The sequence below is a fragment of the Rhinolophus hipposideros genome (assembly GCF_964194185.1).
Source record: "Rhinolophus hipposideros genome assembly, chromosome: 20".
Lineage (NCBI taxonomy): Eukaryota > Metazoa > Chordata > Mammalia > Chiroptera > Rhinolophidae > Rhinolophus > Rhinolophus hipposideros.
The window spans coordinates 33,610,129-33,677,714 of NC_138066.1; the positions used below are offsets into that span (position 1 = coordinate 33,610,129).

At 52.7% G+C, this 67,586-nt stretch overlaps 5 protein-coding genes across 13 annotated transcripts; 4 read left to right on the top strand and 1 right to left on the bottom strand.

Annotated features, from left to right (window-relative positions):
• Positions 1-15,377: 15,377 nt before the first annotated feature.
• Positions 15,378-16,508, top strand: SP6 (Sp6 transcription factor; the record flags this gene model as incomplete). Its single annotated transcript, XM_081028523.1, has 1 exon — positions 15,378-16,508. One exon carries the CDS (start codon positions 15,378-15,380, stop codon positions 16,506-16,508), a length of 1,131 nt encoding a protein of 376 aa, XP_080884649.1.
• A 6,059-nt stretch (positions 16,509-22,567) lies between these two features.
• Positions 22,568-26,226, top strand: SCRN2 (secernin 2). 3 transcript variants are annotated; one of them, XM_081028210.1, is made up of 8 exons: positions 22,568-22,644; positions 23,019-23,192; positions 23,481-23,662; positions 24,207-24,406; positions 24,865-25,080; positions 25,223-25,388; positions 25,509-25,657; positions 25,913-26,226. In XM_081028210.1, the coding sequence occupies exons 2-7, from the start codon at positions 23,019-23,021 to the stop codon at positions 25,651-25,653; spliced, it is 1,083 nt and encodes a 360-aa protein (XP_080884336.1). In that variant the 5' UTR covers positions 22,568-22,644; the 3' UTR covers positions 25,654-25,657; positions 25,913-26,226. The 3 variants fall into 3 exon arrangements, with proteins under 3 accessions (XP_080884336.1, XP_080884335.1, XP_080884337.1); XM_081028209.1 differs by having other exon boundaries at positions 25,477-25,657; positions 25,913-26,223; XM_081028211.1 differs by lacking the exon at positions 24,865-25,080 and having other exon boundaries at positions 22,583-22,644; positions 25,477-25,657.
• Positions 26,216-30,505, bottom strand: LRRC46 (leucine rich repeat containing 46). Its single transcript, XM_081028212.1, has 8 exons — positions 30,221-30,505; positions 30,015-30,120; positions 28,956-29,064; positions 28,113-28,159; positions 27,729-27,838; positions 27,485-27,554; positions 27,045-27,184; positions 26,216-26,752 (listed from the first exon to the last, which is right to left on the bottom strand). Exons 1-8 carry the CDS (start codon positions 30,228-30,230, stop codon positions 26,382-26,384), a joined length of 963 nt encoding a protein of 320 aa, XP_080884338.1. The 5' UTR covers positions 30,231-30,505; the 3' UTR covers positions 26,216-26,381.
• A 97-nt stretch (positions 30,506-30,602) lies between these two features.
• MRPL10 (mitochondrial ribosomal protein L10) lies at positions 30,603-37,209 on the top strand. Of its 3 annotated transcripts, none has more exons than XM_081028475.1 (5): positions 30,603-30,728; positions 33,044-33,213; positions 34,947-35,111; positions 35,344-35,488; positions 36,271-37,209. In XM_081028475.1, the coding sequence occupies exons 1-5, from the start codon at positions 30,677-30,679 to the stop codon at positions 36,525-36,527; spliced, it is 789 nt and encodes a 262-aa protein (XP_080884601.1). In that variant the 5' UTR covers positions 30,603-30,676; the 3' UTR covers positions 36,528-37,209. The 3 variants fall into 3 exon arrangements, with proteins under 3 accessions (XP_080884601.1, XP_080884602.1, XP_080884603.1); XM_081028476.1 differs by having other exon boundaries at positions 30,658-31,020; positions 36,271-37,207; XM_081028477.1 differs by having other exon boundaries at positions 30,699-30,965; positions 33,009-33,213; positions 36,271-37,207.
• Positions 37,210-38,816: 1,607 nt separating this feature from the next.
• OSBPL7 (oxysterol binding protein like 7) lies at positions 38,817-52,609 on the top strand. 5 transcript variants are annotated; one of them, XM_081028143.1, is made up of 24 exons: positions 38,817-38,957; positions 40,316-40,467; positions 40,557-40,682; positions 40,841-40,894; positions 41,480-41,593; positions 41,944-42,054; positions 42,168-42,285; positions 42,945-43,048; positions 43,412-43,504; positions 43,588-43,720; positions 43,805-43,899; positions 44,074-44,169; positions 44,685-44,738; positions 44,863-45,000; positions 45,572-45,665; positions 46,281-46,528; positions 46,721-46,858; positions 49,367-49,430; positions 49,550-49,628; positions 50,493-50,637; positions 50,735-50,879; positions 50,965-51,091; positions 51,298-51,420; positions 51,584-52,609. In XM_081028143.1, exons 2-24 carry the CDS (start codon positions 40,393-40,395, stop codon positions 51,690-51,692), a joined length of 2,583 nt encoding a protein of 860 aa, XP_080884269.1. In that variant the 5' UTR covers positions 38,817-38,957; positions 40,316-40,392; the 3' UTR covers positions 51,693-52,609. The 5 variants fall into 5 exon arrangements, 4 of the variants coding, with proteins under 4 accessions (XP_080884269.1, XP_080884270.1, XP_080884267.1 ...); XM_081028144.1 differs by lacking the exon at positions 44,685-44,738; XR_013991898.1 differs by lacking the exon at positions 44,685-44,738 and having other exon boundaries at positions 43,805-44,169; positions 51,009-51,091; positions 51,584-52,601.
• Positions 52,610-67,586: the final 14,977 nt, after the last annotated feature.

Here is a 67,586-nt window from a genome sequence, read left to right on the forward strand (position 1 = left end):
CCTACAGATGTCTGGCTGCTCCGGTCTGGCAGCCAATCCCCAAACATTTCTCCATTCACCCTGGCTTAGAATTGGGTTTCCACATCACTGGAAATGGCTGCTCCACTCGACCCCTCCCAGCTGCCTGGTTGACCCTGTGTCTGGGCTCCCAACTCCATCCCGACCATCACAATGCCTCCCCGACCTGGGCCAATCTTCCTCCTCATCTCCAAAAATTCTGTGGTTTGGATTTTCCACTCCAAACCTTCCTTACATCTCCCTCCTGCTCCTTCTCCAGGAAGCCCTCTCCTGGCCTTTCTTCTTCCTTTCTGCCCTATCTCCCCACTCCTGATGCCCACCCTCATTCCTTCAGTCAGAGTCTGCCAGTGTCTCTCGTAAGCCAGGGATTCCCTGAGGATGGGACCTGGATCCCCCCAGGGATAGGAACCTTTATATGTTCCCAATTCCCAGCAAAACCCATGAAAACAGAACTTGAAGAAGTGAGGGAGCGGATGAGGGTAATTATCAGGGGAGGTAATGAGAAAGAACTGGCAAAAGTTGAAGCATAAATAAGAGCTGTGTCTCCCCTGAGCTCTGGCCCAGGGATCAGGGCAGAGAAGAGAAAAGAAGTGTTATGAAAATTTAGTGGGGAGGGGTGAGGAAGGAAGAGAGAAAGTCTTGATGGCTCTTCTGGTGGGTCTGTTGGGAGGTTCCCCGAAAGAGTGTCCCAAAGCAAAGGCCTGGAGAGGTGACAGTCCTTCCTATAGGGGCAGGCAGGCATGGTGGAGGCCAGCTTTGGGGGCCATTTGTTAAGGACAGCGGGAATCCATTCCATTGGTCTTCTCTTTCTTGAGCCCCACATTGCTCACAGCAGTGTTTGGGTGCTGTGGGCTCACTGCAGCAATCCAAAGTCATAAAAAGTGCTAACAAAAGCCCGCAGGCATCCTGCAGTCTTGGCCTGGAAGAGAACCCATTGGGTTCTAATCCTGGATCTGCCGTTAATTAATTTGCTGAGTGATCTCTGGCAAGTTCCTCAACTTCTCTGGGCCTCCCTTTCCTGTCCCCGCCCCTCCACCCCATGAACAGGTGCCTGAGGGAGGAGGTGGAGCCTCCTCCAGGCTGGCTCTGAGGCAAGAGGATGGATGAGATGACCTCTGCAGAGGCCTTTTCGGTGCTGGTGGCCACGGCCAATGGTTTGGTCCCAGACCCTTTCTCTGGTCACTGGAGGAAGTTGATATCGTCCTGTTCCACTCCTGTGGGGAACACTAATCTCTGCCCTCCTTCTTGCCCACCCCTCCTCAGGGTGCCTCCTGTGAATCCCCTCCTGGGCCCTGGGCCTCCTCCCTTGACCCTCCCCATCTCCCTGCCCACATGGGGCCCTGCACAGAGCAGAAGCAAACCCTCAGGAGAGAGAGGAGCCCAGCACTCCTGATGAGCAATAATTTGTTTTATGACAGAAAAGGAAATTGTCTTCAGTTTCACAAGAGTGAAACGAATTCGTTTGAAGTAGTTTGCCCTGCGGCAGGCAGGAGAAGCTTTCTCTCCTGAGCTTGCCTTCCCTCTCCTTCTCTCCCCCTCTCTCCCTCTTCCCTTCTAATTACTGCAGCTTCCACGCTGTTGGCATGAGTTGATGCCAGGCTGTCAGATGCCAACTGCCCCAGGATCTCACCTCTTGGGTGTGGATGGGGGGATGGAGCCACAGGAACAAGGTGGGGTGTCTCTTGGTTCAGCCCCTGCCATACCCGAAGCCTTACTTGGCACCATCACGAAGGGAGGAGGGCTGGGGCAGAGGGCGACTCATCAGGGCCCAGGAGAGCAGTCAGCTCTGGAGACTTGGGAGACCACTAGCTCCCTGAGGCCCCAGGAGAGGCCTGTCATGGCCTCGTGTGCTTTCTTCCATGGACGGTCCATGTTTCTTGATGAGCCCTCTTTCCTCACCCTCTCTGATAGCATCCTAGAAGCTGAACTCCATGGTGGCATCTAGATAAGAAAATGAGCCATCTACTGGTGTCAAGACTCAAAGATTCGTTTGGGGTGGACAGGATGGGGAGAAAAGCACCTGGGGATAATCAATGCTATCATTAAGAAGTCCAGAGGACTGGAAAATCATGGGACCCTCCTATGCCCATTCTAAAGGCCCCTCCCCCCCATCTCCATCCCTTCCACCTAGCCAGCCTTCCATTCATCTATTCCACAAACATATAATGCCCTTGAATGCCAGGTACCAATCCAAGCATTGGGAGTGGAGCAATGCACAAAATCCCTGCCTCCATGGAGCTCACAGTCTAGTGGGTAGTGTGTTAGCCACAGGGGGAAAGGGCTATGCCAAGCACGTACTTGGAATAGAATAGGCACTTAAAAATATTTGCTGAATGAGTGACTAAGTGCCGAGTCTGAATCAGAGGTGATACTACAAAAATTTAACTGGTGAAGGAAAAAAAGAATCACTTGCTTAACACCTTCCCTGCCATGCTCCACCCTGCCTCCCTCCCTCTCCAGGGAACTCTCCTGCCATGGTCCTAAGTGAGGGTGTGAAGGGGAAGCTGGCTGCATGGAAAGCAGGCAGACGCCAGGCTCCAGGGCTGCCAACCTGGCACCGCTGCTTGGCGCTGGGCGCCCTCTAAAACAACAAACCTTATGTCTCTAATTGGGTACTTCCTGTTTGTCTTGATATTATCTCTTGTCCTTGAAGCCCACAGGCCCAATCAGAGATGGGGCAAAGGGTCAGGATCGGAGCTTTGGGCATTCAGAGAGAGGGCGAGGCAAGGGTGCCCTTTCCTGTAGGTTTCCTGTCTCTGTCCAAGGGCACTGGGCAGAAGTCTGAGGTCTAATGCTCTAGAGCACCCAGTGAGGAGCCTGAGCCCCTCTGCCCCACACTACAGGAAGTTCCTAGGTTCTGGGTTCAGGTCATTGCAGATTCTTGTATCAATGACACACCTTCCCCTTTACGACTCTTGGTTTTCTAAGGCTGCAGAATAGAGCGTAATTCAGGGTGGGAATCACCAAGCTTCACTGTTCTCTCCCTTTCTCAATCCCAACATGGCTGGGAAGTTCTTCTTGATATCTAACTGAAGTACCTTTCACTAGCCACTGGGGAGTGGCTCCAGCCTTGAGTGCTTTAGTTCCCAAGTCTTACCTGTCTCAGTTTCCCGAATCAATACTGTAGGTGCTTTACAGATGAAGCTTCTTCTAGGCTTTGAAGTCCCCCTGGGGCCAGCTGTCTCCCATAAAACTAGCCCTCCACTGTGTTAGTGTGTCCACCATGCTAGACATCAAGATGGCTGCCCTGTGGGTGGTAGGATCAGGGCAAATTCCAGACAGGCCCCCACCCTGGCCAGAGGGGCAGCCTCTGCCACCCCCAGAACTCCAGGTAATAACCTAGGGGCCACGCCAGGCTCGCCAGCACCTGAGCCACCGGCAGCAGATAATGACGGGGGAGCTGGGCAGGGAGAGCCAACCCCTCAATCAGGAAGCAAATTAAAAAGGGGAGGAATCTCCCAGACAGACCACAACAATGAGACCGGCCCCCTTTCCAGGGCACTGGCCGCCTTGCCCCCCACCCGCTCTAGTTTGCCTGCCAGGTCCTGGTACCCAGCCTTCCCTTCTAATTCCCTTCTCATGGGATTCAGCTAGAGGTTCTCTGGTTGACCCTGGCTACAGGTTGGTGGCAGTGCCCAGCTGGCCAGGACACAGGATACTGGGCCTCTCAGGTAGCCTCATCTGCCAGGCTGATCTTGGATTCCTGATAGGGCACTAGGCACTGGGAGAGGGGAGTGAAAAAGGAAGGACAGGGCATGCTTCTAGTGCAGCATCTTGATGCCCATGAAGCAAACTCTGGATGGCTGTGACAAAGGGATTTACAGAAAACCCACCATCCTCTGGCCTGGCAGCCCCTTCTCCTCTGTAAAGGGTGCAATTCAATACATTGCAACATATATTTATTGCACACTCAGTACCATATGAGATGTTGGGGAGATACAAAAAGGAACAGAGAAAATTCCAATCTTTCAAGGAGCTCATGATCTGACACATACACAACTAAAGATATCACCATCAGACAGTGTTAGAACCTCTGCATTTTAGGACTCTGGGAACACAGAAGAGGGTTCCTGGGGGAACTGGAGAAGGCTTCACAGAGGAGGGGGGCATATGAGTTGGGCTTCAAAGGATCAATACAAGCTCACAGGCAGAGAATGGGGAAGAGTATTTCAGAGCAGGAACAATACGGGGCATGAAAAGGTGTGGACAACAATGATGAATAAGCCCCTTGTGGCTGGAACCTGGGGAGTGACAGGGATGAAACGGGAAAGGTAGGCTGAGACCAGATGGGGTATAGGGCTTCAATTCCAGGCCAAATGGTGTGGATTTTCTCCTGTAGGTAATGGGGTCCTATTGAATGGTTTTGAGCTGAGGCATGACATGATCAGAATGCTGCCACCTTGGTAAGAAGAATTTTAACTGCCCAGAGAGCAACAAAGAGGATTCTGCTTTTTCTGCCTCTGCTTTGCTCCATGGCTGCTATCTAGCCAGCCCTTTCTCCCAGCTCCCCTTCACTGCCCTTGTTCCTTTTGTCCCAAACCTGCTCTCACCCCAACCCTGTAGTTCCCAGATATTCTGGTGGGTCCTTCCACCTTCATCACACAACCAGGGCCAGTGTAGGAGGTAGGGGGACAGGGGGATGAGTGGGCAGGAAAGGGGTGGCAGGGAAGTTGGGCCCATTTGCTTTATGGATCTTTGGGTCTCAAGACCTCTGTTGTGTCCTCCCATCTGACGTAGGCTTTTGCCTTCACTGCTACCCTCCCCAGCTGAGGAGCTTCTGGAATCTTTGATTCTAGGAAAACATTTTTCTAATTCTCTCAGTTGTGGCTTATCCAACCCCTTCTCAAAGAAAGTCACTGGGCTGAGGATGATATGGCATGACAAAAGACATAGCCCCTGCCCTCCAGAAGCCTACTGACTAGTGGGGAACTAAGAAGACAACTCCATGGAAACAGGTCATGTAGCAATAAGTACAGGGAAGTTCAAAGGAGCAAGCCAGTGATGGGCTGATAAGAGAAGACTTCTTAGAGAAAGCAGACTTTGAGCCAGGAGTTTGAAGGATGATAAACTTTCCTGAGGTAGAGATGGGGTGGCAGGGTGGAAATAATTGGAGTGAAAGTAGGAAGGCTAGACGTGTTTGGTGCACACTGAGTCCAGTGGGCTGGGCTGGGTTGGAGGACTTATACAAGGACCAATGGAAGTGAAGATCGCAGAGGTGATGGAGGCCAAGTAGGAGAGTCTTGAATACCCTGGTTAGCAGTGCGGGGGGGCAGGGGGGTGTCACTGGATGTGTTTGAGATGGAGAGTTCCAAGATGGAGTGGCATTTCAGGATGATTAATCTGTTATTGGTCTGCAGGACAGATTAGGTGGCTGGGCACAGAACTGGCAGAAAGCCTAGAGGAGATCTGAAAAATAATCCAGACAAGTAATTCCTGTCACCAAGTGGGCACTTCTGTAGGATTTTCACAGACCAGTTTCCATTTCTAATTCATTCATTCAACAAATATTTATTAAGCGCTTGCTAAGTACCAGGAACCATTTTAGGTTCTTTTTTCATTCCCCAACTCACACTGCTGACTTTGGGATTTGAAGACAAAGGTAAACTCCTACCCACACTCACCTGAGGAACTTAGCCCAGTCTTCCCCCACCGCCCCATCCCAAGCTAATCCAGTAGCTTCTGTCTTTGGAGTAGGTATATGGGGAAAAAAAATAGAGAACATATTCAGTAAGGATTTGAGGGATAGCATGAAGGAGGGACATTTGAGAGGGAGGGTAAGCAGCTTGGGCAGCAGAGAGCTATTGGTGGGAGGGAAAAGCTGACAGCTGAGTACAGGGGGGAACTGGGATCCTCTGGGGGAAGGGAGGCTGAGGAAGGAGGAGAAAGATGGAGAGAACAGTAGGAGACATCTGGGTGAGGATGGGGGCCAGGAGACAGGGAGGGACAAATTAGAGAGCTGGAGAAGGAAGTAGAGTCTTAGCAGCGAGAAGAGGTGGGGGACTGGAAGGCGAGGGCAGAGGAAATGGGCCCAGGCACTGGAGACAAAAGTCTGGGAGTCTGAGCCTCTGAGGAGCCACCTGGAAGGTGCAGGCAGCGGCAACATCAAACTTTGGATCGAGGGTTGGCTCTAGGAGTGAGCTGGAGTTGGAGGGGGGGTGGGTGTCTCCAGGGGGAGCTGAGAGCAAAAGAGAGGGGCTTGAATCTACCATTAACCCTGCTGGGTCTTCAGCCTCACCCAGCACCGTAATCCCACCCTCCACGTGTATCTCTAGGCCCCACTGCACCCACCCCCTGCTTTCCTACCTCATCATTGGTGGTGGGAAAGCATGTCATTCCAAGGTGCAAATGGAGGAGGAAAGGGGGTCTCCTGCCAAATAGGGTCCGGGTTGTGCTAATAGCTCCCCTCTCCACAAACCAGTTAGAGTCTCCATATACCCTTTACTGATCCAAAGCTGGGGTAAGGGGTGTGGGCCAATAGGGCCAGCCCAAGAGCTGTCTTTTTCCCTCCCCCCCATCTCCCCCACCTCAAGATTCTCCCATCTTTTGGACTGGACCTGCTACCTAAGCATATGGAACCGATTGAAAGAATTTGTATGCTCACCTTATAATTTATGCAAATCAACTCTGTAATTAACTATAATTTGGAGGCATCCTTTGGTATTTGAGACATTTATCCATGAGGAAATGCCCTAGTGATAATGCTCCCGTATTAACATTATTTACTCCACCTGTGTGGTCTTCTCCTTGTTTCCCCCCTCACTTCAACTTTCTGGGCTGGAAGGTGGGGAGGGACAGGGAAGCCCCTCCCTGGAGCCTGCCTCAGTCCTGACGCCTGCGTGCCCCCAGGGAGTTGTACTGGCCCTGTCCTTTTAATTCTGCTGAGGATTGAAGGAAGGGGTGCAGCTCTGCCTCCCAAGCCCCCTACCGCTCTACCCTCTCCTGCCTGATGGGTGGCTTTCTACTGAGCTTTTTAGCTCTCTTAAGAGCCTTAATGTTCTCATCTCTGAAATGGGTAGAGGAAGGACCTGTTGGGGCCTTTACAGGATAATTACTGAAAAGCTAATGAAGGGACTGGGAATCCCCAGTCCCGAGGTTTCTGGGGGTGGAGGGGGAGGAGCAGGACAAGAGTTCAGGGTGAAGACTGCCTGACTCAGCCTGTGGAGGACTCAGTGGGGGAGGTGGCATGCAAGCCTTGGGTTGCTGGGTTCTGGGCATGTGTAGAAGGGGTGCACAGAAGCTCCTGTCCTCAGTTCCAAGGGCGTTGAGCTATGGCCGAGAGTAGGACATGATCACATAAAAAGTTTCGAGGCCGCTCACTCTCCTATGTGGGTCAGAAATCCTAGCTTCAGAGAGCTTTGGGAAACCAGCCTTATTCTGTTTCATACCCTTTCTCTTTCCTGGTCTTTTGTCCCTCTCAGCTCCAGGACATGCTCCTTTAGCCAACATGCCTAAACTTACAACCCTAAAATTAAGTTCATGTAAATAGTTGGGGTTGTGGGGGGGGGTTCCACCTAAATTTACCTCCAGGCCCCTTCGCCCCTTCCAGGCCATGTGCCCAGCCTCTTCACTCTCCTGGAGTCCCAGCATTCCTAAATTGTCTATAAAAGTTCTCAGCAGGGCTTTGCTTCTGGTCTCAGGTGACCTCTTGTCTATCTGAAGCTGCGCCACCCTCTCCTAAGTCAGGGAGAGGGTCTTCTCTCCCCATTTGACAATGAGAGATCCCAGATCAAAAAGGTACATTATACTGGATCCTCATGGGGATTAAAACTGGGAAGGGGATGAAGAAATCGGAGAAGGAATGAGGCTCCAGCAGAAGCAGGAGAGACCCACGGGGGTAGCCAGTATCACTGATGGGGAGCTCTGCAGGGGGGCCTGGCTTGGGGTCAGTGTGTGTGTGTGTGTGTGTGTGTGTGTGTGTGAGAGAGAGAGAGGGAGAGAGAGAGAGAGAGAGAGAGAGAGAGAGAGAGAGAGAGAGAGAGAGAGAGAGAGAGAGGTCTAAAAGTGGTATTTCTTTCGTTCCCACCCAGTCCATGGAGGAAACCTCGAAAATAGGGGGCTGGAATTTGGAGAGTTCCAGCCACACCAGCTCTTTCCCCTGGTGATGCTCTCACTTCTTCCATGCTGCAAGAACCACTTTGTCCCTTTCCTACTACCTGTCCAACCTCTGGGGAGGGAAGGAAGTCCTGCTCCCCCACCCACCCCCAGCTGCGTCTTCCAGCTGAAATCCTCCTTTCCTGGCACACCTCAAAAACTCAGATCTCACCCCCTACCAGTCCCCCAGGAGGGGGGGGGACACTGTTTCCTGGATTATCCTAAAAGCTTCCGAGGCCGTGAGGACTTGGCAGCACCCCTGCCCACGTCTCTCACCTCCCCCTCTGGCTCTGAATATTGCTTCCTTTATAAAGCCTGGCTCTCCCATCACCCCCACTTGCCCCTCACTGCCGCTGCCAGCTCTGGGCTCCATGGACTGGTAAGAGGGGCTATTCCCTGTCCAGTTCAGGAGAGGAGAGGTCTCCACTTAAATGGGGATTGTTGAGAAGGGTTTGGAAGGCTAGATTCTCTTTGAATTGGGGAGGGGGAGATAAGAGGGAGATCTTGGAGGGCTCTGTATGGAGAACCAAAGAGGGTTCCTTTGGACTGGGGTGGGCTGAGATCTGGGTGAAAAGTGGAGTGGGTTCACCCATTAATAGATGACTGGGGGCTTCATTCTGATAAAAAAAAGGACAAATATTAATAGACATACAGGGTACACACTCACCACACAGAAGTTCATGCATGATAAACACCTGCAGAAGTAGTAGGAGGAGAAACCACTTTACATGTCCTGTGGGGAACTCCATTTGTCGTGGAGGAGAGAGGACAGACACCCCACATTTAAGCCCCAAAGGTACACACAAGGCATGATGGGTCCCCGCAGGCAAAATGTGCACACACACATTTGTAGATACACCCCCTCCCCAACATATAGATGCACTATCCTCAGCTGAGTTAACCTTTCAGACTGAAAATGGATGTAGGTGCTAGTGATATTTGGATTTTTGATGAATTAGTGTCCAGCCTAGTGCTTATACCCTAGGTAGACCCTCGGTAAATGTTTGCTGAATGAACAATGGATGAATGACAAACAAAACATTTGGCCCCAGGTCTGGACTCTGTCCAGTTTCCCAGGAGCCTGGGACCGTGGGGTGGGAAGAAGAAAGGAAAGGAGGAATGTGTTGGTGTCCAGGATTACCAGTTTGCAGTCTTCCTAGTACAGCCTGGAGGTTGGGGTGGAGAGTAGGGAAGAAGAGTGAGCAACTAGGAAACCAGGAATTAGGAGGCCTGGGTTCTGGTCCCTGCTCTGCTTTTAACTTACTGTGTGGCTTTGAGCAACTGGCCTCTGTGTTCTGAGGTTGTTTTCCTACCAGTGAAAGGAGGACTTGCACTAGACAATTTTTATGGGTAGATCAGCTTAGATATTCTCATAGTGCGATCTTCACAGAAAGGCAATTGAGGTTTGGAAGGGACCACAGAGGTAGCTGTGACTTGTCCCAGCAATCCAGGATAGGACCAGTTTGTCCAATTAAAGTCAGGGTCATGGATGGCTTTGATCTAGGGATCAGTTTAAGAATGCTGTTCCTTCCACTTTCAGGATCTAGGAGAGCCAAGACTCCCAGGGCCACACTGCTGCCATAGTGAGGCTGAATGGAATAGCAGGCAGGACACAGGGTTTGGAGCCTGGCAGATCTGGACTTGGTTTCCTTCTCTGTCTGTTAACGGCTCCGTAGTCGTGGGCAGGTCATTTAACTTCTTTGATCCCTGGCAGAATTCCTCATCTGTACAATGGGAATAATTACTACTTAGCTGCATGCTCATAAGAATTAGACATATTTGGGTAAAACACCTGGAACATAGTAAATGCTCAATAAATAAACGCTGACCATGGGGACTAATGAGACTACTCCATATACAAAATGGATTGCTGATTATCAGCGAGGTGTGAGAAGACGAGGAGTAGCAGGAATGGGAGATGGGCACTTGTGGCAAAATCTGTTTACCTCTTTGGGGGAATGAAAGAGAGGCGAGAAATGGCCCAAGTCCTGGGCAGATCTCAGTTTGTGTGGGAGACATGGTGGGCAGCATTGTTCAGTTTTGTGATGAGAAGAGAATACTGGACAGTCATGTCAACATCAGACCATGGACACTGTTCAGTAGGAAAACATCTAGCATGTGGGGAATAGAAACGGACACGGATGGAACCAGAGTCACGCAAGTAGGGGGAGATCTGGAAGGAAGATAGTGTCTTGAGTTAGGAGCAGAAAACTAGGCAGGGTAGGAAATCAGAATGGCTGAGTTTTCCAAGACAACTGTATTACCGTTGAATTCTATGCTGATGAGACACAGGCAGATGGAGGTTCTTTGCTTCTGGGAATCCCAGGTGTCTGTGGGTCAGAGTGGGGTTCAAGGGGGCCTGGGTAAAAGTGGGATGGGATGTCTACCATCCAGGGGCTGGATCCCTTTCCCTCTTGCTTTCCAGGGAAACATAGAAGAAGCCAGAAACCTAAGACAGTCTGGTGCCTATAACTAAATGGGAGAGGGGAACTCTCTGTCCCACTGAAGGGAGGACGAGGCAAAGAATGCCTAGGGGTCTAATCAGACTTAACTCAGGAATACAAGTAGCAGGCTCTGTGACAGGAGCTCCTAACTCTGTTCTGGAGGAGGCTGTGAACTGAGATGCAAACCCAAATAGCCAAAATTGGCTGAATAAACAGAGGAGATAAACCTTGATGATAGAGAGGACTGTCATTGTAGTTGTGGCCACAAAGGTCCAGAGCAGTTCTTGACAATCTACCTTTCAGGGACCTGAGTGTCAGAAACAAGGAAACCCAGTCAGAACGTACAGCCCTGACGTCTGGGAGACACCTCACGGCTTCCCAAGAGCCTGTCCTTTCCTCCCAGGGCAGTCGCTCTAACAGAATTTCACCAAGGAGGAAGGAAGCTAAGGCTCAGAGCCGCCAGATCAGCTTAGCAAGTACAGGGCTAGGGCTAGAATTTAGGTCTGTCAACTTCTAGTCCAAAGACCTTTGTGAATATACCTTAATCCAACAAACATTTGCTGGGAGCCAACGTTTTAAATAATTATAACAACAACAACAACATCTTCCGTTTTCTGTGAGCCTACCAGGCGCCCACGGGACTAAGTATTTTTGGTACATCAATTACTTTAAGCCCCGGGAAACCCTCTCAACTTGTACCCAGTTTGTCCAGATGAGGAAACTGAGTCACAGAAAAGCGTGAGATCCACAGATTAATCAGACACTGGCTCTGAATGGGAGAACGTATGTGTTTGGCGGGGGCAACAACATACACAAACATCAATTTTCAATTGGCTTGTGGATTCAGTTTAGTCGTTTTATAGTTGAACCTCGAGTGTGTCGCAAATGAGAATGCCGAACGGGTAAACCAATGGTGGTGGATCTGGGCTGTAGAGGCGAGATTGAATCAGCCTAAATTTCAGTTGGGCTGTGCGAAATAAACTGTAATGACAAAAACGAAATTTTAAAAAGCCCGTGGCAGAGTGCTTAGGGAAAGCCAACTGGCGCAACGAAAAAAACACGAGAATTTATCAGAATTCCCCTACAAGACAAGGGTCACTTCGGGAGTCAACGTGGAGGGTAGACACCAACCGGGAAAAGGGCATCTGACTACCGGGGCGCAGAAGCCAGCCAGGCTGGGGTGGGGCGCGGATGGGGGGACGCCCCTACCACCGGCGCTGGGTATCGCAACCAACTCGGATCTTGAGAGGTTGTAGGTGGGCTCCTCCAACGCCCCGAAATTTTGCCAAAACGCTGCACTGTGTGTGCGCATTCGTTTTTCTCAAAGAAATCCCAGACCCTTCCCCAAAGTTAAGAATCTTGGATTTAGACATTCAGATGAGAATCGGGAAGAAATGGTGGCAAGGGGTTGCTGAATCTTTACAGAAGTGTCCCTTCTCAGGGCCATTCAGGCGCCTGCCCCAGCTTTCAGGGCCGGGTGAGCGGGGGCGAAGGTGACCGGGCTACTTGAGAGGTGGATTTAGGAGGCGCCGGGGCTGCTGCCTAAGGGAAGATGGAGAGTGAGAGCTGAGGGGGCCTGGGAGACGAGTGCGAGCAGGCGAAGACGGCAAGTGGGGGAGTTGAGACGGTGGGGAGAGAAGAGGAGGTCACTCAAAAAAAAGCAAGTGGCCGGAGAGGGAGAACCGGAAAGAGACCGAAAGTAAAGGACGGGGGAGGGTGGTGGTGGTGGAGAGACGCGGCGGGGCGAGGGTCCTGGCGAAGGAGGGCAGCCGCCAAGATACATTTCTCACGGCCTAGGCCTGGGGGTAGACCGGACACATACTTGGCGCTCAGTCCCGTTCCCTTCTTTGCTCCGAGTTCCGGGACAGCGCTGGTGGGCCGAGGGCCGTCGAAGCAAACGGCGCCCTAAGGGGGCTCGGTATCACCACCAGTCCCCGCTCCCTCCTCTATTGCCCGAGGGTCTGAGTCCAGCGTCTCTGCAAGACCAAGCCATCTCGAGGGCAGTTTTTCACCGGGTGGGGCGGGTCTCGGAACCTGGGAAACACTCCGCCTGGGCCCCTCGCCCAGGGAATGGAGAGACCAGGGAGGAGCGAGGGAGGGGGCGAGAGACGACCTAGTTAGAGATCCCTCCCCCACTCCCTACCCGCCCCCTCCTTGCGGGCAGGGCCAGGCAGGGCCTCCGGTCCTGCCGAGCCTGCAAGGGTTAAAGGCGGCAGCAGGTGAGGTGGGCGGGGCCGCGATTTCGGGGAAAAAGGAGCGCAGGGCCGGGGATGAAGGCAGAGCGCGCGGGTGAGTCACGGGCGGAGCTGGCCTCGCTCGCTCGCTCGCTCGCTGGCTCCTGCCAGCCCTCGGCCCCTCCTCCGCCACCCGCCGCCGGGTGGGATCGCGTCCCCAGCTTGCCCTCGGCCCCTGCCCCTCGCCGCTGGAGAGCCCGCCGGCGCTTAGGGCCCAGCCGTGCCCGCCGGTAGCGCCACAGCCAGCAGTGCCCGGAGCCCGAGCGCAGCCTCGAGGTAGGAGCCCGGGTTGGGGCGGCGAGGGGTACGCGCTCTCCGGATCCTCTCGGAAATGCGCGCACGGAACGCTCCACAGCCTCCTATGGCTTCGGGGGAGGTGATCCTAAGTAATCCGAGGGGCTTAGAGCCCCGGCGGAGTGAAAACTGGGCGGACGGGACAGACTGGAGGGACCGAAGAGGCTGGAAACTGGGGAAACTGGAGCGACTGGGACAACCGGAGCGCTGGAACCTCGAGCACTGGGCGTACGGAAGTCCTGACCACCTGAGCGCCGGCGATCCGGAGGGGCAGCCCGCGCGGAACGGGGAAGGAGGGTGTTTCTTCCCGCGTTGGAGAGCGGGAAGCAGCGAGTGCGCGTTCTTCTGTCTCCCTCCCGAAACCTGTTCGTAGGCCAAGCGTCCTAGGACGGGGCTCCCTCTCCTGGGTCGGGAGAGGCCACTTTGTGGAGCCTGGTTTGTTAGCCTTCCCACACCCCAGCCCCTGGGGCCGTTCCCAGGAGCCAAAAGCTATAGGGTCCCAGGCCTCTCTGCTCCCGCCCAGCCCCTTCTAGGCTGCCCCGCCTGGGCCTGAGGCTCCATTCCTGCTGCTTCACCCCGTTCCTTTCTTGTGGTGAGGCAGCAGGAGCCTGAGTAGGCGCTCCAGTCCCCCTCTGCCAGACTACCAGGGCCACCTCCAGGGTCCCAGAGGCACAAGGTGGTAAGAAGCTGTGGGAAGAAGTCCCTGTCCTAAATTACTGCGCCTCCACCTCCACCATCAGAGGAGGCCTAGGGACACATCTGGGGCACCAGGGCTCCCAGGCCTTAGGGAGAGAGGCGATAAGAGGAGAACCTTCAAGTCACAGATATGCGGTCAAGACAGATGTGGAGGTCTTTAGGTTCCCAATCATTCAGGGAAAGAGAGAAGAGACCTGGTTCACAGAGGTACATACAGTAAATATTTGTTGGTTGAATGAATAAATGCATGTGTTTGTTAAGTCACTTCTCCAAATACTGCCTCAGTCTCCTCTTTTTTAAAATAAGAGGGTTGGCTTGAAGCAGTGGTTCTCAACACTTGGCTGCGTGTTAGAATCATCTGTGGAGCTCTTAAAAATGATTCATGCTTAGAATGCATCCCCTTAAATAATCTCTTTGGGCAATTCTTCTTTTTAATATCTGATTCTGGCTTTCCCTGTTATCCTATGCTTCCCCCATTCTGACCCTGCATCTCTAAAGGAGTGGCAATTGTACCTTCCTGAGCTTGCTGGTAAGCTCTTCTCTTCCTGATGGCTTCTCTGGGGAAGCCGACCCCTCCTAGCTTCACATCTGGGTCTCCCCTCCATTGGAGGAGGGCATGGGCAGCAGCCAGAGAGCTGGCTGGCACTAGTGTGTGTCCTGACCGGGAAGGGGTCTTAACTTACTCTGGTGGTGAGAAGTCCTAGAAACTGGCGCTGCAGCTGCACCCCCAGGGAGGTGAAGTCCCTGCCTGAGGGAAAGGGGTGGGGGCCAGGCAGGGAGCTGGCGGGGAGTGGAGTAGAGCAGTGAAATACTCATCCTCACTGAATATGCTTCCGGGATGGAATGAGGGCTCTTTTTCCAAAATCTCAGAATCTGCTTTGGGCTTTGGGAAGTCAGGTCACCTTAAGCTTTGAGTTTCAGAAACAGACCACCTCGCTCCCCCCCATGTGTGTGCTGAATTAAAGTAGGGAAGTTGAGATGGGTCTACATTCTCCATTTGGGCTGGCAGCAGGTCTGCTGGGGGAAATGCCACTGCTCATTGCCTGGGTCTGGGCAGTTGGGGTGGGATGGTTTGAGAACTATACTGTAGGGGCAGCGGGTTAGCTCAGTCGGTTAGAGCGCCTTGCTACTAACACCAAGGTTGCCGGTTCCATCCCTGCATGGGCCACTTCGAGTTGCGCCCTCCTTTAAAAAACAAAAACAAACAAACAAACAAAAAAAACCCACTACTGTAGGTGTATCTAACCTACCAGCCTTGGACCAACCCAACTCCCAGAATAAGCTGGGTCCCATAGAAGGGATAACTAGAGCAAGGTAGACTTCCACAATCCTCCGCTCTTGGCTGAGAACCTCCCATCCTCAACCCTTCCTAACACTCCCAAATTCTCTTAACTGATGATTAGTCCCCACTCAGAGATGCATTTCTCTTTTTCACCTGGGAGCCAGAGAGGGGCACTTTGCAGGGAGAGGATCTAGGTTGAAATTTGTCCGTGAGCTAGCTGTTGACATTCCCTCACTTCACGTCTTCTTTTCCTCCTTTAGGTCCCACCTGAGGTGCCCCTGACCGTCCCTGTCCCCCACCCCACCCAGGATCCCGGCAATGCTAACCGCTGTCTGCGGCTCTCTGGGCAGCCAGCACACGGACGCCCCTCACGCCTCCCCGCCGCGTCTCGACCTGCAGCCTCTCCAAACATACCAGGGCCACACGAGCCCGGAGGCCGGGGACTACCCCTCCCCGCTGCAGCCTGGAGAGCTGCAGAGCCTCCCGCTGGGCCCGGAGGTGGACTTCTCACAGGGCTATGAGCTGCCGGGGTCTTCCTCTCGGGTAACCTGTGAGGACCTGGAAAGCGACAGTCCCTTGGCCCCGGGACCCTTTTCCAAGCTCCTGCAGCCGGACATGTCACACCATTATGAATCGTGGTTCCGGCCGACTCACCCAGGTACAGAGGATGGCTCGTGGTGGGACCTTCATCCGGGCTCCAGCTGGATGGACCTCCCCCACACTCAGGGCGCGCTGACCTCACCTGGCCACCCGGGGGCGCTTCAGGCTGGTTTGGGAGGCTACGTCGGAGACCACCAGCTTTGTGCCCCGCCACCCCACCCACACCCGCACCACCTCCTCTCAGCTGCCGGAGGGCAGCACCTCCTGGGGCCTCCCGACGGGGCAAAGGCCTTGGAAGCTGCCGCCCCAGAGTCCCAGGGGCTGGATTCCAGTCTGGACGGGGCAACCCGGCCCAAAGGCTCCCGGCGGTCAGTGCCCCGCAGCTCAGGCCAGACCGTGTGCCGCTGCCCCAACTGCCTAGAGGCGGAACGACTGGGGGCTCCGTGCGGGCCCGATGGGGGCAAGAAGAAGCATTTGCACAATTGCCACATCCCCGGCTGCGGGAAAGCCTACGCCAAGACATCGCACCTGAAGGCGCACCTGCGCTGGCACAGCGGCGACCGTCCCTTCGTGTGCAACTGGCTCTTCTGTGGCAAGCGCTTCACGCGCTCGGATGAGCTGCAGCGCCACCTCCAGACCCACACAGGCACCAAGAAGTTTCCCTGTGCGGTCTGCAGCCGGGTCTTCATGCGCAGCGACCACCTGGCCAAACACATGAAAACCCATGAGGGCGCCAAAGAAGAGGCTGCTGGGGCGGCCACAGGAGAGGGCAAGGCCGGCGGAGCGGTGGAGCCCCCCGGGAGCAAAGGCAAACGGGAGGCTGAGGGCAGTGCAGCTCCCTCCAATTGAGCTCGACACTGTCTCCCCCTAAGCTCCCCTGGGGGCATCAGAAGAGAGCTCCCTGGCCTGATGCCCTTGGGGAAAGAATTAAGTAAGAGGAGAAGGTGGTTATTTATTGAGAGGGAGGAAAATTGGTGGGGGGCCAGGGAGAGGGAGCACTAGCGGGGGTGATTTAGTCTCTGGGGCTGGACGGACGCGTTTGACTGTTTCGCTGGGCCGGGAGGAGCCTCGCATACCCCTCTGTCTTGCTTGCTTCACTATTTCACTCACGACCCTGGGCTGGGCGTTGGGGTGGGGTACCCCCAAGGAGGGTGGCGGGGGACCCGCTGAGGAGACTATGCGTCCCCCAGTAAAGAGGAATGGGGCCGCCTGGGCGCAGGGGGTAGCTGTCTGGACACGTCCTTAGCACCTAGGAACCCGGACATAAAAGCACTTCCGGAACCGCCCGGTGGCCTGGGTCCCTTTCATCCCCCTCATAGTACTTCTTGTAGGGTTTCCAGAGGGAGAGCTGAGATGGAGTAGGGGTCTCTATCAGGCTGGGATGGTTGTTGCTGTAGAAATAACTGCTTTGATGCACCTCCTTATTAATCCTCCAGATCCAGTCTGATGGAGCCATGAAGGAAGAGGGGGAAAGGACCAGAATCTGAGACAGCTGCCCAGCCAGAACTGTGGGGTGGAGGAGAGAGCTAGCTGTAGGGGGTTGAGCAAGGAAGTCCTTTTCTAAAATGAGAGAAAGGGATTTGGCGGGGAAATGGAAGGAACTAACCCCTTCCCTCTTGAACTTGGATTCAGTCCTTAACTCTTTGTCTTTATAAAAAATAAAGTTCAGTAGTCCACACCCCCCATTTGTTACTCCCCAACCCCTGTAAGCTTTCAAGGCAGCCAGAAGCCCCCTCTCTAGAACTGATGTTGCTCCTCATCCCAGGTGCCCCATCATTTGCCTTCCCTTGGGGATGGAAGAGGGTCACCTTGGTTTGCTGGGGGTGTCCCAGCAGAGAGAGCTTCAGTGATTCCCACTCAGAGTGGAAGACTCTGTCTTTGCCTGGTCATCTCCTGTTCACCTGAGGTTAAGCTCCACTCTTTTTAAGCCCCACTTTTTAGCTGGACCCTCCCCTTCCTCCCCTCCTCCCTGCCACCTCCCAAGCCTTGACCCTCCTTTAGAGTGCCTGTTAAGAGGCTCCTTCCTCCCCACCTTCCATATGAAGGAGTTGTTCTTCCACTGGAAGGGGACTGCCTTCTGAGGTGATATCAAGGAGGCTGTCTCTGTTCCTTTCTTTAGATGCTAGAAATACATCCTGATTATGATCATGAGTGGGGAAAGGGGAAGGGGAGATGCCCAGCAGAAGGCTGAGACCAGCAAATGGAAGGAAGCTGATGGAAGGGTTTGGAGCTAGTGTGCTTTCCCAGGCTTGAGGCAGAGGCCATAAGATTCCCCCGACCTCCCCTTCCCCAGCCCTCTTTCTCCACCCAGGGCCCTATGTGAGGATTAGTTGTGTATTGATTTTTAAGTTATAAGCAAAGGGTATTTTATTTAATATTAGGGCATGTGTGTGTGCATGTTGGGTGTATGTACGTGTGTGCATGTGTGTTTCTCTACTGAGCCTGGGGTCTCCAGCCAGGGAGACCCTATCTTGTTTTCCCCATCCAAGGTCCTGGGGCCTAGGCACGCAGTGTCTCTTTCTCCCTTGGGGATGCTGGAGCCCAGTCCAAGGAAATGGGAGTTCTACGGGAAATGGGGCTGGGACCTGGGTGGGAATATGTGTTTGTGTAGAAGGGAGCCTTTCTTGAAAAGGATAGGGTGACTCTCCCTGAAGGACTCTGGGCCTGGGGTAGTTTAAGAAGTAATTCTCTTTCTTTATGCTCCCTCTTTTCCCTACTTCCTGCTAACCCAATAAGAGGTCCCTCTTCTTGCTGAGAGGGTTGGGGGCAGGAGAGTTGGCAGTACCTGTAGGTTGCCTGGCCAGGTGGAGAGAGAAGGAGAGAGGGAGGGTACTTGGGTGTGGGGTGTCTTTCTCCTCCACCCATCGAAACCAGCCACCCCCTCTCCCTATGCCACCAGGACCGCCTTTCTCAGTGACCATTCTAAGGGGAACTCCTGAATGGGTGTTAGTGCTGGGGGGACATGGAGTTGCCCCTGTGGAGGCCCTGAGCTCTAAGGTGTCAGGTGTGGACTTTGGTTAGGTTTTCTTCTGCTCCCCCTTTTATAGACCTAGGTTGCTTGGCTGTCTGCCCCCTTCTAGGCAGCCCCCTAGAGGAGAAATGTAGGAATTTTTTCTTTAACTGCTGTGAACCCACTTTGTGGGGGGGAGGGGAGGAGGAGGAAGAAACAGCCTGTGTTTTTTATGCCATAATAAAGTCATCAACCACATCATTGCTTCATTTGTCTTCCAGCTCGGGTTTCCTTTTTGACTCAGTGTCCCTCAGCAGAGAGGACCAGGCCGGCTGCAGGGTGGGGTGGACACTTCCCTTTGATCTTGCAGCCCTGGGCAACCTCATCTCCCTTTGTTTGGGGCAGAGCTGAGCTGATTGAAGGGTCCGATCCTGCCCCCGAGGTGGTTGGTGCAGAAGGAGGGAGGAGCTCCTGCTGGGTTGGCAGCTGTGCAGACTGTCCCTCCCTGGTCTTCAGCTATGGGGATGAGGAGGTTCTAGATATTTCCTTCCTCCTCCACATACAAACCCCCTCTTTCCCCTCCCCTACCAAGAACGCTGGTTCCCTGACTTCCCAGAGATAGCCAGCCTCTTGGCACCCTCACCCCACCCCCATGGGGGTGTGTGTTTCGACTGGTCCCTCTGGCTGTGAATGAGGTGGGGGTGACTGACAGCGATTTCTTCACTCGGAGTGATCCCTATCAGGAACAAGGTGATGAAAGGCAGCCAAGATATCTGATGGGCTCCCGGCCAGCTGGAAAGTATGAGGGAAAGGCTCCTACTGCAACTCTCAGCTAGAGACCCGCCACAGTTACACAACCACGCTGTGCACAAATGCGCCCTCACGGGATCATGGAGCAGCCTTGGATGTTCAGAAATGCCCATCTGTGCACTTTCCCAGGCTGCCCAATGCCTGGTATGCAGTTGGTGCCTAATTCATGTCAAATGAGTAAAAACCTCAACTCCAGAGTCCCAAAGCTAGGTAGGTGGACAGCGGATCATTTGGGGGTTCCAAGGGCGCAGGATAGGTTATTGTGTTTTTTTACCTTCCTATCCTGCATTGTTTTTTGCCAAGATTATTCTTTTTCCCCTAGTGGGATTTCTATTTCCCATACTCTAACCCTAACCCAATTTCTCAGAACCAAATCTGGTACCCAGTGTGGCCCACTCCATCACATGTTTGGGAGAGTTTGGAGTCAAAGTCCACCTTGGGATGGGGCATCAGAATGATTTAGGGGTCAGAGGAAACCAGACTGGTCTGGGGGCCAAATGCTTATTTCCATCTGCTGCTGCATTTAGAAGGCTGGGAGGAGGAGGGACAGGCATGTTTTCCTGTGACCTCATGCCTGCCCCACTCCTTGGGGCGCCTCTTTTGTCTTCCTGGTTCTGGAGGAGTTAGACCCCAGGAACCTGGTGAGTCCTTTCCTCCCTTTCCCCTATCACTGCCCCCAGGGACAGAAGGGCAGCTGTGGGGCCTGCTGGGCCTGTCTGGGCAGGGTTGGGGCCGCCCCTCCTCCCCTTGCAGCTCCTCCCGCTGACCTGCATTCTTAGCGGGGGCCTTTGGTGGGGCTCTGACGCTCACTTACGCTCTTTGCCTTGGCAGCAATGCTGCCTGGCTGGCCTGGCCCCCTGATGGAGCCCAGGGCCACCTCTGACCCCTCATATCTGGCGCCTCCTGCAGGACAATCCTGGAGGGTTTGGGAGAGAGGGAGGGAAATCAGAACATCTGAACTGACCCTCTGGGAGACATTTCCTGGCCGCCATCCCCTCTCCTGGACAGTGGGAGTAGAATTCCTCTAGGGTGGGTGAGTGAAATCAGGAATGGGAAAGTGACTGAGAAGCAGGCAGCCTGGGAACTGCTGCCTGGAGCTGTGGGACAGCCAACCCACGCCTCTGCTCCTGCCTTTTCATGCCCCACAGCGGGTGGCTGGGGAAGTGCAGGAGGTTAACCAGCTTTCCTGCTGGCCCTTTCGGTGCTCATGTTAGCACACAGCCTTGATGTTTGCTCCTGGGATGACTTCCAACGACAACCCCACCATGCCTCCCCAACATCCCACCCAAGCAGCCTTCACCTCCCTATTAATCTTAGTGAGCCTGACTGCTCAGCATCCCAGCAGTGTAATTTGAAAAGAATCTCAGGAACCAAACAGTCCATTTTCCCACCCAGTAGAGGGCATATTAGAATCACCTGTGGAGGTTTTCAAGCCCCAGTTCCCTCCCCAAAACCCCACCTGGCCATGTCCTTTGGGGGTGTATTAGAGAAGTGCTTCTTAAACTTCACACCTGGGTCTTGTGAACATGCAGCTTCTTATTCAGTAGGTCCGAGATGGGGCCTGAGATTCTACAATTTTCACCAGCTTTCAGATGCTGCTGATAATGGCAGTCTGAAAACACTTTGATAGCAGAGTATTAAAGTATTGTGTTGTGCAGTGGGAGTTGTGTGGTTGAAAAATAACCCTTCTTCACTCCACCCATGGTTGAGAACCACCAATCTTGTCCAATGCCTTCATTTGCCACTGGGAAAACTGAGGCCCTCACAGAGAAGTGACTTGCCTGAAGAGACCCCACAGATCTGTAAGAGAAGATGAGATGGCAGTATGCAGTTCTAGGTAATATTCCTTCCTGCCTCCAGCCCAGCTTCTAGGTCATTCTTCTCTGCAAGTGGCAGTCCCCTTTGTGAAAGTGAAGCCCATATCTCTGGAGACAGCATCCTCTCAGGACTCAACCTTGTATGCCTGGAATCGGTTAGGAAATATCTCAGATTTCAGAACCCCCCAACAGCCTTCTCTGGCAGGTCTCCAACCATCACCGAGCCTAGAGCCTGCCTCTTGGGAAAGCCTTGGCCTCTGCCTTCGTTCCCATCCCAGGAGTGACCACAAGCTCAGATGCTGTGGCCAGGACTTGGAACAGCAGCCCAGATTTGTTGGCAGATGGATGTGGGAGAAGGAGATAATCTGCAATTCCTGGAGGGCTCCACAGAGCAAAAGGGTGTGAGATGCATTGGCTTAAATGCTGGTTATGGAGATGGTTTATAGAGGGAAATGACCTACACCTCTGGGCCTGATCACTTTTTTTTTTTTTTTAAAGATTTTATTGGGGAAGGGGAACGGGACTTTATTGGGGAACAGTGTGTACTTCCAGGACTTTTTTCCAAGTCAAGTTGTTGTCCTTTCAGTCTTAGTTGTGGAGGGCGCAGCTCAGCTCCAGGTCCAGTTGCCAGTTGCAGGGGGCGCAGCCCACCATCCCTTGCGGGAGTCAAAACGGGCAATCTTGTGGTTGAGAGCACCAACTGAGCCACATCTGGGATCTCAGCGGCAGCTCAGCTCAAGGTGCCCTGTTCAATCTTCATTGCAGGAGGCGCTGCCCACCACCCCTTGCAGGACTCGAGGAGTTGAACCGGCAACTTTGTGGTTGAGAGCCCACTGGCCCATGTGGGAATAGAACCGGCAGCCTTCCGAGTTAGGAGCATGGAGCTCCAACCGCCTGAGCCACCGGGCTGGCCCCTGATCACTTTTATAAATCTTATTGGAGAGGTGGGTGGGCACCAGCCTGGAACTGTGCCTTTGGAATTCAAACCAGGGCACGAGTAGCTGAGGTTCTTTCTTAATCTCCAGGTGCCCCAGCAGTCCCTGCTCTCTATTAAATCAGGCCGGTTTTTCTTTCCTCCCTTTTCACGTGGGCTCCCTTCTACCTCCAGCTCCCACTCCCTACACTGATCCCCACTGGCGCTGATTCGCAGCCTTCATCCGGCCTGAAAGCTGCGCCCTGGAAGGGCAGGCAGCCAGGCAGGTCTTGGGAGTCCGCTCCACTCCAAGAAGTGGTGCTGGCGTGCGCCCTGGTGGAAGACAGCGGAACTGCAGGTGCTCGGTTCCGGCTCCGCCCCTGCGGGTCAAGGCCCTCCAGGTCACCTGGGAGCCTCTGTCCAATGGGAGGGACCTGACCCTAAACGGACGCAGTGGAGCCCAGGACTAAGCTGGGGATCTTGGAGGGAGAAAGGGTGAGGAACATAGAGTGTTAGGGAAGCCAGAGGAGTGTACAGAAAGGGGGCGTGGGACTCTGGGAGAGGGGCGTGATAGCTAGGAGACCCCACGAAGGGCCAGGACTCTCAGTAGGGCAGGCCCCCCGGAGCGTGGAGGGTCTGTGCCCTCCTGCTGACTCCCAAGCCTGGAGTTTGGGGAAAGAGTGGGTGCCTTCGTTAGCGCACAGCGCATCGAGTGTGCGTGGGGTGCTGAACATCCAGAACTTGAGGGAAGTGTCTCCCCTGAGTGTCTGTTTGCACATGTTGGGAGAGGAGCTCCCTAGGACTGAGTCCTGCCCAGGATGGTGGAGAGGTGTCATGAGAGGGACACACTCATCCCCATCTCTCCCCAGATGGCATTGTGGAGCCCTGACACCCCATGTTCCTGCGACTGCTTTGTCTCGGTGCCTCCGGCCTCCGCCATCCCAGCTGTGATTTTTGCCAAGAACTCAGACCGACCCAGAGACGAGGTTCAGGAGGTGGTGTTTGTACCAGCAGGCACTCACACCCCTGGGAGCCGACTCCAGGTGGGTTAGGCCTTATGGGGTGCCAGGAGGTGGCAGATACAGGCATTCTTCTAAGAACTTTCTCCTCTCCTCTCCACACCTGGGAAACTGCCAGATGTGGTAGAAAGAGCATGAGCTTCAAGTCTACCAGCCTGGACCTAGCCTATTATTTAACTTTTGTCAACCTCAGTTTCCTCATCTGTAAAATGGGGATAATAAGACCTTCCTTAAAGGGCTTTGTAGGCCAGCACTTTGTTGTTACCTCCTCCTTCCTAAGTGGACTCTCCCTTTCTCCTCCCTTACTTGCAGTGCACCTACCTTGAGGTGGAACAGGTGTCGAAGACCCATGCTGTGATCCTGAGCCGCCCTTCTTGGCTGTGGGGTGCTGAGATGGGCGCCAATGAGCATGGTGTCTGCATTGGCAACGAGGCCGTGTGGACCAAGGAACCAGTTGGGGAGGGGGAAGCCCTGCTGGGCATGGATCTACTCAGGTGTAGCCCCTGCCCTCCCTCATCCTGTGGACACACCAGAAGTCTGGGGCCGAGTACTGACCCAGGCTATTCTCTCCTCCAAGCCATGTTCACAAGGGCCTCCTTTATGCCCACCTTGCCTTGGTGTCATTGCCAGGAAGGCTGCCCCTGTCCCTCCTCTCTCCTGGCCCCATCCACAGTCTAGTAAGGAGCTCCCATTTGTGGCCACCTCTGGGCCTCTCCTGGCCCAGAAATAGGGCAGTGGTTTTAAATTTCTTTTCAATAGAAGTAGAGTGTTTGTCACATAGAGTCCAGATTTATAAAACCAATAAAAGTGGAGCAGCTCTGAATGAAGAGAGGTTGGGGGGAGCACTTCTCTCTCCGAGACTGTTTCAGGCCTTTTCATGGAATCCTCGGAGATAGCTTGAAAACCACTGGAATAATTGTGCAATGTTGGCAAATTCTCTGTGACTTGGGTCTGTCACCAAATCTCTTTGGGTCTCTTTGGTCCACTGTAGTTTCTGCCACCAGCCACTAATATTCCATTGGCCTCTCTTTGTGTCAGGCTGGCTTTAGAACGGAGCAGCTCAGCTCAGGAGGCCTTGCACGTGATCACAGGCTTGCTGGAACACTATGGGCAGGGGGGCAGCTGCCGGGAGGACACCACGCCATTCTGCTACCATAACACCTTCTTGCTGGCTGACAGGACTGAGGCATGGGTGTTGGAGACGGCGGGGAGGCTGTGGGCTGCACAGAGGATCCAAGGTAAGGGGCCCAGTGCTGGGGCCTGTCTTCCAGAGGTGTTCCCTTCTCCTAGCCTTGGGATGGGGGTGGGAAAGAGGGTGGTGACAGGGAAGGGCCAATCCAGGTGTAAACCTCTCATGTGGCAGGGCCATCCAGGGAGATGGGAAATGAGCCCACTGGGGAACTTATCCTCCCCCATCACTTAGTTAAGTCTCCTTGTGCTCCAGCCTGCCGCTTCCTCTGGGAAGCCTTCCTGGACTCCCGTGTGGTCAAGTTTCCCCCTTATATGCAAGCAGGGGCCTCTTCATCGCACTCACCACAGTTGCAAATTCACATTTATTTCTGTGATTCTTTTGTCTGTCTCCCCATCCACGAGGGTAGGTTTGTTCTCTTCACCGTTGTGTTCTCAGCTCTTCGCTGAGCGGTTGGCACAGAATAGGTGTTTAACGATAAACGAGTGACCCCCACCTCCTCCACAGAGGGGGCTCGCAACATCTCCAACCAGTTGAGCATTGGCACAGACATCTCGGCCGAACACCCGGAGCTTCGGACCCATGCCCAGGCCCAGGGCTGGTGGGGTGGCCAGGGCACATTTGACTTCGCTGAGGTCTTCTCCCTGACCCAGCAGCCCGTGCGCATGGAGGCTGCCAAGGCCCGCTTCCGGGCTGGGCAAGAGCTGCTTCAACAACAGCAAGGTCAGAGAGTGAACAGGATAAGGGCCAGGAGGGCCATGGCAGTGCCAGACTCTCTCCCCTCCTACAGATTCTAGGGGCTTGGTCTGAGGCCAGAGGTCCCCCTTCTGCCCTGGGGGCCCCCTTATCCTGTCCTCCTTGGCAGGGGGCATCACGGCAGAGGTGATGATGGGCATCCTCAGGAACAAGGAGAGTGGCATCTGTATGGACTCTGGGGGCTTCCGCACCACGGCCAGCATGGTGTCCATTCTGCCCCGGGATCCCATACAGCCCTGCATACATTTCCTCACTGCCACACCGGACCCATCCAGGTGAGAGAATGAGGCTGGGGAGAGTATGCCAGGCAGGGGTGATGGAGGGACGTGATAGCCCTCAATCCTTCCATCTGTGTCCCATTAGGTCAGTTTTTAAACCTTTCATCTTCGGGGTAGGAGTGGCCCAGGCCCCCCAGGTGCTGTCCCCCACTTTTGGAGCACAGGACCCCGTTCGGACCGTGCCCCGATTCCAGACTCAGGTGGATCGCCGGCACACTCTCTACCGTGGACACCAGGAGGCCCTGGAGCTGATGGAGCGTGACCAGGTAACCCCAAGAGAATAGGAGCTGCCCTGGAGGGATAACTCACCTTCCCCACACCCTAATGGGACTCTGGAAATATGAAGGGACCTGGAAATGGAGAGACTCCAGGTTGGGGAGAGGGGTCTCCCATCAAAGCCAGCTGCCCGGGAGAATGTCCAGTGGTCTGTCCTTTCTCCGGCTGTGTGAGACAGCAGACATGCCTCCCTTAATCGGGAGGGAAGCCTGTCCTTGGACCTCATCTCTGCCTTTCCCGGGCAGGATCAGGGGCAGCAGCTGCAGCAGAAGCAGCAGGATCTGGAACAGGAAGGCCTGGAGGCTGTGCGGTGTCTGTTGGCTGGGGAGTGGGCCCCACCCCCTCAGGAGCTGGGTGGCCTCTTCCAGGCCTTTGTGGAGAGGGAGAGTCAGGCGTATGCTTGAGCACTGCAGTTCCTCCCAGCCTGGGGTGGGGTGTAGAGGCTGGGGGTGAGCGTCTGTCCCCTGGGGTAGTGGGATCAGAGCTCTCTCTTCACGCCCCCAGCCTTTTTCTGAGGGGCCAGCTTGGCCTTTGCCTTAATAAATGTGTTTTGTTTATTACGTGTTTTACTGATTGCTCCCCCTGAGATGCCCCAGTGAGGTGAAAGATATCCTCAGGGCCTGGAGACACTTTATTGGGACAGGCTCCTGCCACAGGTGAGGGCTCTGAGGAGGGGGCAAGGCCCACTCCGCTCCTTGTTCCTGTGGCTGCACTTCAGTTCTTGCTTCTTCTGGTCATAGTTTTGGTTGTGCTGGGGCCCCCAGCCAGAGAGGCCTTGGGGGCTACAGCTGCTCTGGTCCCCTTCCTTGCCTGGGCAGTGCTTTGGGGGCCCCTGGAAACCAGACGGCACGGTTTCTTGGTGGAACAGGAGGCTTGTGGCAAGGAGGTGGGCTCATGGGATGTCTCCTTCCTCTGCCTGGGAGTGACTGTAGGGCTGCTGTCCCCAGCCATGGACCTTCCGGGCAGCAGGGGGAGCTCAGTGAGGACAGGCTGTGTCTCCATCCTCAGGAGGTGCTCCATCAGGGCTGCCTGCTGCCTCTGTTCCTTGTGCCTGCTCATGTCCTGCTCTAGCTCCTTGAGGAAGCCTGTGAGGGCCAGGATGGTGGGTGTCAGATGGAGCAGGGTCCCGGCGGGAGGTCCCCTGGGCTGAGGGAGAAGGTCTCTGGCTGAGCTGAGCAAACTGCCATCCCTGAGAGGAAGGCACCTGAGGCTGGGGTGGGGAGGACGAGTCACCTGCGTGCCAGGCTGACACCTGGCCCTGGCTGCATTATCCTCCTCCAGTCCAGATGCTGATCTGGGCTTGGGGGCCACTTTCCCAGACCCCACAGGGCAGGGGTGAGGTCTGGGGAGGCTGCAAGCCTTAGCAATCAAGGTCACCTCGCTCTGAGCAGAACGGGCCACTCAGCTCCGGGAACCCCTCATCCGAGGCTTCCTCCTCCTCGTCTGACGTCCAGCGCTCCGACACAGGCGTCCCATCCAGGTCCAGGAGCAGTGGCAGGGCTCTTGTCACCAGCTTCCTGCAGAGAAGAAAGCAGAGCGCACCACTGGGTGTGGGGCCTGGGAGGATGCGCAGACACCCCGTCACCCACAGTGAGAGGGACGATGGGCCTGTGGTCAGCCCCAAAGAGCTATGGGCTGGCTCCATTGGGAGTTACGGGGGTGAAAGGAGAAAAGTGGCTGACTTGAGCTGGGGTGGGGGAGGAGAAGGTGCCATGTGCCAGGACTACACGTTTGTAGGCTGAGAAGGAGCCCACACAGAGATAGTAAGAGGAGTTCAGCCATCACCTCTTTTTCCCCCACCTTCAATTCCTCCTCACCTGTAGCCATCGTGGTTGGTGCAGCCGTTTCCAGCCAGGTTGAGGATGAGAAGGCTCTGGGGGAACTCATCTGCTCACACCAAAGTGGGGGAATGAGGTCCTCATACCCACCTTCCAGCCCAAAGCCACTGTCTCTGCACAGCCCCCAGAACCCCTGTAGGTTGTGCCATTAGTGCAAGCACAGGGAGATGGGGGCAGAGAGGAAGGAGGGCTCTGCATGGAACCAGGGTGAGGGCATTCCTACCCAGCTTGAGTTGTTCTATCAGGTTCTTAGAAAGGTCCAGAAACTGGAGGTGTAGCAGGTCACGGAGGTTTTCCACCTGCCTGATTCGGTTTCCTGCCAGAGACAGGAAGCTGTAGGGGAAGGGTGCATAGAAAGAGCTGAGTCACAGAACAACTGAGGAAAGGAAGAGGGCACCAGGCACTTGGGCCCCTGGGTAGGCAGCTGGATGACAAGGTGGGGCACATGGCCTTCTGGGATGAGAAGCAGAGCTAGGCTCACTGGATCCTCAGCTGATAAGCTAGGCTTGGAGAGGTTTGAACCAGTTATGTGGGGTGTTACCAGGTTTCTTCCCCTTCACCCTCTCCCTTCTCCCCACCACCCTGCCTGAATCCTGGTACCACATACCGCAAGGAGGGGATGCAGGCCAGGTTCTCAATTCGCTGGATCTTATTCTGCGGGAAGAAACCAAGGTGGGGAAACCAAGCTGATGTTAGCTGGGTGGGGGAACCTTTAAATGGACAAAACCCCAAGACCATGTCTACTCTGGCATTTGGGAATGATGACCCCAGTCCCTTTTCTGGTTGTCACTCCCTCGATGTGATTTGCTTTCTCCAGGTGGATGGTTAAGGGCGTAAACTTGGGGCTAGCTAAACTTGATTAAAGTATACCCTGCTCACCTCACAACCAAAGAGTGACCTGGAAATAAGAGAAGGAAACCAAAGCTCCACAGGGAAATGGAAAAGGCCTTGGTAGGGGGAAGATTGCATACACGGAGGGAACAGGGAACATATAACATTTCGATTTGTAAAGTTTCTCTGGGGAAAGTTTCAGGGAGCTGGGTATATTCAACCTGAGTGAGGCAGAAAGGTCAATCAACCCCCCCCCCCCGCCCCCGCAGCACTGACAAACAGCCTTCAAGGTCCTGAAGGTTCTGGTTCCCTCTTCTTCAAGGTAGGAAACGGGCTTGAGCTAGATAACGAGAGATTTATGGTAGACACCAAAAAGAACTTTTAGACTAAGAAAAGTGTCTGACAAAAAACAGTGATTCAAGAACATGATCAAGATCTCTTTTGGGAGGATTGGCCTTTTAATTCAGGAGAATTCCTCGTTTATCTGGGAACGATTTCTATGACGGTCTGCCTGTCCAAACACCAGGAAATGGGCAAGACGACCTGGTTGGCTCTTTTCAGATTAGACAGACTTGAACCACAGGGAGCAAGTGGGGAAGGGCAGGGGGCAAGCAATTACCGCTTGCAGATAGAGGCTATGAAGATTCTGGAGGCCTTCGAGGTTCCTGATAGTGGTAATCCCCTCCCGGTCCAGGCGCACAGTCTGTAGTTCAGCGAGCGTGTGAAACCTGGGAGAACGGTCAGTAGGGTGATACAACAGAGTGCCACTTGTGTGGTCTCTTAGCAGGGAAGATGGGAAGAGGGGAAGAAAGGTGTTTCAAGGAGGACTGAATGGCTAAGTGACTTTGATCAGATGTCAGGAACACCTTCTTGACTCATGAGCTGGTGCCCAGATCATGAAATTGGATTGACTTGGAGACCTGGATCTCTGTCAGTAGCACTGGAAGGATCAGAGTGAGAGAGAAGTCAGGGCCCTTCACTGGGAACCTTGGTGATGGCAGCTTATAGTTCCTGGAGAGACTCGGAGGCAAAGGAAGCCTTCCTCGATGTTGGAGGCAGGGGCTGGGATGAGATGAGACATTCTTTGCAGGAAGACCCTTTCTCACCTCCCTTTTGAGTGGTCCATGGATGGAAAAATCAGTTGTTCCATCCACCCATTCATTAATTCTACAACATTTACTGAGTGCTCACTAGAGATACATGAGAGAGCCCCTGCCCATTACTATTAGGGAAGCAGGCCAAACATCTATGACAAGTGGATGACAGAGCCAAATACAAGAGACTAAGGTAATACACAGTCTGTACACTGAGTCCAGAGTAGGGCAATCGGGGAATATTTCCTGGATTTTATTCTGGAAGGTTCTATCAGGGAGTGCCTGATCAAATTTGTCATGTGAAAGGATCACTTTGGCAACAGTGAGGGGAGCCTAGACTGGGCTCCGGGAGGCTAATTAGGAGTTTCTCTAGAGGTGATGACAGCCTTATTTAAGGCAGTTGAGTGGGCATGGTGGAAAAGAAATAGAACGATTTTTAAGAAGGGAAAATCAATTGGACATTACCACTGATTAGATGTGCAGTAAAAGAAGGACAAAGATTAGCTGACAGGACAGCACAGCTCAGGGGACTGGTCATTCTGTGTTTCAATCTTACAGCACCCTTATCTCGCCCGTGCACTCACATCTTCTCTGACAGATTGTCATCCTCAGGGAAGGTTAAGTTACGTTTCGTGATAAGGGCTTCAGTAATGCACATGCCGCCTTCCTCTGGAACCTGGGCAAGCTTGGCTGTGAAAAGATGGGTCCAACTGTTACATTTCCTTATTCTTGAAGACCTGAACCGACTGTTATCCAACTGTTCTACTCCCCATCCCGCCTCCCCACTCACCTCCAGGCATGATCTACAGGCTGCTGGCCTGGGCCGGGAATGGAACGAAAAGCAGAGCAGCTTGGACAGCTCCTGGGGATGGAATCCAGGATGATACGAAGAGAGAAACTCAGAAACTTAGGGGACAGGGGTTGATTTAGAGCGAATTATTGAGGTGGGGTAGAAGACAAAAGTAAATCGAAATGGAGAGTCTGGAGTTTGAGGGGTGTAGAGGGGCTCTGCTGGCCGCAGACCGGGGGAGGGGGGTGTATGCAGTTGCAGGAGAGCAGTTCAGTGGAGTTAGGCGTCGTTGCTAGGAGACCGGACGCCAAGTGGGGCGTGTGGGGAGGGCTCTCAGTTGCGGGGCTCAGCGCATGCGGATCACTGCTCCAGGCGGCGGGTCCGCCCACTGCTTCCGGCCCCACAATCCTTAGCTCCTTCCGTCTCGCTGGGCTCCCGTCTATTTTTCCGGTGGCAATGGCGGCGTCGGTGGCTGGGATGCTGCGAGGGGGCCTCCTGCCCCAGGCGGGTAAGGAGCGGCCCAGGCCATCACGGCACGTTACGGCCGGTGCTCTCTAGTCCTCGTCTCCCCATCTCGACGACTGATCCCCTCCGTAATCTCTGACCCCAGACAACTCCCGATGACCTCAGCTAGATCGCCGGCCTCCTTCCCCCGTCTAATTCCCTGTGACTCCACAGACTCTAGTAGTAACCGCGACACAGCCGCAGCGTCGACAACAACCACATTTGTCGACAACCGACAACCGTATTTTGTACGCCGCCGTCCCCCTGCCGTGTCGGGTTTCTAATCCACCACCCAGGTTTGGCTCGCTTCCAGTTTGCTTAGACCGCTCCCCGCCCCGACCTTGTCTTTCTAAGGTCTCAGCCTAAGTGCCACCTCAGTCCTGCCCTCGCCACCCTCTGCAAAGCAGGTTTCCCCTGTTAAATCTACCTGGCACCCTGTTTATTGACCCCCTTAGCCCATCACAATCTATAATTTTGCGTTTGTTTATTTGTTCTCTCTCCATTAGCATTTAAACTCCATCAGGGCAGAACCATGTTCATTCAGCATAGCTAACAGGTGTCTTAGTGCCTGACGTTTGGCATACAATAGGTGTTTGTTTAATGAATGACATTGCGCACTTATTACAGGCCCGGCAGAGTGATAAACGCTTTCCGTGTATTATCTCATTTAAATCTTAAGCATCTTATGAAGAAGGCATTCTCATCCCCTTTTTACAGATGAGGAAACTCAAATTTAGACCAGTCAAGTGACGGGTCAAGGTCACAGCTAGTAAGTGGCAGAAGAGACATTAAAATATGGTTCCATCTGATTTAGAGCCTGTGCTCTTAACAGTTAGGTTTTGTGACCCCTGGTACTCTCCAGGCTCTCTGACTGTTAGAGCCACCTTCTAGCTGAACTTTTCCCAGAGATCCCGTCCTAGTCTTGGGAAAGACTGAAAGGGGGAAGCTCTAGCTTGTCGAGGCTGAAGGGGTCACTTTGGCTCAGTACTTTGGAGCGGTTCCTTTGTCTTTTGAAGGGTGCTCTCCAGCAAACAAGAAGAGTGGAGGGAAGGGAGACTTGTTTGGGGAGCTGTGAGGGCAGTGTAACTTTTTCCCTCTTGCTTCAAATCCTGGGAGAAGACTTCAGAGCAATGCTTAGAGAAGTGTTTTTCAAACTTCAGCATGCGTCAGCATCACTTGGAGGGCTTGTTCAAACACTGTGCTGGGCTCCACTCCAGAGCTCCTGATTCACTAAGTCTAGAATGGGGCCTGAGAACTGGTATTTCTAAGAATTTCCCGGTTGTTGCTGATCGGGGCACACTTGAGAACCACTGATTTAGACCAGAGGTTGGCAAATTATGGCAGGGCTACTCCATGTTTGTTTTTTGTTTTAAAGATTTTGTTGGGGAAGGGGAACAGGGCTTTATTGGGGAACAGTGTGTACTTCCAGGACTTTTTTTCCAAGTCAATCTTAGTTGTAGAGGGTTCTGTTCAGCTTCAAGTTGTTGTCCTTTCAGTCTTAGTTGTGGAGGGCGCAGCTCAGCTCCAGGTCCAGTTGCTGTTACTAGTTGCAGGGGGTGCAGCCCACCATCCCTTGCAGGAATCAAACCGGCAACCTTGTGGTTGAGAGGACGCGCTCCAACCAACTGAGCCATCCGGGAGCTCAGTGGCAGCTCAGCTCAAGATGCCATGTTCAATCTTAGTTGCAGGGGGCGCTGCCCACCATCCCTTGCAGGACTCGAGGAGTTGAACCGGCAACCTTGTGGTTGAGAGCCCACTGGCCCATGTGGGAATCGAACTGGCAGCCTTCGGAGTTAGGAGCATGGAACTCCAATCGCCTGAGCCACCGGGCCGGCCCTAGTCCATGTTTTATAAATAGAGTTTTATTGGAACTTAGCCACATCTATTTGTTTATATATTATCTATGGCTGCTTTTGTGATACAGTAGCAGAGTTGAGTAGTAATGACAGAGACTGTTTGGCTCTTAAACTTAAACTATTGGCTATTTGGCCTTTTAAGAAAAAGTTTGCTTAATCCTCTCCCCATCTCCCTTTTTTTAATGTGTTCAAAATACTTTCTCTTTGGTTCTCATCTTTTCTCCTCATCTCTGTGCATAAAGAAGCACTGGAGTGAAGGGCGCCTCAAAGGATCAAGCAATTGACCTACGGTCATCCATTAAAAGAGAAGGTTTCGGGATTCAGGATTTCTGGCAGGAAATGTTTCATCTCACTCTTACACTGAGTCTAGCTCTGTGAGCCATGGTTGTTTCTGCCTAGAGGGTGGGCTTTGTCTCCATCTGGGGCAGACTGCATCTCATTGCACTACCATTTCTCCTCCCAGGCCGGCTGCCCACCCTTCAGACTGTCCGTTGTGGCTCCAAGGCTGTTACCCGCCACCGTCGTGTGATGCACTTTGAACGGCAAAAGCTGATGGCTGTGACTGAGTATATCCCCCCCAAACCTGCTGTCAATCCAAGATGCCTAACACGTCCTTCCAGGCCACCCCAGGAGGTGAGGAGGAGAGTGGTCATGTCACTTGATGGTGGGATGGTGGATTAAAGTGATCTTGTCTCTGTGGCCGTAATGAAGTAGGATTCCAGGACACAATCTTCCACATCATTACTTACTTACTTTGACCCCATGACCCAGATGCTTTAAAATGGAATCTGCGCTTGATTTGGCATTAGTCTTTGTGCTCTGTGGATTGGATGGGCCTCCTGAATTTCCTTCAGTCTTGTCTCTAGAAATAAGTGTGTGAAAGCTATCCAAGCAGGTGGAGGGAGGGGATAGTATCTCTCTCCCGTCTTGAAGTACCTGAAGTTTCCACGTTTTCCTAGAATAATGATAGGGATTTTTCTGTTCTTATAATAGAACAGAAAGACCAGTGGGGAATTTGTGACTTTATGGTGGTTCCTATTATTGTAGTAACTAATAAATTCTAGTTTTTGTTTGGCTACTGCTGTGTAAGGACTATTTGGCTGTCCTTCTCCAGCAGTGGCTGGGATATGGGTAGGTGAGCAGCAACTGCAGCCTGAGTGATTTAGGTCAGATGTCAAACACTGATGCAAGAAGTTAATGAGTTGTTTGGCCGAGATTCCTCAAGGACTTAATGGTTGGCCAGAACCCGCATATCTGGGTTTTGTCCCCGTGAAAGCAAAGAGCTATCTGAAATGAGCCCTGAAAAGTCAACCTGTAGAGTGCTTGACAAACCATGTTTTAATGTCTGGAATGCTTTCAGCAGGATTTAGCTATTGCCCAACCAGAATTGATTGATAGAAAAATGAATTGATAGCCCCCAATTCAGACAACAGTGAAGTCATTAGATGGAATTTTTCTACACAAGTTTCCCCCCCCATAATTTTTCTTAAGCCAGTAGTGCTTGCTACCTCATAATTATAGAAGACTAGAACAGCACCATGCAGTAGAACTTTCTGGGATGATATTCTACATTTGACTGTCTATTGAGCACTTGAAATGAGGCTAGTGTGACGGAGGATCTGAATTCTTAATTGTATTTAATTTTAATTTAAATGTAAATAGCCACATGTGGCAAGCAGCTACTGTATTGGACAGGGAAGCTCTAGAATCTAGATTTAGCACAATAGTGAATTGTCCATATTTTACCTTGTATGTATTAATATTTTCATGGAATTCTGCAAAGAGCACCATGACTTCCAGGTACTCCACTCGTTCAATAAATTTTAGAATCATTGCTGTGGTACAAAAAAAAAAAAATCTCTTACACAGCGTTTATGGAGATCTGTGAATATATTCTCAGGTTCACAAGTTCTCAACTTTGAGAAACAGTGTCTTAAGAAAATGAAGTCTTGTTCTGTGAAAATGCCTCAATTTTGAATTAACACTGCAAAGGAGTTATTTTGTATTTATAGTTGGTAAAGTAACTCAACATGAGTATAGTGTCAGAGGGATAATTGAAGTAATTTTGACAACATTATTGTCAAATAATGTTGACTGGGTCAGACTGCTGACCAGTTTGGGGGGGCTGAGTGTTCTCAAGTTTGACAAACACCACGATAAAGACTGCAGTTATCTAACGAAAGTGAAAGGATAGAGAGGGAGATGGAACGTGTCTCTGAGAGTTAGGGGCCCAACTGTCCTGCCCGTACCCTGATCTTCCCCACATTTTGGCATCACTGGAAGTCCAGCACCCACCCCTGAGGGAGTAAGGGGTGCAAGGAGAAGAGGCAGCTTATGTCCCCTTGATCATCCCTTCCTGACTTCAGGAGACTGGTCTCATCCGGCTCCTCCGTCGGGAGATAGCAGCTGTTTTCCGAGACAACCGAATGATAGCTGTCTGCCAGAATGTGGCCCTGAGTGCAGAGGACAAGCTTCTTATGCGGCACCGGCTACGGAAACACAAGATCTTGATGAAGGTCTTCCCTAACCAGGTAGGGAGTGGCCCTACTCACTGGCGCGTGTTCCCCCTCCCCCGCCAGCTCAGACCCCAGCATCTCTCCCTCCATAGGGCACTTCAACTGCTCCACTGTACCAGCAAACCTCTAGTCTGGGGCCTAAACTGCAATCCGGGAGGAGACCTTCAGCCTGATACCATCTGTGACCATGGTGGACGGCTCTTCCTCCCACTCATCCCCAGTAAACCCTTCTTTCCTGGCCTTCCAGGTGCTGAAGCCCTTCCTGGAAAATTCCAAGTACCAAAACCTGCTTCCCCTTTTTGTGGGGCACAACCTGCTGCTGATCAGTGAAGAGCCCAAGGTCAAGGAGATGATGCGAATCTTGAAAGGTGTGCCTTTCCTGCCACTGCTAGGTGAGTAAGCACCCTGCCGCCGGTTGGTGAGGTAAAGGGAGCAGGTGCTACAGGAGCCGGGTGCCTGCTGTCTGCTGGGCATGAGTGGGTGAGTGAAACCGTGGACATCCTCTCACAGAGGGGACCTGAGTCCACAGCACCATTTGTTAGGGCTGCCTGTGTCATTCTAATGCCTGTGTTGGCTCAGCTGCCCGGCATCACTTCTGCACTGGAGGGAAGATTAGGGAAGGGAGAGAGGGCTCTACTGGGGGGAGGAAGTTCAGACTCTGAGTCTAGCAGTGAGGTAGTAGGTGCAGAAACCCACACAAAGATACTTAAAACAGATAGCCCAAGTGAAGGGTGCTGAAGGACAGTGAGCAATGTTCTCCAGATTCCCCTGATTCTAAGAGTCCCCAGAGGTGCTGCTTCTCTCTAGAAGACTGATTTTGTAGGTCTCTGTGGGAGGCGGCAGGAATCTGTGTTTAGAACGCCCCGACCTCCCAGACACACACAAACACACACTCCATGGGTCTTCAAGAAAGTTTAGGAAACGGTGACTTAGTGGGGGTCAGGCCAGGTAGGTGCTTCCTGTAAGGGTGTTGTAGGGAAGAGTTAGGAAGAGGGGGAGGGGAGTTAAGAGTAGGGGAAGGGAGTTAGGAGTAGGCGTGGGGCCGGGCACTGTGGGAACGAGATGGGAGAGGGCGGGGAGCTAGAGAAGGGCAGTGCCAATGGCCCCGGGGTTGGAATGCTGGTTTCAGAGAAGGGCATTTGCGGGGCGCCCAGCTGACCCTGTGTTCTTGCAGGTGGCTGCATCGATGACACCATCCTCAGCAGGCAGGGCTTCATCATTTACTCCCAGCTCCCCAGCCTGGCCTTGGTACAGGGCGAGCTGGTAGGAGGGCTCAGCCTCCTCATGGCCCAGACCCACTCCCTGCTTCAGTACCAGCCCCTCCAGCTGACGGCCCTGTTGGATCAGTACGTCAGACAGCAACACGCGGGGGACCCCGTCATGCCAGCCAGTGGGCAGCCCAGTTCTCCTGACCCTGTTCCGGACTCATAGCCAGCCTTGTACCTAGCCTGCCCGTAAACACACCCCGCCTCATGGGCTGTGCTGTCCTTCCAGAGATGTGGAAGAACTTGGGATGGGGGTAGCATGTGTTCTCTGGCTTCTACTGACGATGACCTCCTCAGACACAGGGCCACTTGGAGATAAAGAAGAAGTCCGTTTCCTTGGAGGCTTTTAATCACTGGCTCCGTCCTTACATTTTCTACCTTGGGACCTGACAAGAGCAAAGTCTCAGCTCTCCGTGTCCAAGGCAGAGAAGCTGAACAGATGAGGACATCGCCCCCTGCCTCTGTGTTCACTGTCCCTTGCACATGTCTCCCCAGCCTGTCCCCTCACGTATCAAAATAGCAAAACTGAATAATTATGCTAAGAATGGCTTCTTTTGGGAGCCCATTGTGGCAGGCTGCCTGCTAATCACTTTCCATATTAGTTCTTTTCTTTCTCACCATGTTAGCCCCATTTCACAGAGAAGAAAACTAAGAGGCAGAAAAGTTAGAGCCTGTCCAAGGTCATACAGTTGGTAAGTGGCAGATGAAGGACCTGAACCTGGCTCTCTGCTCTGAAGATCATGCCCTGGATTTCTACACTAGAGGAAGCTCTCCACCCTGGGGGTGTGCCATGTTGTGGAAACTTGGGAGCATTGCTTTATAATAAAAAGAAATGCAGGTTACTTTAGTCTGTTTTCTGTTTATCAGCTTATTCTCCCTGTAACTTATTCTCAGGTCGTCTCTGATTCTCACTTCCCTTCTTAGAAAATCCTCCTTCCCATGTCCAAGCCTTTTACTTCCTTGTCCCTACTTTCACAGATGACATTTCTTCATGCTTGTCCTTTTGAAGGCAGCTGCCAGCTTTGCACAGTAGCTAACACGTCTCAGCTGGTTCTGAGCAAAGGAGCTGAGGGAAAACTGGGATTCTGTATTAATGAGGGGGTCCGACGGCTCTCAAGTAGAAAGCCTCAGCCAAGTCTTGGGGAACAAAAGTTCCTAATGAAGGAGAGGGTATTTAACTAGAAGCCCACCTTCTTCCTTGGAGCCTGTTCTGGGTGGGAACAGGTGTTGAGCATTCCTCCTGGACTTGGAGCAATGCCTCAGTCCTGGACAGGCACCTGCCTGGCAGTGGTGACCTGCAGCAGCTCTTCTGTGGCCTGGTCCAGGACCAACCACCAACAGTGCCCAGCTCTGTGCCGGACACCCAGAGGTGTTCAATCAATGTGATGTGAAATGGTGCCTGAGATGCCAGTCAGGGTGGCCAGTGCTTCCCGGTGCTCTCCCTGACCCCCAGAATCATCAGTGCTGACCGCATCCTCCTGGGGTAGTCAGAGCAGTGCTAAGGTTCTGAAAGGCACAGAGAGCTAGCAGGCTCTCCTGAGAGATGTGTAAGATCCCAGAGGGTCAGCCAAGGCCATGTGGGGATGAGATGAATGGGGGGAGTAGCCTAAGTCATTTCTGGATCAAGGAAAAACCCCACATTGCACCCTTCCCTGCTGGTGGCGCTTGAGGCCCCAACACTAAAATACTTTTTTCCAGAAAGTGGCTTCACGGTTCTTAAAGCTGTCTGTTTCACATTCGTTTGAATGAATTTTAGACTTTTCTCAGGAGCTGATTTTGAAAATGAGAATGGAGCAGCTGAACACAGTACTCCAGCAGAAGGGCAGAAGTGCTCAGAAAGGGAGGGTACCCAAATTGGCTCCAGCTAGCCCTTTAACAGCCAGCTGCTCCTGCCCCAGACTGGCTCCTGGTGCAGAGACTCAGCAGGTTGGGGTTTTGTCTTACTGCATAGGTGCTTCCAGCCCCCGCACCCCATCAGGCCTGACCAGTGACAGCCTCTTTGGGGGCTACCAGCTGCCCCGTTTGAGCCTTGACTGCCCTGCTAACTGCTCTTGGCACTGTCTATTGTGGTCCCAAAGGGGCATCCAGCCTTTCCCATCAACTTGATACCTATGCTGGTTCCAAATTTTGCAATCTATTTTCAGATGTAAAACGAGAGGCGGGAGTTAATAAGGAAGTGGCCTTGGGTACTAACTGGGGTCAAGGCCATGCTAGTCTGAGTAAACGCTTTACCGTCACTGGCTTGAGGCCAGCAGCTCACCAGCCCTCTGTGATCCCTTTGGAACTGTGCCCAGTGGGGACTCTGCCCCCATTCCCAAGCCTTGGCGTTGGGGAGTCACTCAGCTCTGAGTCCTCCGGGGAGCAGGGGGGCAGAGCTGAGCGGCCGCCCGGAGCTTGGCGGGAGGAGGGACGGGGGAGGGGAAGGTTGGGGAGATCCGGCTAGAGGGGAGGCTCCACCGGCTCCTTCCTTCCTGGTTCCTGCAGCAGCTGCTGCCACTGCTCAGCTCCGTGAGGAGGGAGCGAGCGACTCGGAGAGGGTGACTCAGAGGCAGACTGGTGTGCGGGCCAAGGAGCATTGGCGTCCATGGACCCTGGGGTAAGGGGGCCACGCTGGCATCAGCTGACATTCCTGGCGAGGGCTTCCTCCTACCTGAAGCTGGTGGGTCTGCTCCTCCGGAGACGGGGGGGCGGGAATGGAGGTGGAGAGGGGGTACCCACCTGGTTTATCTCAACCCTGCACCCTCTAATGACAGAGCCTCCCCCTCTACCCTTAAGCAGTGAGAGGCCGAGGTCCCACAGGGCAGGAAAAGGGCACAGGGATACCCAAACGCCAGGAGAGTTTCGGAACTTTCAATGGCTGAATGCAGGAGTTTCCTCACCTGGATCAGCTTCTGGCAGCATGGGCCCCTCTGCCCTGATCTCCTGGCCATCCCTGCCCCACCAGTCCCTGTTCCCTCTAGCCCCAATTCCTCAGGTGCTTACAAGCTCCCTCGGACGATCTGAGCTGTTTCCCCAGGCTCCGGCCAACCTTGCCCCTTCCGTCCCCTCCCCCATCACACACACACACTCACACACACACACACACACACACACACACACACACAGAGTCTCATGCATTATTGATCTCCCTGTGGAGCCAGGATGGCCAGGGCTGGTGCCAAGGGTGCCTGTGGGCACCGCTGCAGGACCTGTGTGGACCTCGGCATGTTCTTAGCCACTTCTCCCCCTCCCCCCCAGAGTGTCTCCATTAGCTTAGTCCCCTGCCCTCTCTGGGTGGGTGCCCCAAGGAATGGGATGGTAGAAAGGCAATGGTGAGGTTTTGGGGGGACACAGGGTCCAAAGTGGGTATCCTAAGGGGATGTTTGATGGGAGGAGGCACAGGGAAAAATGGGGGCTGTCTCAGCCCTCAGTTTTCCTATGTAGAAAATGGGAGCCCAAGAACTGGAGGATATGGGGACCAACTGGTGGGGAGTTGGGGATGAAGGGAGGTTCTGCAGGGGAGTCATGACAGGGGAGTCTCCAAGCCATGGTGGTAGGGGTACAGGGGTCTTGAAGGAAGAGGAGCTGGTTTGAGATCTTGCTTTATCTAGTCTCTGAATTCCTTTGGCCTTTTCTGGAGCCTCTTCACTCCCCTGCCTCACCTCTGATCACCCCCAGGGGATCCTCCAAAGATAACACCAAGTGTTTCCTGGAGCCCAGGAATGTGTGTTTAGGGTGGGGCTGCGTGGACTTTTCATGGTTTTCCCTCCGGCTCGGGTCTGCCTTTCAGTGAACTAGCACACAGTGGCTGCAGCGGGAGGGTCTAGACTGGGAGGCCCACCCAAGGTGGGGTGGGGACAGACTCAGGAGCGGCGAGACCGGGCAGCAGATGTGTTGGTGAGCTCGTCTCAGAGGATGGAGGTGGAGAAGGTGATAGCAGGGTCTATGCTAATGGTGTCTCTTTCTTGCTTTAAGAGCCCCTTCGGGACAAGGTGACATCCTTCACCTGCACCCCGCTCTGGTCCTCAGAGGGAGTAGCCTCTCCCTTCTCCATGGACTTCCAAGAGAGAGACCCTCCCTCGCTGGTGGAGAGAACTCAGTCTGCAAAGCCCAGTGGTGCTCAGCAGGTCTGAGGGTAGGAAGCAGGCAGTGGGTGGGCCTCACTTGGCCCAAAGGGGCCTCACCAGCGGCTCCCCGACTCTGTCCTGGACTGCAGGCCTCCGAGCTGTGGGAGGTGATGGAGGAGCCTCGGGGCCGGAGGCGTGCAGAGGGTATCATGCCTGAGAGGCAGGAAGGCCACCTGCTCAAGAAGAGAAAGTGGCCTTTGAAGGGCTGGCACAAGGTAGGGTGGGCAGATGCTGGTGGGTTGGGCAGTACGGGGATGGGGTGGGGTGGGGTGGGTGTGTTGAGAAGAAGAAAAGTCCATGTGAGTGGTTGTTCTCTCCCCACACTCTTTCCTCTTGGCTATCCGGGTCCTATACCTCCTGGGCAATGTCACAGAGATACTTTGTGCTCGAGGACGGGATCCTTCGCTATGCAACCACTCAGCAAGATGTGAGTTAGGGCCTGGCCTGGGGTGGTGGGAGGAGTCTGGCCCCAGAATGCTCTGGGCAGGCAGGCTGTTTCTGGAATCCTCCAGAGCAGGGCCTGAATCCCAGGCAAACCATTCCTGGGTGTGGGGTCTTGAGCAAGTGTCTTCCTTAGCCCTCAGCTCCCTCGTCTCTAAGCAGAGGAGAGTGTCATCACCCACTTGTAGGGTCATTTTCTTGGTAAGGGCCCTCAGGACTGTGCCTGGCACAAAAGTGTCCACAAAGGGGAGTTTTATTATCCTTGTCCCGTTCTCATGCTGGGAATGAGAAACCGAAGGCCTAGCCTCCTGGGTTCTCTCTTCCTCAGCCTGGAGGACGCCCGAGGGTGGGGATAGTTTTCTCTGCTCTGTGACTCCCTCGAGCTCAGAATGTGACTTCTGAATTCTGCGCACAGGAGGACAATTGTCAAGTCCCTGCAGATACTGTTACTTGGGCATGAGGGTGAACCTACTGCCTGGCCCTGGGCCTAGAGTGGCCTCAGGGAGATGGTAGCTCTGTGGCCCAGGGATCTAAAAGCAGCCCCCTCCTCCTCACCATCCTTCCACCCTAGATCACCAAGGGGAAGCTCCATGGCTCCATTGATGTCAGACTATCTGTCATGTCCATCAACAAAAAGGCCCAGCGCATTGACCTTGACACCGAAGACAATATCTACCACCTCAAGGTGACACCCTGGGAGCCAGGTGGTGGCTTGGCACCCAGCCTGGCAGAGGCACTGGGACACACAAGAGAGGGGACGGGCTGAGGGTCTCTTTATCCCTGAGTTTGACAACAAGGGAATCGTGTCTAGTAGCCAATGGCAAACTGCCCCTGTTGGTTTTGATGTGAACAGGCACAGAGCTAAGGGCTCAGACACTTGGGGAAGCTGTGCTCTGCCTCCCTGTAGGAGCCTTTGCACAAGCTGGGCAGTAAAGGGAATGAGCCTGCTCGCCTGGGGACCAGAGCCCCGACTTCTTGTCCCTGGAGAGCAGTCCTCCTTTCATGTAGCCTCCCCCTACTCTATCGCTTCTGCAGATCAAATCCCAGGACCTGTTCCAGAGCTGGGTGGCCCAGCTGCGTGCCCACCGCCTGGCCCAACGCCTGGACGTGCCCCGCGGCCCACTGCCTAGCACCACTCACCAGAAGGTAAGATGGGTCCTGGGCCAGGAGACATGGGGATTCAGGGGTGGCGGCTTCAGGGAACTGTGAAAGCCAGGGAGTCGGGTACTATCCTTCTTGACTCTTGACTTACCCTGCAGGTTCCGGGTGCCCAGCTTCCCACAGTGGTTAATGCCTCAGCTCTTCCTGGGGTTGGACCTCGTGAGAAGGTGTCTTCCTGGCTGAGGGGCAGTGATGGCCTAGACCGCTGCTCTCATGGTGAGGAGCCTCTGGCACCAAGTCTTGATGGGTAGGGCCCATGTTGTCAGGTCTAGGTGACATGAGCAGTCACAAGGAGGAGAAATTGTTACCTTCAGCCCTGGTTCAGGGTGCCCCCGTCTGATGGGGAGGACAGCCTCTGTCTCTAAGCTGATAGGGTCTACGCAGGCTCTGCCCTGGGAGCCCTAATCTTACAGAGGGCAACTGGGCTCGTGCCCTCGGCGCATGGACACACATGGACACAGGGCCAGGCTTCATGAAAAAGCACAGAATGCCAATGCAGGGAAGGGTCCTGAGGAGTAGTGCCTGGGAAGGGTGCTCTGGCGTAGGGGCTGTGATGTTGGCTGGGGGGAAGTGCAGACCAAGAGTTGAGAGAGAATGAGGCCCGTCCCCCACCTGTGGGGAGATAGAAGAGGTAAGGTGTAGTCTGGTGACAGAGTGGAGACTGGGGTGCTGGCCCTCTTGGGAAACCAGTGTGAGGCCAGACCCAGAGGTGGGAACTGGGGACTCCTTTGGGTCACAAGCGGGGGGTGGGGAGATAGTATCAGGATTTCTCTGGCTGCTAGGTGAAGTCTTTGGAGGAAGGTAAGCTAGGGGACAGACTTTGGGGTGCTCGGCCAGTATTGGGAGAGGGTCTTCCTCATTCATTCTTCTCGCAGAGCTCTCTGAGTGTCAGGGGAAGCTCCAGGAACTACACAGACTCCTCCAGAGCCTGGAGTCCCTGCACCGAATCCCCTCAGCCCCCGTTATCCCCACACACCAGGTGAGGTCCAGGGGAGGAAGCAGGCTCCTGCCCAGGGGTCTCTCTCCTGCTTGCTGCCTTTATTCCATCACTTTCCTGGGACAGGTCCCCAGTCCCCCTTATGTCACTGCCGTTTTCAGGACAGCCACATATCTTCCTAGTTGCCTCTCTTTCCATGTCAACTGCCTCAGGGTTGTCTCTCTGCTTCTTTGGAATGACCCCTTCCTCCTGTGCCCGTACTTCTGCCAGGGGGTTGGTCTTCTTCCTCTGGGATGTCAGTTGTCTCTGTCACTCCTCTGTGGCCATCTGCCTCTCTCCAGTATTGATGGTTGCGGCCTTTTTCCCCACCCTAAGAGTGAAACTCCCCTCACCTTGACTTGCCAGGCCTCGGTGACGACCGAGAGACCCAAGAAGGGGAAACGGACCAGCCGCATGTGGTGCACACAGAGCTTTGCCAAGGACGACACCATTGGACGGGTGAGGTGGGGTGTGGACCCGAGTGACGGGCGTGAGACGCTCTGAAGGAGGCTTCTCCTTCAACCCCTCCCTTTTACCCACAGGTTGGGCGTCTCCATGGCTCTGTTCCCAACCTGTCTCGTTACCTGGAGTCCCGGGACCACTCAGGATCCCGTGGGCTGCCACCCCCAGACTATGCCCACCTGCAGCGCAATTTCTGGGCCCTGGCCCAGAAGGGTGAGTGTGTGAGGGAGAGAGACGAGGGGCAGGCAGGGGGAGGGGGAGGGACAGGAGTCTGACGGCCTGCCCCTACCCCCACAGTGCACAGCTCCCTCAGCAGCGTCTTAGCTGCCCTCACCGCTGAACGGGACCAACTAAGGGAACTGCACCAGGATTCAGAGCTGTCCAGGATGGGGGTGAGGCCTGGGGACAAGGTGGCCAGTGGGAGGAGAGGGCTTGAAGTTGAGTACTGCAAGCCTGGGGGTGATAGTGGATTTGGGCCAGGCAGGGGGGTTGACAGAGGCGGCCTCTGCATGGCAGGGAAGGGCTTCATTCTCCTGGTACCCTGTCCTCTCCCCCTCCCCCTACAGGTCTCTGAGGCCTCAGCTGGCCCAAGACGCCTCCATTCGCTGTCCATCTCCTCGGACACAACGGCAGACTCTTTCAGTTCCCTCAACCCTGAGGAGGTAGGAGCCGGGTGGGCGGTGGGGACCATTTCTGTCCTAGCAGGAGTGAAGGCCTGGCTTTCAGACCTGAAACAGAGCCCTGAAATCCTAGCTCATAACATTGGCAGCAGCTGCATCTTGGTAACTCCTTAACAGTGTGCAGATTGCTTTTACTTCTAATTCAGAGGCCTGTGGACAGTGATTCCTAGTCTCAAGTTCATAGACCAGGAAACAGAGACTCAAAGAGTCTAATTGTTGGGCTCAGCCTCCCACATTTGTGGACCGGCTGAGCTGGGACTTAGGGATTCTGAGCACAGACTCGGGGGCCCTACTCCATGGGTTTGAACTTGGCTTCACTGCATGTCAACTATGTGACCCTGAGCCTAATCCTCAAAGTGGGGGTAATAAGTACACCTACTTCATAGGATGAGCAGCAGGATTGAGTTAATGCAAGCGAAGGGCTCGGAGCTGGGCTCAGAATCAGCACTCAGGAAGTGTAAGCACTTACTGTGGAACCCGTGTCTCCTTACTCACAGGCTGGTGTTCATTCCGCTATGCTCGCCCCCCCTGCATCTTCTCCTGCTCAACAGGTTTCAGACTCAGACAGTGAAAGTCCTGGTTATGCTTCCCTCTCAAGGGAGCTGTCAGGCAAGGGGAGCCCTGCCTGACTCTCCTGGCTTGGCCTCTGGGATCTGACCTGTCCTACTTCCACAGCAAGAAGCTCTGTACATGAAGGGGCGAGAGCTGACCCCCCAGCTGTCCCAGAGCAGCGTCTTGTCTCTCGCTGATTCCCACACAGAGTTCTTTGATGCCTGCGAGGTTCTCCTGTCTGCCAGCTCTTCTGAGAATGAGGTGAGGGAGGAGAGAAGCTGGCAGTGAGAGAGAGGAACCCTGTGAATATAGGGTAGGGGTGGGGTTCAGAGAGACTAGAATGTGTAGATTCCCAAATCCTTTCTATCCGCCTCAGCCGATCTCTGGGAACATGTCTAACCCTGCTGGGTTTGAGTGGCCCTGCTCAGAAATTTCTGCTGGGGACCCTTCTTCCAGTTTAATGTGCTTTATCTTTGTTCTCCTGAAACTGCTGCCTCAGTTCCACCCCAGCCATCTTCCTGTGATCTCATTTCAGATCAAAATCTCCCTTGATCCCTAACCCCCATCCCTGCTGAATCTTGGTAACTCCCAACTTCCCATTTGTCTCACCAAGTTCCTGATCTTTCTGCCCCAGTCATAGGGCCAGGTCCTCCTTCTCCCAAGGTGGCGCCTGGCCTTTTGGGGCAGTGTCTTAGGGCTCAGACCCCCCCAAATATGTTCTCTTCCCCTTCCCACCAAAGGGCTAGCTGGGCAGAGTCTTGCCAGGCCCTGGGCACTGCCCAGCTGCCCGGGGAAGGCCCAGTATGCCCGGCCTGTCATCTTCCCGGCCTAGGGCTCAGAGGAAGAGGAGTCGTGCACCAGTGAAATCACCACCAGCCTGTCCGAGGAGGTGCTGGACCTCAGGGGAGCTGAGCGCTATCAGAAAGGTGCCAGCCAGGTGTTTGGGCAGGAGGGGCTGGAGGTGGGTAGAGAGATAGTGTTGTCCATGGCCCAGGCCCTTTGGGGAGGCAGTCCCTCGTGGTAATTGGTGGGGTAAGGGCTTTGGATGCTGACTCCAGAGGTGACCCCTGGAGGTGAGGAAGGCTAAGCTGTGAGCTACAGAATGTTCCAGCAGTGGCTGCGGAGGTGGGTCAGGCTCAGGCCTCGAGGCTACCTGGTCTTCTGAGAAGGCTCGCAGAGGGCCTGATAGAGAGGGAAAAGATCCCACTTTGCCACTTTTTAGCATTGTGGCTTTGGACATGTCATTTTACTTTTTGGAGCCTGTTTCCTCATCTATAAAGTGGATGGAATAATCTGCATCCTGACTTTGGTTTCTGTGTTTATGAAAGGAACGGAAAGCAAGGGTGGGGACTAGGGAAGGGATTTTGGAGTGCAGTTTCCCTGCTGCCCACCAGGGAGCTCATCAAGAATTAGATCCCCAGCTGTCCTGCCCCACAGTGAGTCGAGACTGGGTCTTGGCTGGGAGGCAGTAGGGCTGTGGGCCAGCCTGCGGGCCTGCTGTGTCTGGGTGCTGGGCGAGTGACAGCTGTGGTGGGCCCCAGGGGTGTGTGTTCCAGGGAGAGCTCCGGGGCCACCCCGTCGCCGCTGCCTGCCTGCGGCCAGCGGGCCTGGGGCTGACGTGAGCCTGTGGAACATACTGCGTAACAACATCGGCAAGGACCTGTCGAAGGTGTCAATGCCTGTGCAGCTCAACGAGCCGCTCAACACTCTGCAGCGGCTCTGTGAGGAGCTTGAGTACAGCAGCCTTCTGGACCAGGCCAGCCGCATCGCCGACCCCTGCGAGCGCATGGTACCGGCCCCCACCCGCCCTTGGGCCCAGCCAGGCTACCTCTTCCTCCTGAGGGCCCCTGCCTCCCAGAAAATCCTGGCTGGGCTGCTGCTGAAGTTCCACCCCAGTTCCTTGCTTGCGGTGGGACAGTGTCTCCTTCTCTGATCCCCACCCCCCATCCCCGTTAGCAGTCTCCTGCCCTTCCGCCCACAGGTGTACATTGCAGCCTTTGCTGTCTCTGCCTACTCTTCCACGTACCACCGAGCGGGCTGCAAACCCTTCAACCCTGTCCTGGGGGAGACCTACGAGTGTGAGCGGCCTGACCGAGGCTTCCGCTTCATCAGTGAGCAGGTGTGGGCCCTGGAGAACAGGGCTGGCCTCATGGGTGTCTGGGGCAGGATGGCACCTGGGCTCCAGAGGGGCCAGGGCATGGGAGAGAACACAGGACCGTTGGCTCAGTGCTAGACACTGGGCCATATGCTGGAAGTGCAGAGGGCTCTACTCGAAGGAGCTCCCCATTCAGTGTGGGAGACGGACTTGAAATAAGGAGTTACTGTGCCATGTTCTAGAGCTGGGATCGTGGAGGCTTATGGGCGGCCAGTCATCTCCCCTGGGAAGGCATGCCCTAGAGGGTGACCTTGAACTAAGTCTTGAAGGCTGAATTGGAGTTCACCAGGAGTACAAGGCGGTGGGGAAAATGGGATGTCCCAGACAGTGTAACGAACAGATGAGCATGTTTGGGAGGAGTTAGACAAGCGGCTGGAAGCCAAGGCAGGGCCAGACGCTGAGGAGCCCTGTAGGTAATGGTAAGGAGGAGTTTGTTTGTTTTTTAAATCCTGAAGGCTATGGGGAGTCATTGAAGGGTTTTAAGTACTAGAGTGACATGCTCAGAATTATAAAGGACACTCGGGCAGTGGTGTACGGACAGGTCAGAGAAGCCCATTAGGAGGCCATTTTAGTCACCGCCCTGAGAGCTGATGAGGACCTGCATTTAGGCCGTGGCAGCTGGATTGGGGGGACGGAGGATTCAAAAGCTATTTATGTGTTGCCCTTGACAGAACTCAGTGGTCAACAGAATGTTCTTACAACTAAGGAGTCGGGGAGGTGCTTGATGAGAGGGAGAAGTCGGGGGTGGCCTTGAATTTCTGGATTGGGGGATTTGTTGGGTGTGTGGTGGTGCCAGCCAGCAAGATGGAAAGATGTGAGGAAGGTCACTGAGTTAGGGAGGCTCCTTGTCACGGGGACTTGACTTCCAAGGAGAGATGCCAGTAGGCCCTGGGAGATGTGGGCCTAGAGCTCCCCGAAGAGCTCTGGGTAGGGCTGACAGATCGGGGAGTCACCATTGTAGATGGCGGGGAAAGTCATGGACTGCTCCCAGGAGAGGGTCTGGAGAGGAGGGCAGGCAGGAAAGGTGGAGGAGCTCTGCAGCAAAGGGGGGCACTTAGCTTCCGGACAAGGGAGATTTCAGACAAAGGCTGGAGGCTGAGGCTGGATTATATTTGGGGTAAATTGGAAGTAAAAAACAAATAATAATAAAATAGAGAAAAATGCAGATTATTTCCAAAAAATTTTACCATGAGGGAAAAGAGAGGGAGAGAGAGTGGCAGCCAGAGGGGGAGATAAAGGGTTGAGGCATTTTGTTTGTTTAGATGTTTTTGAAAACATGGTGACACGTTTACACAGTCCAATAGTGTGTACAATAGAAAAATGACCCTCCACCTTACTCCTCTGAGGGGACAGTTGCTGCCAGTGTTTGTTTTACTCTTTTTTAAGATGGAAGAAACAGGAGATACTTCTGTCCAGAGAGAAAGAGAAATGTAGAGGGAAAGACTAAAGTGCAGGGGGGTGGGGGGAGGAGTGAGGGGCCTGCAGAAAGGGATGGCAGGCAGCATGGAGGAGGAGGGGGTCCTTGCCTGGCAGCGGGTTGGGGTGGGGGCCCATAAGTTGCTGGAAGGAGTTTGCCTCTGTCCTCCCTCTGACTATGCGAGGGAGAGTTCCGTTTTAAGAGGATGGCTTGGGTATCAACCCTCAGAGGACGGTTATAGGTGATGTGAGGGCCCAGTATAGACATGATGCAGAATTAGAAGTTTCCCAGCATGTGCTGTGTCTCTGCTACATAGAGAGGTGGTGATGGTGGTGGGGGGGGCGCGGTTCTGAAGAGCGTGGAATTGGGGCACCATGGAGGCGGCCGGCCAGTCAGTGCTGGGAGTCGTGGCAAGTGGTGGCAGTAGGTTGTTGAGGGTGCTGGGAGCAAGGGCTGGGAGCGAGTGACTGAGCAGTCTCTGCTGGGTGGGAAGGAGGTGGAGCCGGTAACAGGCCATGGCAAAGCAGAGCAGTTGGAAGTCTTGGCAGGAGCCACGGGCAACAGTGAACGGAGAAAGAGGCAAGGCAGGCAGGCTTGTGGGATACAGGAGTTCAAGGGTCCAGATGTGGAGCCGTTCGTTTCAAAGAGCACAAGCCCAGGGTTTTCCAGGGGTTTGTGTGGAGGTTGCAGGGTAATGATTAGCTTTGGAGGAGAAGGTGAGAGAAGAGGGTGCTCGTGGGAGCGTTGGACCACCCCGCCTGTCACTGCCAGAGGACTTTATAGGTTTGAGCAGGGGCTCTGGAAGGCTCCATAGACAGGGGTGGCAAGGAGGGGAGTGAGAGAAGGGAGAACAGTGGGACCTTGTGAAAAAAGAGAGAATGATGGAATTTGGGCGGTGGCCAAGGATGAGAGGGACAAGAAACCTGGAACTAACTGGTCTTCTGATTCTCAGGGGAAATGGGGCTGGAGGTAAGGGACTCTGAGGGGCCCTGGGGTCAGGGGCAGACCTCAAGGTCCTTAAGGGCAGCCTCAAGAGAACTTCCTTGCTCACCAAGGTCTCCCACCACCCCCCTATCTCGGCGTGCCATGCGGAGTCTGAGAACTTCATCTTCTGGCAAGGTGAGGTTGGGTCATGGTGGGGTGGCCATGCCTGGGGATGAAGGGCAGATGGTGGAGGGGCTGGAACACTCTCTGCTCTTATCTCTGCTGTCACTCTCCTTCTCCCAACCTAACTCCAGACATGAAGTGGAAGAACAAGTTTTGGGGCAAATCCCTGGAGATTGTGCCTGTGGGAACAGTCAATGTCAGCCTACCCAGGTGAGTGTTCCTAAGCGCTCAGCCCCCGGGCCCAGTCCGCAGGCCATCTCGAGACTAGGATGGGGAGGTAGGAGGCATAGGACACAAAGATCTTGCCTGAAGCTGCTTGCAGTGGGCAGTGTCTGTACACTTTGTACCCATATTTGCAGCAGTTGCCAATAAAGAAAGGTGAAAAATCTTAGCATGGTAGAGCTGGAAGGGCTCATTGAGGTCATCTGGTGCAGTGGCTGTCACACTTTTTTGACCATGACTCACAGTAAGAAATGCATTTGAGACTTCATGGCAGCACACACACACACACACACAAATTGATCTCAGGACTGGTCACAAACCACATTTGAAACCCCTTCATGCAGCTCACTTTACAGGTGGGGACTGAAGCCAGAGAAGAGGGACTTACCCAGCATGGTCCAGGGGTTAGCCAGAGACCAGTGCAGGGGTCAGAGTCAGGGAGAGCCTGGGCTTCGGGGTCAGACGTCCTGGCTGGGAGTCCTGGTTCTGCCATTTAATAGCTATGCAGGCGGCAAAAAGACTTGATGCCTCAGAGTCTCACATTTGCTCTTCTATAAAATAAGAGTAACGAGTAACATGGATGAGTGCATGGAACAGGCCTACTACCGTCCTGCCCCTCGAGGCATGGGCCCTGTTTGCGTTTTTTTTATCCCCATGACTTAGGCACTCAGGAGCTTGTGTTAGCTGAGTCCTTTCTGAGGAGGCTGCTCTGTGTTATAAATACAATATGTCACCCTTCATGGTATAGCCAGAACCAGGACCATTGTGACCTGTGCCAGTGAGACAGGCTCTCTCTGGCTCAGGGTTGTACTAGCGCCAGCCAGCTGCCCTCCCATACTCTGTCTCTCTCAGGTTTGGGGACCACTTTGAATGGAACAAGGTGACATCCTGCATTCACAACATCCTGAGTGGCCAGCGCTGGATCGAGCACTATGGGGAAGTACTCATCCGGAACACAAAGGACAGCTCCTGCCACTGCAAGATCACCTTCTGCAAGGTGGGCATGCGTCCCTGACCCTGCCCAGCCGCCTCCAGCAGCTCACCCTGGGGACACCTCCCTAAGCCCCCTGCCCTCACCCCCACCTCCACCACAGGCCAAATACTGGAGTTCCAACATCCACGAGGTGCAGGGGGCTGTGTTCAGCCGCAGTGGTCGTGTTCTCCACCGTCTCTTCGGGAAGTGGAACGAGGGGCTGTACCGGGGACCCCCACCCCGTGGTCAGTGCATCTGGAAACCCAGTAAGTGGGGTGGTCAGGGAGGGCTGGGCAGGGTGAGGGCAGCTACAGCACAGTCCACCTGCCCCAGCCCCTGCCTTCCCCCCAGACTCAATGCCCCCAGACTATGAGCGAAACTTCGGCTTCACTCAGTTTGCCTTGGAGCTGAATGAGCTGACGGCAGAGCTGAAACGGTCACTGCCTTCTACAGACACACGGCTCCGGCCAGACCAGAGGTCAGTGCCAGGCGGGCGCTGCCCTAGAACTGCCAGGCTTCTCCCCTACGTGGGTTTCTGTGTAGAGCTGGGACTGTGTCCTTCCTTCCTTGCATTGCCTCAGGGAAATGGGGCCTGTTTGGGGGCAGAGCTGGGTAGGGGACAGAGGCCTTGGATTTGGGGGCCCCTGAGGGGACAGTTCCGCTGACAGCAGTCTGGATGCTCAGGTATCTGGAGGAGGGGAACGTACAGGCCGCTGAAGCCCAGAAGAGAAGGATTGAGCAACTTCAGCGAGACAGGCGCAAAGTGATGGAGGAGAACAATATCGTCCACCAGGCTCGCTTCTTCAGGTGCCTTTGCCTTCGCCCTGGGTCTCTGCAATGCAGGCCCCCCACCCCTCCTCCCCTCTGGACCCTTCCTGCTTTGAGCGAGGCCAGCAGCTGGAGGTAGCATCTCGGATCAGTCTTAATTCTGGATATTCACCCTTCTCCCTTCATGGTTCTCTTCCCTCAGGCGGCAGACAGATGGCAGCGGGAAGGAGTGGTGGGTGACTAACAACACGTACTGGCGGCTGCGGGCCGAGCCTGGCTATGGGAATCTGGATGGGGCTGTGCTCTGGTAGCCCTGGCCCCAGGGGCAGTAGGCTCCAGTTCCTCCATCCTGCCCCCACCCCCGCCACGGACACAGGGGTGAGGCCAGGCTCCCCCACTTACTGCTCTGGGGACCAGAGGGGCAACCCTGGCTCCAGCCCTCTCCCCACTGCTGGCCAGAGGGGCTACATCTCTGTGCATCACCCACCCTGTGTTTGGGGTGAGAAGCAGGATTCGTGCTTCCCCAGTCTTGTTGCCCCCATAACCGGCATGTAAGACCCTTCTTGCTCTTTCACCCCCTACCTTCCCCCTTGGGGTACTTGGGGGAGATTCCAGGCTCTCCTTGATCTGCTCCCCATTTCAGTGCCTTCCTAAGACACAGGGAACCCTTTGATGCTCCCCAGGCTTCCTATGCCCAGGGCTCGGGCCCCCGCTGTGGGACGGGGTGAGGGAAGGAGAGGAGACAGCCTTTTCTTTCACCCTGTCCCTCCCAGCCCCTCTCCAGCATCTTCTCCCCGCTGCCCTGGTCCAGCAGGGCTTCCTTTGCTTGGTCCCAGGCAATCTCTCCCATACTCCTGGATCCCCTTCTCCCAAACTGCAAAATGCCTGCAGCTTCCAGCTCCTTCGGCCCTAGTCCTCAAGTGGTTTCCTTCAGGACCCCCCCAGAGCAGATAACTCCTCTCCAAGAGACGGAGAGCAGACTGAGCAGGCAGGGAGCCTGGCCTCAGACCCACCGGGAGTGAGTGAGCACGCGTGAGAGTGGAAGTTTGTGTAGAAGTGTGTGTGTGTGTGTGTGTGTGCCTGTGTACTGCTTGCAGGCGAGCAGGATTCCTAATGTAGCCTGGACCTGGGTGTCCACCACTGTTGCTGCTCATTTTCACACAGTCTGCCTCTGATTAAGGTGAATTGCTGACATTCCAAGCTCCAATAAAGACTGTCCCAAACTTTGGCCTGTGACTATTCACTTAAACACACGTGTGCTCAAGTTCAAAGGCGCACATCTACCCACTCACCTGGGCTAAAAATCTGGTACTGTCTCTCTCCCGTAATCCTCACATCCTGTCAGTACTACCTCAGTACCCCGCAGCTCTGGCCCTTCTCTCTGCTGTGCCTGTCCTCGGCTGGGCCCTTACCAACCCTTGCTTGGGTCCAACGCTTGCAGTAGCTTTGAAGCCCCCAGTCGCTCCATTTTAATGCTGGCTTTCAAGGTGAGGTTTTAAAGGAGAAAAGATTTTAAAGGAGAAAAGAGCACGTTGTGCCTACTTCAAATACATCCTTCACTCTGAGTGCCTAGAGGAAAAATCCAAACACTTCAACCAGACAGAAAACTGTCTGGTCCCTGTCATGTAGGGTGTCATGCAGACTCTGCTCCCGCTCCCCACATAAGAACGCAGGACATGGCTAGGCCAAATAGGAACACCCAGGGAGCCATAGGTAGGGGAGTCACATCACTATAGTCTCGCTGGCGTCTGGGTTGGAGACACAGGAAGCATGTGCCACACAATCCGCAACCTGCCGTCTGCTTCTCTGCCTACCAATCTCACTTGCTAGCTGCAATCCACCGAGCTAACTGCAATCCGCTCTTGCTAGCTCAGCCACCATCTTGCTAGCACCCATTTTCTGCTAGCGTAGCCACAGCAGTTATATTAGTGGCCAATGGCTCACTGCTTACAGCTGACGGCCAACTAGCCACAGCTGATGGCCGTCTAATCACAGTTAATGGCCATTTACTACCCGAGTGAGCACCTTTCCACATGAGAGGTATTAGTTTCCACTAATACCTCTCCTGTTTGTGTACTGCTCCCCTAGCCATCACACTGGGGGAAGAACACTGAATTTTGTCTTGTACCCTAACTTTGAACTTCCAAAGAGAAAGGCAGGTGGAGTGGAGAGTAGGAAGAAGACCACCCTTAGGTCTAGGCAAGAAGTGTGTCGTGCAGGGTCTCAGCTCCCACTCTCCGCCCAAGAACGCAGGACACGGTAAGGCCAAAAAGGAACACCCACGGAGCCATAGATAGGGGAGTCAAACCAATATATTCTCGCTGGCAGCTGGGCTGGAGACACAGGAAGCAGGATCTACATAATCTGTCTAACAGCAGTCCGCACTTGCCAGCTACCATCTTCTTGCTAGCCCCCATTCCATTCCTGCTAGCGTAGCCACAGCTGTTATATTAGTGGCCAATGGCCTACGGGTTACAGCTGACGGCCAACTAGCCACAGCTGCTGGCCATCTGATCACAGTTGATGGCCATTTACTACCCGAGCCAGCACCTTTCTATGTGAGGCCAAGAGCCTGGAAACTGTTTTTTGGGGCTTTGTCCCCACACTCCACCCCTACAGGGTCTCGCCTCACAATCTACGCGACAAGTGTCTTCCGCGAGGGTCCCTGTGCGAGGAGCCTGGAGGTGAATGCAATATCCTGGACACAGCCAGGCTCTCTGAGCACAGCCAGGGTTTCTCAGGGCACCACCAGTACTTCTGGGCACAGCCAGACATCCTGGGCTTCTTAGGGTACCACCTGTTTCCCCGGGCACAGCCAGGGTTTCTCAGGGCACCACCACAGTACTTCTGGGCACAGCCAGACTTCCTGGGCTTCTTAGGGTACCACCTGTTTCCCCGGGCACAGCCAGAGTTTCTCAGGGCACTGCCACTCTCTCTGGACACAGCCAGACTTCCTGGACACAGCCAGGGCCTCTCAGGGCACTGCCACTCTCTCTGGACACAGCCAGACTTCCTGGACACAGCCAGGGCCTCTCAGGGCACTGCCACTCTCTCTGGACACAGCCAGACTTCCTGGACACAGCCAGGGCTCTCAGGGCACTGCCACTCTCTCTGGGCACAGCCAGACTTCCTGGACACAGCCAGGGCCTCAGGGCACTGCCACTCTCTCTCTGGACACAGCCAGACTTCCTGGACACAGCCAGGGCCTCAGGGCACTGCCACTCTCTCTGGACACAGCCAGACTTCCTGGACACAGCCAGGGCCTCAGGGCACTGCCACTCTCTCTGGACACAGCCAGACTTCCTGGACACAGCCAGGGCCTCAGGGCACTGCCACTCTCTCTGGGCCTCTCGGGGTACTGTGCTGGAACAACAGCGGCTCACATCAAGGTGCTTACATATTATCAATGGCGGCCAGTCAAGACACAAAAGCAAACATCCACCAGTCCCACTACATGGTGGTATGTTCCCAAACAGTCAAGCGTCCATTAAATTAGGGATGGAAGGCAATTCCCCATAGTCCATAGTCATTCGCCAGGGCTGTCCTGGGGGTGAGGGATGACCTTGACCTCACCCTCATCTCCCACGGAGGACTCAGCAAGCGTTTCCTCCTGGGACTAAAAGTCCTGCATCCGGGCTGCCTCAGCAAGCAGTTCCCAGCCCACAGGGCAGCAACAACCTCCACTTTCTCCGCTTTCTCCGGCCTCTGCTGGTTGGGGAACCATCCACATCTTTCCACCCCTCCACGGGAATCGAGCTCTCCAACAGCTGCTCCTCCTGGCCTTCCTCAGACTGAGCTTTCATACGCACAAACTGCTCCACTGCCCTTCGGAAAGCTTTGGCCAGCACCGTATCCTGCCGACTACGCCATGTGTCACGCAGGGGACCCTGCTCGCTGCGCCATTTGTCGTGCGGGATGGCCGGTGGGGTCTCTGCTCCCACTCCCCGCCCAAGAACGCAGGACACGGTAAGGCCAAAAAGGAACACCCACGGAGCCATAGACAGGGGAGTCAAACCAATATATTCTCGCTGGCGGCTGGGCTGGAGACACAGGAAGCAGGATCTACATAATCTGCCTAACAGCAGTCCGCACTTGCCAGCCACCATCTTCTTGCTAGCCCCCATTCCATTCCTGCTAGCGTAGCCACAGCAGTTATATTAGTGGCCAATGGCTTACGGGTTACAGCTGACAGCCAACTAGCCACAGCTGCTGGCCATCTGATCACAGTTGATGGCCATTTACTACCCAAGCCAGCACCTTTTTATGTGAGGCTGAGAGCCTTGAAACTGTTTTTTGGGGCTTTGTCCCCACAAAGTGCCCGTGCCAGGACCCTCTGCTTTAAAAGTTCTTTTTTCTAGCCTTTCTCTGACAATGCCCCTCCTCACAGGGCCAGAAATTGGTGGGGTTGAGGAAATGTGGTATCTGACCCCTCACAGAACATTTTGGGTAACTGGGACCTTGGAATCCCTGACTAATTAATTGGCTTCTAGACCACTGTGCAGGTATTTCCCAGGCACTCCTTATTGAGGGTTGACTGTGCCTGTCAGTGTGTGAGCTCCCTCCTAGTGCATGACAGACCTGGGGGTCAGCCATTGGTCTAGGGCCAGGTCTCCCTACACTGGTGAAGAACTCGGAGGATTCTGAGAATTCTAAATTCAAACCTGGTGTTTCAGGTCATAACAAAGTTATATTTTGTCAAGGCTGGATGATAAAACATCTTATTTAAGTTGTTAGTTTGGTTTATAATTTAAGTATTTAACATATGTATGGGCCTCTGTACTCCTGGGCCCTCTAACTGTTAGGGGGGGCCCAAGAAGAGTCCTCGTATTGTGCTTCTGAAGGGTGTATGCCTGTGTGTGTGTCAAGGGGACGTGCATTGTGCCCTCCTGGGAATGATGAGAATGGGGATGAGAAGGAAGCTAGGCCAGTGCCAGTTTAGCTAGAAATCTTTGCTGATGGGGGAAGCCATCTCACCTAGGACCCCTGGAAAGAAATAGAGAAGGTGGGAGGTGGGGAGAGCAGGTCGTGTTTGCCTGCCTTCCCTTCTCTGCCACTTAGCAAGGTACTCCAGACTCTGGGCAACCTCTCTCCTCCAAGCGAGGCCATTAGAAACCAGCATACTCCCCTCTACCTGGTGTGAGGCAGGGTAGACAGGGACCAGCCCTGAACTAAGAGCCAGGAAGTATGGTTCTGGGCCTGGCTCTGCTGTTTATTCCCTTCCTTTGGTTTTGCCTCTGTAGAGTGGGTGTGGTGATAACCACCCAGCTCCCTCACAGTTTACCTCCTCTTTCAAAGGAGATAGTGGGACTTGGCATCGTCCAAGCAATGGTGCAGCAGACAAGGGTGGCTTCACATGACCTGGGCAGAGTCACCACCAGCTCTGCCGTTCCCACACCTGGGGCCTCCCAGGAAAGCAGCAAGTCCTCCCTGAGAGAGGGAACCAGAGCTCTGGGGTGGATGTGCAGACACAGTTGGGGCCCTAGGTTTCCCAATGCTTTTGCCAGGAAAAGGAGGATACAGAGCATCTTCACAAAACATGGGGGCCTCAGGCATGGGTCAAGGGGGAGGGGGCCTCCCGCCTCATCTCCGTGGTCCCCCTCCCCATCAATCCCTGAGACAGACACAGCATCTTTATGGCCTTAGCTGACTGACCTCCCTCCCCCACTGAGAGTTCCTGCCCCATCAACCTGAGACACACAGAAACCTGGCCAAAAAAAAGGCCAGAAATTTCCGGAAGGACAGGAATCCCAGGCTGGCAAAGAGGAGGGTAGTGGGGTCAGAAATGGGCACCGGTCCCAGGCGTCACCTTCAGCGCGCGCTCTGGCACCGAGGTGGCCCGAGATGAGAGGCGGCCGGGGCGCGTGGGGACAGCCCGCTTCGCAGGAGCGTCGGGAGCAGAGCCGCGCCGGCCAGTCAGGCGGCTCGGGTGCAGCGGTCCGGGTGGCCGCGGGGCGGAGCCCGAGGACCGGAGACGCCGGAGCGCGAGCCTTGGTAGGGCAGGAGGCACTTGGCGCACCTCAGCCGGGAGCGGCGCGGGACCCGGTTAGCCACTGGTGGGGAAACCCTGCTAGGATGCGCGAGGAAGGGCTCGGGGGACCCGGGGGCCAGGGCGGCAGAGGGGCGGCTGGCGTCCCTGAGCCTTCCCTCCGCGCACACGAATGCGGTCCCTTCCCCAACAAGGACACCGGGGCGCTGCCCAACCTGGGACCTTGGCCCCCAGCCTGTAGCCCCTGAAGAGAGGGCAGGCCCAGGGCGCCCCAAACCTGGACGGCCTTTCGCAACAGCCTCGGCCACTCTCCCCCTCCATGTCAGTGGGTGTCAGGTTGCCCCAGAATGAACTTCTGGAAAAGGATGTCCCGAGCGAAAAAAGGATGGGAAAAAGGGCAGCATGGGCTGGAAGAGTGGCAAAGGGTGAGAACAAGAGGAAGGAGGCAGGGATGTCTGAAGGTAGAATAATTTAGAACCCCTTTGTCATGGAAAGGAGGTGGTGACCGAGTTCTCTTTCTAGGTTGTCTTTCTAGGTTGTCTGTTTCTCCTTGAAGTTCTTTAAAACGACAACAGCGTAACACAAGGCTTTTTGTTTTACCACCTCTTCACCCTTATTCAAACAACGTATTGTTCATTGTTGGAAAATTGACAAATAACAACAACAACAAAAACCCCATATTACTTTAAAAGTATGCATAATATTCCATTGTAGAATAGGAGGTTTAGATTTATAACCTTTAAAATATATCATAATGACATAACACAGCAACGGAAATCCTTGAAACATTGTCTACATCTGATTTTTTTTTTTTAAGGCTAAATTACTAAACATGAAATTATTAGATCTAATGCAGTGGGTTTCAAGCCTCGCGGCACATTCTATTGCTCTGGGAATTTTTACCAAACACCCTGGGCCCTGTGGTGCAGTCATTGCTAACCTTCACCACACACTTCTAGACCCTTCTAACCGAAACAGACTCACTCAGACTATCTACTCACTCAGACTACCTACCTCAAACTACCTACTCACTCAGACTACAGACTGACTTGGAAATGTGGATTAAATGGGCAATTTTCTCAGAATACAGATGAGCAAAATCCACTAGAGAAGAAAGAAAAACAATTATTATTTGAGTAATATTGAACAAATAAAATTATTGTCAAATATGACACAAGGAAGTACACACTGGAAGTCCTGGAAGTACACACTGTTCCCCAATAAAGTCCTGTTCCCCTTCCCCAATAAAAACAAAACAAAAAACATATCACCCAGTAACATTTTAAAAAACAAAACAAAACAATAGAGCAATGAAAAAAGAAAGTACTGCTACTTACAACAACATGAATGAATATCACAGACATAATGTTGAGCAAAGCCATACTACATAATGAATGACATAGAACTATAGAAAGTTCTATGGTGACAGAAAACCAATTAAAGGTGACCTTTACATAGAAAAATATTGTCTGAGAGGGGTTCCAATGGAACCTTCTGGGGGTGCTGGAAATGTTCTAAATTCACCAAGCTATCTATACACTTAAGATTTGTGCACTTAACTGTGTATAATTTTACCTCAATACAAAGTAAAAAAAAAAAAATTGGAAAAAAGTACTTCTGTTTTGCAGCATTTTCCCCAAATGTGAATTTCCTTTCTTGTGACCTCTTCATATCCTTCCTTTTGTTTCATATTTTAATAGATACCATTTGGTTATTTTTAAAACTTTATTATTTCTAGAGTGAGCATAATTAAATAACACATGTGCTGTTTGCCCAGAACAGTCATGGCTGGATTTTCCTAGGGTTTTCTCAGTTATTACTTGAGGATTATTATGAACTTTCTAAGTTTTGAAAAATGCAAATAGTAATTTTATGTTATTATTTTTTTCTGAATCTCATATGATTTCTTACAGATTACACAATGAGTTAGCTGAAGTAAAACAGCAAAAGGAAGAGAAAGCAAAGCAAGATGCTTATGGCCAGAACAGAGAAAGGGCAAAGGATTTCATCAGATGAGCAGGGTCCTCTACAATTATTTATGTCAAAGGTACAATACAACTGTTCACTGTTAAATTTTATTTTTATTCCCACCACAGAAAACACTAGAGAAACTTAAAGCCAAAAATACATGATGACTTTCTACAAAAATCATAAAGTTTTGGTTGTATTTTATGTGTAACATAGGCACAATTATTTTAAGTAAATCAATTTTTATTTAAGGAATTTCTCATGTTGTGATTCCTTCCACTGCCTTAGTTCCTCCTGAGTTTGAGTCTTAATCCCTTTTAAAAATAATTTTTGCTCAATCCACAGTTATCAAGTCAATCAGTGCCATAATCATTGGGACCCAATTTCTTCAAGCAGTTTACTTTAGGGCCCTAGAAGTTAAAATGTAAAAAGTACATTGCTACTTTGACAAATGATCTAAAATATATTATTCCTTAATTGTTTCTAATATTGAAGTCTTATTACATCCAAGTTTTACTCATTGAGCATAGCAAAAAAATGTTACAGGTCTCATTGTCACCACTGCAATAAACTTACTGTGACGGAAGCATAACCTGTGTCTCAGAATAGCCACATTATTATTATGTTATTTTTAATTGTGGTAAAACACACAGAACATAAAAGTTGTATATTTGTGCACCCATCACCACTATTTAGCTCCAGAACTTTTTTCATTTTCCCAAACTATAATTCTGTACCCATTAAACAATAATGCCCCATTCTCCTCTCCCCCACCCCATGGCAACTACCATTCTATTTTCTGTCTCTATGAATTTGACTACTCCAAGTACCTATATATAGGTGGAATTACACAGTATTTTGAAGAGGTCATTGTTACCTAAAATATGAATGTTACATGGGGAAACATACGTTTCGGACACTAGAAAATCACAATGGCAACGATGAAAGAAAATAAAATATTTTCTTCTATATTTTTATAAGGCTGCAGAACACTTAAGATGACCCTGATCTGTCCAAGGTGCTGATAACTCACAAGCCATCCTGCCAAACAGGTTGGAAAGATTTGATGCTCATCATGATATTAGCTCCAGCGGCTTTATGGCTTCCAGCCCCAAGGAGAACTGAGGATCCAGACTCCTCTCCCCATCCTCACCCTGGAGAGAAGTAAGTCAGAGACATCCTGTCTTGACCCCAATAGATTAGAATCCCAAGGAAACTTGAAAGGAGTTACAAAGCTCAAAATAAAGCACAACGAAATGATACCTTGGAGAAGAGTATATGAACATTGGATTGAAAATTTTAAACCAAGAGTTATAGCAATAAACTCACAACTCAGGATAATGGTAAACTCTGGGGGAGACCAAGGTAACTGGATAGGGAAGGAGGACACAGATGCAAAATGGTTGGTATTGTTTGGATCTTAATTTGTGTTTTATTCATAGGCATTTGTTTCAATATTACACTTTAAATCATAGGTATATGCCATATGTATTTTTGTATGCACCAAAAATGCAATATAAAAGATCATGAAAATTAATAAGATTCCTTAAAGGAATCTTGAATAGAGAGAAGCCTAGGGAGGTGTTTATATGCTGCAGGAAGAATTGGGCCCCTCAAAGAAATGAAAGTTTTTGGGTTTTTGTCTCCCACATTGTTTGTTACTATGGAAAACATGTGAATTGTTAATTTTACTACAATTTTATATTGAAAATGACACTATGTAAAATAATACAATATTTTATAGATGAGTTTAGAAATACTGCTTTGTCACTCTTTCATTTTATGAGACTATTTGATCCAAATTGTTCCTTTGGTATCTTATGCTTGTTTTCACTACTGGGACTGTTTGAGCACTTCCATCTGAGCTACTTGAGGATAAAAAATTTTTGCATCATGTGTGATTATGTCCCTGGAAATTTTATCCCAAGTTACCCGTTTGCTATTCATGATCTTCACAATATAGCCACCTATTGTATGAAATTTCCCTTTTTATTATGAAAATATAAAAGACACTGTGAAGAGCACATACAATGAACCCCTATATTCTGATCCCCTAGAATTAACAATTATCAAACTTTTTGTGAACATGTTTTCACTTCTTTAGGATAAATGCCCAGGAGTGCAATTGCTGAATCCTATGTTATTTGCATCATCCAGATGTTTTTGCACGTGCAAACTGTATATATATATATATATATATATATATATATATTCTAAAACAGCGAACATTGTGTAAACATCCTTCTGTGACTTTCCTTTTGTTTCTTTTCCCCCCCCTTTTGTTTCTTTTTGAACCTAAAATATATTTGGGTACTTTTCATTTGCATATGTATAGAATTACATCATTCACCTTAACAGATTCATAATATGTTCCATTGCGTGGATTTACAGAAAATGTGGCCTGCACTGAACGAGCCCCTCGGAAGCCGACACCGTCATCCGCTGCCAAGAACATGACCATTGCTGCTGCCCACTCCCACACTGCGACACCTGGGGGGTGTTCTCCAGGGCATTACTTTTTTCCCTTGTTACTTACCAACAATTACTTAGACTTAACTATAAGGATACTAATTACTTAGCTTTTTACTCCTTACCCACATCTTGCCCTTTTGTGGCTTCACTATTTTTTCTTCCTGAACACATCCGCAAATCATTCAGAGAGAGTCTGTGGGTGATAAACTTTCTTAGGGTTTGCACATCTAAAAATCCTTTCCTTCACCTCCTCACTTGAACGTTAGTTTGGATGCATTTAGGATTTCAAGTTTACAATTCTGGGCTGTCCTCAGCTCTGCCCTTTACTACACCTCAGCTCAGGCTCCAATTCCCTCTGGTGGTCAGGCAGAGATCTCAACCCTGGCTCCATCACTGTGTACTCCACAGACAAAACACAATATCATTGTAACATCTTTATATCTAATAGCCTACGTCTGATCCCCTCCCCAGTTAGGGAGCCTCGGGCTCTGGGTAGTCCCACTTCAGACAGGCAGAGAAACCTGGCTAAATGGGGCCAGGTAGTTCTAGAAGGGCAAGAAGACTCAGGCTGACAAAAATGAAGGTTGAGGAGGCAGAAATGGACACCAGCCCGAGGCATCACCTTCAGCGCACGCTCGGGCACCAACGCAGGGTGGCTTGGGATGGGAGGTGGCCGGGGCGGGCGGGCGCATAGGGACAGTCCGCTTCGCAGAAGCATCGGGGCAGAGCCGCGCAGCCCAGCCAGGGCGCAGCTGGCCCGGTGGCCACGGAGCGGCGCCCGAGGACCACAGACGCGGGAGCTCGGGCCTCTGCCCGGCGGGAGAGCCCCGGCACTTCACGTCCTCGGTCGCCTCTGCTCAGAGCGGCGCGAAGGCCCCCCCGGCCCCCCCCCCCCCCCCCCCCCCCCCCGCTCCCGGAGCGCGAGGGAGGTGCGGGGCACCGCTGCCATCCTCAGAACCGGTCACCCTCTGGTGAGAAGACCCCGCTGGCAGACATGGGAACATTTGGGAGGCAGAACAGACACTCAGGCCCCATCTTTCCCAATCCTGCTTTCTTTCCTAATGTTATTTGATTAGTTGTGGTTGTTTTTACAATGAATGTGGGTGTTTTTTTGTTTGTTTGTTTTTTAACAATGTGAATTTTTCTTACAATGACTTATTTGATTTTGAAAAGAGGACGAAAGGATTATAAATAAGTGTGCTCTGCTGTTCTCCCATCATATACAAATATACACCTTAGGGTATGTGTATCTGTCAATACATATAGGAAAATCTTGAACAGATTTTACGAAACTGTGAATGGTGTCACCTCCCAGGAGTTGAACAAAGAGTAGGGGCTGGACTTCAGTGTTCTCTTTTGTACCCTTTAGAATTGCTTATATATTTTGCAAGAGTTAATACTTCTTTTAGAATTAAAAGAAATTGGAGAAAAAGTATTCGTATATTTCACTCAATGCTTCAACTGTTAGTTCTTATCCTACAAGAACAGGCATATGAAATAAAAAAGAAGAACAAGCATATGTTGGCACAGATTCATGTGCAAGGATGTTGGCTGCTGCATGACTTAGAGACTATTTAGAGATTGACAACCTAACTTTACATTAATAAAGAATTGGCTAAATAAGTTGTTATCTACTCTGCCAATTAAATATAAATCACGCTTTTTATAAATTATTTGATGATATGGGAAAATGATCTTGCCATAATGTTAAGTTTTAAAAGCAGGATATAAATTTAAATACAGTAATGTATATATTATATATATATATATATATATATATATATATATATATATACATATATGATATATAATAGATCAGGAGCTATTGACAATTATCTTAATTTTGTTGTAAATATTTCATCTGCAAGAAAAAAACAACAGTGATTTAAATAAATACAAAGAGCATTTAAGCCTGGAAAGGGTCAGATGGTCCCTCCAACCCCTCCCCCATAAAATGATGTCTGCAGTGGCTTGTGTCTCCAACCCCGCACCGCACCTTTACATTCCAACTCCCCTCTCCCTTAATCCAACCAGCTCTTGGCCCTCAATCCTTTAATTTATGGAACCTGAGGTACCTCTTTCGTCGTCATCCTATAGCCTCCCCACGTCCCTTAGTAATTAACTATGAGTGGTAGAACGCCACCAATACTGGGGCACCCTGGGCCTACCCTCTCTGCAGGGGGAGGGCTGCAGGCTGGGCCCACGGTTCTGGCTCCAGCGGGGGGGGGGGGGGGGGGGCAGGTGTTGGGGGAGGGACCCGAATTTGTATGTGTGGAGGGAACACACGGAGACTCCACCGAAGCGTTGCCTGGGCCAAAGCCCGCTCCCCAACCCCCTTACCCTCCCTCCTGCATCCCAGCGGGGTCTAAGGAGCGGTCCCTCGGTGCTGTTCCAAACAGAAGCAATCCAGGGTGACCCCACACTTCGGCATCTCTGGTCCTCAGGCTCTGCCCCGCGGCCTCTGGGCCAGCTGCACCTGAGCTGCCTGGCTGGGCCGCGGTTCTGCCCCCAAGCTCCTGCGAAGCGGGCTGTCCCTACGCACCCCGGCCACCTCCCATTCTGGGCCACCCCGCGTTGGTGCAGCACGCTCGCTGAAGATGACGCCTGGGGCCGGGGCCCATTTCTGCCCCCTCTACCTTTCTCTTTGCCAGCCTGGGATTCCTGCCCTTCCAGAACTCTCTGGCCCCTTTTAGCTAGGTTTCTGCGTGTATCTGAGGTGGGTGGGGCAGGAACTCCCCACAGCTGGAGGCTTCTTAATTGGAGAGGGGAATCCCACAACTAAGGACAAAAGGATGCTATGTCTGTCTCAGGGAGTGATGGTGACGGAGACCACAGAGATGGGGGATCCCATCTTTTGAGAGGGACCTTAATTCCACTATCTGCTCTGTTCCTGCCACAACTAAGCTGTTAGGTAATTTTAGGAACTGTTTTCGATTCCCACCTACAGTTGGCAGGACCCCTATGCCACTCAGCCTTCCAAGCTCGGATTCCATCTGCAGAAGCCAGTCTGCCACACATTGCCTGAGCTGGGTGGCATTATTCTTCCACCTTACAGATGAGGCAACTGAGACTCAGAGAAGTGACAACAGTAGATGACAGTGGTAGGCACAGAACCCAGGTTTCCTAGAGTCCAGTGCTCTTTCCTTTGCCCATGACTCCCTCTACGTGGGGTATTGTGAAGGGGCCAGGGGTCAGGAGTGGTTCTGCCCTATCTGGGGCCCACAGAGTTGGCTGCAGGAAAGGTGGCCCTGGGCCATACTCCCTTTCCCAAATATCCAGCCAGCCCTGGGAGGAACAGATTTGACGACAGTGCAAAAGGTTGAGGGTATCTGAGTCTCTGAGGATTAAGAGGTGGTGTGTATTGGGATACACACAGCCTGAGTTTGGAGATGCATTTATCATCACTGAGCAGCACCTTCAGCCATGATTACACTTTGTGGTCTGCTTCTGACTGACCTGCATTGGGGTACAGATACCCAAGTGGAAGTAAATGAAGGTGGTATGTCCCATTGGCTCTCCTTTCTGAAGTGGGCTCTTTTGGGAAATTGGGTGCCATCTTGTGGACACTTGAGGAATTTCCCTATATCGTCTTTATCTTCCAAGGGGTTCCAAGACCATTTCCACCCCACCCCGTATCCCACCCCCCGCACTCCACTCAGTCATTTGAGGGGTCTCTTTATTAAGGACAAAAAGGCTTCTGTGATCCCAAGTCTGGATTTCAACACATGAAATCCTAATATAGTTGAAACAAACATTTACATAATACTTGTTATGTGCTTTCCAAATATCAACTCATTTATTCCTCACAGTTACCCTATGAGATAAGTACTATTATCGCTATTTAAGAGATGAGGAAATCGTGGCACAGAGAAGTTAAGTGACTTGCCTAAGGTCACACAGACACTCTGGATGCCAGATCCTCAACCATGCTGCCTCTCACTGGTGTAGAAAGCTTCATACTTCAATACAGAGACATAGCCAGAGGACCTACATGCAACAGAACCTTCCCAGGTCCCTCCTCGGAGTGCCCCAAAGCTCACTCTGAACCTCCTGGGGATGAATCTGTCCTGTCATGTGAATGGAGGGTCAGGAGATTTCCAAGAACCTCCCTTCTTTGACCTTATTGGTTTTTGTTTTTGTTTTAATCACTTCTGGGAGGTAAAGAGTGAGGGAGGAAGCAGGACTGCTCAGAGCCCTGTGAATCTCAGGCAACCTGGTCCTGTTACTAACTGAACCAGACACCAGTGTAGACACAGACTGGTCAGGTAGCATTTACACTGCCTTCCCACTCTCCACCCTCTTGGCATGAATGGGGTTCTGGTGAGTAATCACTAGACTTGCCTCTCTTCTGAAACCTGAAATCTGGGGGTGGTCAAAAGATTCCCTTTCCACTATTTTACAGATGAGGAAATGAGCCTCTTCCTAAGATCCCCACTCACTCACATGTCAGTTGACAATCTACTGTGGGTGTTGGGAGAAGGGGGTACAGAGGTGGACAAAGAGCAGCTCTCTCCCCTTAAGGAACTCTGTCTAGTACAGGAAGGACACATGAGTAAACAATAATTGCAATTCAGTGTACAACGAAGGTGTTCAACAGAGGTGACTGCTGCGGAAAAAGAGGCTGGACTCTGCTTGGTGGGGCAGGAAGACTTTGAAGTAGGTGTCAGTGGTGATTGGTCTTGGAGGGTGGGTTGGGAGTCCTGGTGGGGGAGAAGAGTATTTCAGGTTGAAGCCAGTGCAGAGAGGCAGTGGTGGGAGACAACAGCAAGTGCAGGGAACTGTGAGCATTTTTCTGGCTGGCGCAGAGGCTGCCTGGGGATAGGACCAGAGACTGGCTGTGGAGTTGGGGTCAGATCGCAAAGATCTCACTTGCCAGGCTAGTGAGTTCAGACTTGACACCATAAGGGCAGGCAAGGGATGGTGCAACTTCTACAAAGAACCTAGATGAGGAAGTGTCTTGCCATACTCAGAGGGAGCGAGGGTGGGGGAGAGAGAGGCACTGGAGGTAGTTCACTTAGTTTATTAATGTTTTCATTAAACTTTAAAGGGGTTCTCTATTAGTCGGGACTCAAGGCCACCAGAACTCCATTCCTGCCCATGGCTCATTTCTACTCATCTCTGCCTGGCTGTGTTCCGCAAGAAACTTTCTTCATATGGAGGGAAGATGGCCACCCCCAAAGCTACGCCTGTATCATCTCAAGCAGCAGTCCCAACATGAAGAGGACCTCCTTCCCATGTTTGTATATTAATCCCAAGGAAGGGTCTGATTGGTCCTGCTTGGTTAGTGATACCTGTTGGTCTAAACACTGTTGCTGGGGACCAGGGAAACTGAGATTAACTCATCCTGAGTCACATGTCCACCTCTGTAGAGGAGGCATAAGCAGAGAGAGCACCCTGGACTTACAGCTCCTTAGGACCACATGGAGTGAAGGAGGGAGTTCCCCAAAGAACAGGGGGTGCAGTTATCAGGAGGTGCATGGGAAATGAGCCAAACAGAAAATAATATTAAAAAGGAAGCTGCCATTGCTGTGTGCCAAATGTTCTACTAGATGCTGGGGAGTCAGAGATCAGATCCCATCTCTACCATCAAATAATTCCCAGTCCATATGAGGGTTCCAATGATTAGAAATTGTCACGGTGATGATGGGATATGGGGATTCTCCAGACACCTTGGGAATCCAAGAGAGGAGCCCCTAATCCAGACTGAGGCAGGAAGAAACCACGTTCCCCAATATGTTGCTCCTCAACTGGGTTATGAAAGATAAATGAGAATGAGCCA

Excerpts from the sequence above, each read along its gene's own strand:
- SCRN2 (XM_081028209.1), top strand. The coding sequence starts at position 23,019 with ATGGCATTGTGGAGCCCTGACACCCCATGTTCCTGCGACTGCTTTGTC. Across the intron at positions 24,407-24,864 it reads GGCTGCACAGAGGATCCAAG|AGGGGGCTCGCAACATCTCC; the intron begins GTAAGGGGCCCA and ends CCTCCTCCACAG. Across the intron at positions 25,658-25,912 it reads AGCTGATGGAGCGTGACCAG|GATCAGGGGCAGCAGCTGCA; the intron begins GTAACCCCAAGA and ends TTTCCCGGGCAG.
- LRRC46 (XM_081028212.1), bottom strand. Across the intron at positions 27,839-28,112 it reads GCCTGCATCCCCTCCTTGCG|CTTCCTGTCTCTGGCAGGAA; the intron begins GTATGTGGTACC and ends CTTCCCCTACAG. Across the intron at positions 27,555-27,728 it reads GATAGAACAACTCAAGCTGG|ATGAGTTCCCCCAGAGCCTT; the intron begins GTAGGAATGCCC and ends TGGTGTGAGCAG.
- MRPL10 (XM_081028477.1), top strand. The coding sequence starts at position 30,841 with ATGACCTCAGCTAGATCGCCGGCCTCCTTCCCCCGTCTAATTCCCTGT. Across the intron at positions 35,112-35,343 it reads TGAAGGTCTTCCCTAACCAG|GTGCTGAAGCCCTTCCTGGA; the intron begins GTAGGGAGTGGC and ends CTGGCCTTCCAG. Across the intron at positions 35,489-36,270 it reads GCCTTTCCTGCCACTGCTAG|GTGGCTGCATCGATGACACC; the intron begins GTGAGTAAGCAC and ends GTGTTCTTGCAG.
- OSBPL7 (XM_081028141.1), top strand. The coding sequence starts at position 40,393 with ATGGACTTCCAAGAGAGAGACCCTCCCTCGCTGGTGGAGAGAACTCAG. Across the intron at positions 42,055-42,167 it reads CTAGCACCACTCACCAGAAG|GTTCCGGGTGCCCAGCTTCC; the intron begins GTAAGATGGGTC and ends CTTACCCTGCAG. Across the intron at positions 43,049-43,411 it reads CCGTTATCCCCACACACCAG|GCCTCGGTGACGACCGAGAG; the intron begins GTGAGGTCCAGG and ends TTGACTTGCCAG.